At 39.8% G+C, this 72,089-nt stretch overlaps 1 protein-coding gene across 1 annotated transcript; it reads right to left on the reverse strand.

The window, feature by feature from the left end:
• Nucleotides 1-21,313: 21,313 nt before the first annotated feature.
• On the reverse strand, nucleotides 21,314-45,443 carry CNR1 (cannabinoid receptor 1). Its single transcript, XM_030315955.1, has 2 exons — nucleotides 45,315-45,443; nucleotides 21,314-26,834 (listed from the first exon to the last, which is right to left on the reverse strand). The coding sequence occupies exon 2, from the start codon at nucleotides 26,769-26,771 to the stop codon at nucleotides 25,353-25,355; it is 1,419 nt and encodes a 472-aa protein (XP_030171815.1). The 5' UTR covers nucleotides 26,772-26,834; nucleotides 45,315-45,443; the 3' UTR covers nucleotides 21,314-25,352.
• Between the last annotated feature and the right edge of the window lie 26,646 nt (nucleotides 45,444-72,089).

Below are 72,089 nucleotides of genomic sequence, written 5' to 3' on the forward strand. Positions count from 1 at the left end.
ATTATCAATTCCTTATGTTGGTTGCTGACAACTGCTGGATTCCTTGCTCTACAAATACCCTGAGTTGCCTCCCTTCCACATTCAACTTTATGCTATCATTTCTTTGTTCTCATTTTTTTCCCATTAAACAAATAGGCCAAGTCTCCTCATGTTGTCCTTAGACCAAGTTTCAAAGGAGGGCAAATTACTGCCTAAATCCCACAGCTCACATATTACACACACATACATACACACGGGGGAGGGGGGAGAGAGAGAGAGAAAGAGAGAACAACCCTAAATCATAAGGCAAAAAGCCTTTTGATCCCCAGGCCCTTCCCACCTGCCTGCATCTCTTTTCCGTACCCCACTCATCTTGCTCCTCTTGCTGTTTTATATTTGGAGATCTGCTCTTAGAGCCCATTCCAGAAAGACCCAGGGTCTTCTTTCCAAGTGCAGATTCTTTTCAAGGTCTGCCAAAGCCCAGTTTCCAAGAGTCTGTGGGAGTTTCTCTTTCGAGCCTCCCCATGTGACAGCAGCTCAGTGACACGGACAAGATTTCCTGTCCTTGTGGTGCATTTATCAGAATCCCTGTCAGTTTCGTTCAGGTGCTGGGCAAGAGGTAGAAAAACTCCAGTGTGAAAAACAGCTGTAAACGGGTTCTCTCTGACCCTTTCTGGCCCCAACTCACCCCAGAACGCAGTCCGCGCAGGTGCAACATGCAAAGCTGGTATGTGCATCTGTCATTCTCCCGGAGGAGGTTTTCAGACCCTTTGAACCAGAAAACAGTCATCTGTATCAATTTTTTCCTTACATGGTAGCTTTCTCAAACACGTATTCCCATGTAGCGTGTATCCCTCCTTAATTTGTGGTCATTTTACCAGTAATCAAAACTATCATAACACACAATTTTGTAGCACCCTCCACTTGGGAATCGCATTGCACTCTATAAACAGTAGCTAATTGGAGAGGGAGTGCTGTGTATTTATTTAATAATACAGTTGTATCTTCTGTTTTAACAAAATGTTCAGTTCTTTACTGTTTATTGTCAATGTAATTTCCTTCACATAATACAAATTAATGAGGAGAGAAAAAAGCAAGTTTGTTTTTCATTAGTTACTAATTTAAGGATTTCCAAGCTGATTAATCAGAGTTCTTCCAGCCCATCCCCCCGGCTCCCATGCACTCAACTGATCGACCATTTTTCTTCCTAAGAAAATCGTTTGTAGTTCAGTATTTGTTTTGAGTCCTTAACCTATACAATTTCCCATTTGCTTATCCATCCGCATTTTTCACGGTGTCTTTCCCTCCCTCTCCCTCACGGCCCACGTGCACGTGACACAAGCGTGCACACAGCCTTTCTTGCTCATTTCTCTGGCAACTCTCTCTTCTTTATCATCTAGTCTCTCCAAGTTAGGCCTTTCTTTTTCCTCTTTTCCCTTCTTTTTTTTTTTTTTTTTTTTTTTTTTTTACACTACCTTTGAATCTAACGCTGTAGCCTCAAGGGCGATATCTTTCAATTTGGAGTTATCTCCAAATACCCACACAGACAGAGATGATAGCTTTCTGCTGCTGGGGAGATTATTAACTGCTCATACAACTTTATCACAGATTTTTTTGTGTGTCTGACAGTTGCTTATAAAATGTATGTTTTTCCTCAAGTCCTCCAACAGCGTGCCTATCATTGTCATGTGTCTTCTCCTTTATTGGGCCCACAGGCAAAACCCAATTATCAATTGTGAGATAAACGGTTCTCCAGCAGAAGGAGACACTTTCTCCTTTCACTGGGGCTTCCCAGCAAGCTGTCTTCAAGGGCTTGTGACCTGTGGAGTTGTATAGGGTCCCACACTTAGAAGGGCCCTGTGCCTGCTTTAATACTTTGTTGTCATGAGCTTAAAGTTCTTAACATTTTAATGATGGGACCTGCATTTTCATTTTGCTCCGGGCACCACAGTTATGCAGTCAGTCCTATTTCCACAGTAGTATTTGTTTCCTCCTACTATTTACAGGTCCTGGAACACCGATTTAAAGCCAAAGGGGTTGGACTGGTCCTTTGGTGTTTATTGTTACCAAGGAAGAGGACACAACAGGCTTCTCTCACCAGCAAGGCCTTTCCCTCCTCCATTTCACCTCCACGGAGAGAATCTCCTCTGAGTCTCCGAGATCATTTGGTGACTCTTACTCCAACACATTCTTCTCCTCTTAGACCTCAGGTTGTTTTCCTCCTGGGATTCCTCCTCTGAACTTTTCCTCATCCTCTTTCACCCTCCATCATGAGGTGATTCATCCTAATCAGGTGACTGGGGGTGACCCAACTCAGTAATTCAATAGCAGAGGCGCTACACCTGGTATCTAAGAACCTCTGGACCTGCAGTCTGAGCTCAAATATTCAGCACAGCCTGAGAAAGGGTGTCCTGATAGTGAGTGAAATGCTGTCTAGAAAGCAACAACCACCTAGAGGTGGGCTTAGGGGAAAAGAAAGAAATAAGCACTTTCAAAGAAAGGGATTGGAGGATAAGAGAAACAATAAGAATTAAAAAAAAAAAAACTGGTCTAATGAAGAAACATGTGTTCATCACTTATGAAGATATATGCAAACAAGTATGCAAAATGAAGCGAAGGGGGACAGGAAAGGTCTCTCCATGAGTATAAAACTGATTGAAATGTCAACTGTCATCCATACTTAAGGGCCCATTATGAAGGAAAAGCTGAGACTCCACTAGAAAACAAATCTGACAAGAACTAGATCGTGTCCTTCTCTCTTAGACACGCACACTCACATCACCACGACAGTGACAATCATGGTGATATTATTCTATTTTACCTGACTTGTTCCTTTAGACAGCTGCTCTTGAAGATCTGGGCTTTAGCTTTGTTTCTTAGGCACCACTGTTTGTCATAGTATCTAGTACTTGGTGTGTGTTTTCAAAATTTGAGCTCAACCCATGACCCTTCTTTTCAGTACTTATGTGTTTTGCATTGACAATGACATTCAATGCAGATTCAGTAAGATTTGAAGAGTAACAAGCATGGAACACACTGGTTGGGCTCAAATTCCCATTCGGCTGTTGCCAGCTCTGTAGCCTTGGACATAGGGCTAAACTTCTCTGTGCCTCAACTGCTTCATACATAAATAGGCTATTGAGAGGATTAGATGACTTAATATACTTAAAGCACTTAGAATGCCCGGTGGAAAGCACTCAATATAGGTGTCAGCTATTATTATTGTTCTTGACTTTCCTCTCCGTGTGAGAAAACAGAGCTGGGCTGTGCAAAGTGTGTAGTGAGGCCCTGCTTTCTGGAGCTCCAGAGCCACACATCCTGCTCAAGGCAAGGGCTGTAATCCTCCCTGGGATCCATAGCTTTCTCACCTCTTATGGCAGGAGCAAGCCTCTATCTGAAATGTACAGCTCAGGGTCCTCTTCCCTCTCTTTGCCCAAGGCAAAGGTGATATATTCCATGTTTATTTCCTGAACAGATTTGCCAGAAAGAATGTTTCTGACCGTTCGCATCCAGAGCAGACCCCAGAAATATAACTGTGCTGTGTGGATAATGCTATGTCCGGATACCGATAAAGCTCATGCAGTGGGGAAAGAGACAGCTCTATGAGGGTGATATATCCAATGCATAAGTAAGAACAAAACACGTTACGCTGGGGGAAAACGTCTCTGGGAAATCAGTGGGACCAAGTGGTGGAAATACTAGCATAACAGATAGGACTACAGCACGTGAAGAAAGGCAGTCACCTTTTTCTCCACACCTCTGCAGCCCCTGCAAAGCAATAACATCAAACCAATTACACAATAAAATATTTAGAACATATTATCTAGTTTAACCTGCAAACACAGTGATAGACCTTGGCATTTTCCATTGCTTATAGTTTCTTTGTAGACAGAATTCACCCCATTAGGTGACAGATGTCCTTGATACTAAAATAACATTCAATCTTTCTTCTTTTTTTTTTTTTTCCAGATGCAAACCAGGGACATTTGTGATTTGCTTTCATAGTGTCTAAAGCGCTTGGGCTTTTAATTGATTATTTTTTACAACGGCCAAGCTTGCCATTGGAGAATTCTTTGAATTTTCAAACAAAGCCCAATGCCACAGAAACCCTGCAGAGTCCCTGAATAAAGCAATATTATACCCCGAAGAAAACATTTGATTTCAGGAGCAGCCGTGCTAACATTCATCAACAACATCCTTCACTGCCCCCAGTAGATGCACATAAGTGGATTCCTGGTGGACAAGATTGTCATGTTCCACAAACTTCTAGTTCTCTCTTCACAAGTATCAAGTTCTCAGACTGCACTTACTGACCAGAGTCAGAGAGCCCACAAATAAGTCAAATTATCAGAAGGCAGTAGCTCTGTACCGGAACCACAGGAGAAGATAAACAGCCTTTATATGCCAACCTGGTTTCCTTAATACCTTCCATCTAAAGGATCTGTGTGCCCAAATCGGGGAGATTATGATGGCAGGGTAGAATCATCTAAGTCACCTTTGCCCCCTGAACACTGTGCATTGTCTACAGTTGAATTGCCAACCTTTTAATGCAAGCTTTTTGAGTGCTTTTCGTGAACAAAAATAATAATAATGATAATGCGTTAAAAGAATAGCTTCCTATCCTAACACATCTTCAGATCACCGCTGGGTGACCCTTTCATTCTTTTTGGTGCAGCAGCCCATAAACATGAAGGGACAGTAGAGATGTAACATGCTAGAAAAATGTCTTTAATCCAACATGCTGTGACACTAATGGAATACATCTCAGACATGGTAATATTAAACTATTTGCTTTAACTCTTCCCGTTGCTGGCAATCGCACCATGACAAGTGTCATCTTCAACAAGAAGATAACCTTAAACATTCCATTTTGGCATAAATATCTTTTACTAGCAATAAGTAATCCAAGAAAAACAAGTGCTTCTACATAGATTTCCCTTGCATACACTGACCTAAAGTAAGGAGACCACAAAGACTGACTAATTAACAAGATGTTTTGAAGCCAATACTCAGGAGTGCCTACCCTTCTGATTTCCATTTGTAAATATTTTCTTTTTTCTCTGCTTATAATGAAATTTGGAGCTAGTGAGACTTTTGATTGGCTTTCGCAGGGTTTTTGGTGGCAGGGAGGCAGAATTTTCCTCAATCTAGTGTGAGGATCTGACATTTGCTCCTAATTTATGTAGAGTGTGTAATAAAATGTTTGATGTAGGACTTATGTATACATTTGCACTATCTATTCTATCGGTATTTCATTAGTATTCAAAGACTAAAAGGGTTTGATCTCTCTTCCTGTATGGAAGATGGGAATGGGACCCTTTGAAATCCAGCTAACAGAGTGTTTCTTATTGTCACCTGAGATCTGTGACAAAAACATTCCAGAACGTGTTTCCAAAGGGATTGTAGTCAGGCCAAGGAAAACAGTTGGAGGCAACTCGCTAAATTGAGACAAGTCTAAACAAACAAAAAGCTAAGACACAAAGCCAAACATTTCAGGAACCAAGAAGATTCAATGAGAGAAAAGATTTAAAGTAGAAGAAAGTGGGTGACCCAAGTGAGTTCTCTTATTTAGGATTCTGACCCTTACTCTTGCTTTTTTAGGACACCTATGGCTCTTGGGCTGGGTGTGTTTGAAGGGGCCAGTTCCGAGTGTACCATGACTGTCTTCCATATGTAGGCTTTGTTATTTTTACATGGGGACCCAAACATCTCAGAGAACACTGCATTTGGAGATAGTTTTCATCCCATGGAGAGCCTAGAGTATAATAATTTGGATCAAGAAAGACAGATAAGGTACATAATTTTTATTACAGGCATTTAATTCTTAAGTAGATCCACAGGTCTTTAAATCATTCTCTTATGGCTGATATTTGATCTGTCTTTCTAATTTCTTCCATTTGCAGGTGAGAGAATGATGTGTGAGCTAAAAGGATGGAGCTGAAGCAGAAAGATGTAGGGTGGCCATGAACATCTTCACTGTGATTAGGGAAGGGAGAATGAATCCTATGGACAAAAAGTGCTTCGGGTAAATTTATAAAGTTTGGGAGACATCTTAGAAGATTCCTGGTGAGAAAGAATGAGTTTAGTGTATTTGAGAATGGTAGATATCTACCAAAATACTCAGGAGAAAGGATGTAGATGTGAGAGAGAAGAGTGGAGCAAGGTAAGATCCCAGAGAATCAACCTCAGTCCAGAGCCCACAGAAAAGCAAGTTGGTGGTCTTCTTAGGACTACCTGCTAAAAGGCCACCTTTGTCTTTACTAGGCATTGATTAAATCCTTGGACCTTACCATTAGGCTAAAACTAGAAGACCTGAGTTTTTCAAACTGGTGAGGCAACTTAATATCTATGAGCACTTAGTTAAGTCTCTTAGACTGTTTCAATCTACAGAGTTACCTAGTGTAAGAGGGCCTACAACCTCGTTCATCTTTCTTGACAGTTTTTGGGTAGATCATCATGTGATGATGATCTAAAAGCATATGAAAAAATTTGAAAATCTTAAGGGGGACTTTCAACAACATGGAAGACTGAGAAGACAAGGATGCAAATTCAAGTGCTGGAAAAAAGATTTCTCTACCAATTATTTAGTACACAGCTCAAAAAATGAAAAGGAAATCCAAAGTGGCAGAAGTTAAGAAAGAATCCAAAACCAGAACAGTAAGTAGAAGCTGATGCCACTTGCCCAAGGGAGTTGGGCAGATATATACCTAGAGTCCAGAAGTTGGGTACCAGAGACATAGCTTTGGACTTGTGTCAGGTTGGAGGCTGAAAAACAACTCTGTGCACAGAGCTTAAAGTCTTAAAGAGCTGCTCTATTTGTAAAGAGATCTAGAAAAACTTTTCCTACCAGCTCAGAAAAACAGAAATAAAGCTTACTATTTATCCAAGGCCTCAGGGGAAAGGGAAAGAGTTGCTTATGAGAAATTTAAAGCCACATGTGGGTTGTGCCAAATGTAGGTTTAGTCTGAATTTATTCTACTAGGGTGGTACAGAAACTTAAACCATGAAATTAGCATTAGAAGCTGATTTTGGACTATCAAATGACTTGAAATCCCCAGTGAAAACACATCTGAAAGGACTCAAAAGTGTTTTATTTTTTTCTCCCACATTCAGAGCAATCAGGATCTCCAGGGAAAAATAGGCTCTGCAGAAGATGAGTTCACAAATTAAAAAATTACAAACCACACGAGGAAATGAATCACCATGAAGGAGAGTCAAGACATAAAAACAAATGAAAACTAGCTACCCAGGTTTTGAGCATAACACATTTGAGACGACGTAGATTTTTTAAGAATTGAATAGAACTTCTGAAAATGAATATAGAGATTAAAATTTTTTACTGTTAAAAAAGGATAAGTAAGGTATGATGAGAGGTTATGTATAAAAAATAGATGTTTTTATTTCACACATTAATGATAAATATTATGAGAATAGGGGAATTTTATGCAATGTTTATTAATGTCCATTATAAAGAACTATATTAAGTTCTGAAGATACCAAAGCCAGTTTAGTTGCAGTCTCTGACCTTGCAGAGATCACATTCTAGGGCAGACCACAACAATGCAGAAAAAGCAATAAAATGTTGTCGATGAATAGGGTACAAAGAGGGTGTAAAGGAGGCAGTGGTCAAATCTATCTTCTGGGTCTGGGCAGTCAGGAAAAGTTTTGTAGAGCTGGAGATGCCTGAATTGAGTATCAAAAGATGAGTGGGTGTTTTCCAGACCCATAAAGAGGGAGAGGCACTAAAAGTAGAAGGTGCATGATGAAACAACATGGTATGTCTAGGCTACTGGATGTGAAGGTGAAGGAAAGGGTAGAGAGGTGAGTAGGGGCAGATCATAAATAGCTTATGGTGATATTTACAAAGAGGTATGAGGAAAGCACAGTAATAAGTAGTTAGGAACCTGGAGTCAGACCCCCTGGTTTCAGTCTTGGGCATAGAATTTACTAGTAATGTAACCTGTCTCAAATTACTTAATATCTCTATATTTCAGTTTCTTCCATTGTAAAGTAGGGAAGAATAATATAAACTCTTCAGAAGATTGTTGTCATAATTAAGTGAGAGTATATATGTCAACACTTAGCACAGGTTCTAGGCTGTTTTAATGAACATTAGCCTTTGTTAGTATAACTCCCATTCTCATTAAGACAGAGAAGATTTTGAGAAAGATGGAAGCAAAAAATTAAGTAATAAATAAAATGGCATTTATTCAATTAACAAGTACTTGAGATAATGTGGAAGAAACTAAGGTTATTGTAGACTGTTCTTTCCCTCGAGACACTTAAATTCTAAAAAAATTTTTAATGTTTATTTTTGGGAGAGAGAGAGAGCGAGCGAGCGAGAGAGAGAGCATGAGTAGGCAAGGGGCAGGGAGAGAGGGAGACACAGAATCTGAAGCAGGCTCCAGGCTCTGAGCTTGAGGCACAGAGCCTGACATGAGGCTCGAACCTGCTGACCGCGAGATCATGACCTGAGCCGAAGTCGGACGCTCAACCAACGGAGCCACCCAGGCGCCCCAAGACACTTACATTCTAAATGCAAAGACAAATATTGAAAAGAGGCAGAGGAATATTAAAATATTGAAAGGAGGCTGAGAAAATGATGGTCTTACTTAGCATCACCTGGGAGCTTGTTATAATTGCCATTTTTCAGATTCTATTCCATATCTACTGATTGAAAACTCTGCGTAAGTCCCAGAGATCTGTGTTCTAACAAATACTACAGCTGATTCTGATGCAAGCTAAAGTTTGAGAATCCTTGCACTTGGCTTTTATTTCAAGTTTAATGGAGGGAGCTCTTTACTGCAGTTAAAAACACCCTAACAGCACCTGGAATGGAGCCATTGAAAATTACTTGGCTCCAGGTACTCCTATTGTGCCTTCAGCTTTTCATGGGCTTTTCTGAGGACTAATTTAGATTCAAAGGACCTTGTTTTTTAAATTGAATCTTGGTAAAATCTTAAGGAAGAAATCAATAGCTAATTATAGTCTGTTTGATTTCCCCTCTTCACTACCCTCAGGGGGGTAGAACATGGGCCTGTCGCTTCCAGCAGGGGGCTCCATGATCATCCAGAGGGACAAGGAGAGGTTCCTACCCAAAGACCGGGAGTGAGGGCCAGCCGTACACACAGGCTGACTTTGCCAAGAATACATTCTGTGGATCATGCCCACCATCCGGCCACTCACCTGCTACTTAAAGTACTTAAGTGGTTGGTCATAAAATACCTTCTAAGGAAAGAAGATTGAGGTAATTGTGGGGCTTTTAATTTGTGATGGGGCATACAAATGGAAACAAGGCCAATACCGTGGCCTTCTTTTTGTCCATCCTTCTGAGTAATACTCAACTTTTATCTTATGTATATATTGAAGATATATTTAATGAAGACTTCTTAGAAGGGATGACAGATGGTTAGCCTGCCCAGGGCTACCGCAGGTCCAGGTCAGGCCAGATCAAATGGGCAATTCCGTGTCCCGGACCGCTGACAGAGAGACTGGTGGTGTGTTGTTGGTCCATCCCTGGGACTGTCCACCCCAAACGAAAGTCAAACTGCTGGCTTCACTTGAAGTTTAAGCAACCGTTTCAGATAAGCGTAGGGTCTTTGAGGCTGAACCTAGTCTAGACATAATTTTCATCCCTAAAATTGGTTTGTAAGGTATTTGTTTAGCATTTGGAGGAAGTTTTCCTAGAGACATCTTCTTATCTGTGGTCACTAGGTAACCAGGTCAGTCCATGCCGTACCTGCAGAATAGCATTAATAGTGATGCTTTTCACTAGACATAATCACTATCTATAAAGGACAAAGAGGAATGCATGTGGATGCCAAGAATTCATCCCTCTCCCTTAATAATAGGGTCAACTGAAAACAATATTTGGTGACTTAGCATTGAGCTGGGGGAAGGGTGGAGAAGGAGAAAGGAAGATGTATTCCCTCAATAAGAGTATAGTGCTTTTCCACTCTATAATGGAAGAAAATGCTTGATATAAAATATAAGAAGGCCTCTCTTAGTGTTCTACACTGGAGACTGCAAAGCATTTTGATGGGTGGGCGGAGGTGAGAAGTAGATTAAGCTGCAGGTCATTTTAAAACCAAGGGGTAGGGGTGGGGGGTGGGGCTGCCCGTTTGGCAGCATTTGAATGCGATACTAAAGTAAATTCCCAAGTGGAGACACTGACCTTTTCTTTAGATGAAGGACAAAAAAGTGGTTGACAGATGGAATATCTTTTGTGTGGATAGCCAGAATATTGGAAACCAGTAGGAGATCCCTAATATTTTAATGTAAATTTCAGTAGCATGCTTGGAGTTTGTTTTAGAACCAATATGTGATAAAAGTGCTCCTGATGACACTTTGCCATGAGAAGTAGAGGATTTCCTAGGTCAAAGGCCCCCCCTTGGTATTTGACCAAGGTTAGACCATGCTAGGGGCAACAAGGGTAGGGGTTGTTTGCCACAGAGCCAAGAAACACCCCATGACACAGGGACACTTGTTGAGGTAGAAGGCACCTATCTCAACAGATTTTTCGGGATGGGAAACTGGTCATTTGGGGAACAGATGTTGAGAACAATAAGGAAAGATGAGAAAGATTAGTTTCCAAGCTTCAAATGGTTGACTCATTGCCCTTTATGTAGTTTCTTCTGAACACAAATGGGGAAAACTGGAGATGGAGAGAGGTCAAGTGACTTGCCCAAGGTCACAAAGTGGTAGAGCTGGATTGTGAACCCACGCACTCAGATTCCAGAACCTCTACTCTTAATCAGCTAAACTTCTGTAAACTTAACTGCCTCAGAGTCTCTGGATTTATGGACAAGAGGACACCAGCTTTTTGCAGGCAAACCTCCCACAGGTGGAGGATCCTTTGTATTCTAAACTTTTCACTTAACCTCAGTTATTCTGCAAGTTCAGATATGCATGCAGTGAGCTTGAGGGAATTTTCGAAGCATTGGTTTAATTTGGAATAATTCCATTGGACTGTTTGTTTCCTCACTAGTCTCTGCTTACTGTCCCCACCTTACCCTTGCTACATCATTTAAAGAGGGTATTACAGTGGCTAGAACACTTTAATTCCCAAACCTACTATGTATTTGTACATGACCTTAAAGCAAAGGAATTCTCAGGTGATTCTAGAATCTACATTTGTAAATGGCAGTATCTACATCTGCAAATGGCAGGTAATGGCTATTGCCTGATGGGCTTTTAAAAAGCAATTTGTTTGTAAGTGACTTCTGACTTCTTGGGTCAAAGAATTATAGAAATTAAAACAGAAATGAAAGATTCTGCCACACAAGGCCAGTTATTATTGGGAAATAGAAGAATGTGCCTACAATAAGAACCATGAAGATCAAAGGGCAAATGCATTCAATTGAGTGAAACTAATAAATTATTGGAAAACACTTTCCAAGTAGAGGAAAATGCCATATATGTGAGCAACGGCATTATTACTAACTTTAAAAGAATACAGGACTTCTCACATTGCAGCCCATCAAAACCGTCTCTCAACCATTTTTATTCAGAAACAATGACTTACTACAATGTTTATTTAGAAATTGAAATTCTCAGTGCAGACTAAGCACTTATTCCATTGCAGGAACTCTGGAAGCCTAAAAGGCATTAGACTGAGGTGGTGCAAGCAGCCTCCTGGCTTTCTCACATACGAGATCAAGATGCTCCCAGGAGAATTACCAGAAGAGTTGATGTCTGATCTGAAGAGGAAGTTGACAATATATCAGAATGTATACAGTAGACATATATTATTTAAAGCTTAGGCTTTATATAGTGTCATAGGTTATAAGGCTCTCCCCACTAAGCACCAGAACCATATGGCTTTTAAACCTTACTAGTGACATCCTAACAATTGATAAAGAAAACCCCTCTCGTTTCCTATTCAGACAGATTAAAATAATTGAAGACTTCTTGCTACCCTTTGGTTGTTCAAAGCCTTTCAACTCCCTCCAAATATTTCCAGCTCCAAAATTCCCTATCCTAAATCATTACCCAATTAAATTAGCTTCCTTAAGTCAGACATTTACAGCCAATGTGCCAGAAATAGGTTACAGGTACATTGCACAGTCCTTAGGGTGGCTGGGTAGGGTTTCAGGGCAGTGGTTTCTAGCCATGAGCAGCTGCAGCAATCGACTCTCACGTAATTAATACACACTTTCTATGCATGAGGTGACATTTTTTTTAAGTTGGGGAAGAACTGTCCTGAGTATTGCAGAAAGATGCTTTCATTATGAGGTCATCTACTACAGTACACATAGTAAGTGAAGTAAAAATGCTTATTTAAAAATACATATAATCGAAGCTATTATTTAAAACATGTATGTATACTAAGGTATGAATGACTGAGAAGTTCAATATGTCATGAGGACGTTTGCAATCTTGCAATAAAGGATCTTGTTCATCTGAACTCATTTCTAATGGAGAAACCACAGCTTCTCCTCCCCTAGCAACCGCTCATTGCCCGCATCTGTGAGGTTAACATCCTTCACCTTTCCCTGCCTTGCAAACCAGTCCCGTGCAGTGTGAAATGCACAGAATCAATATTGTTTCTTAGCAGGAAGTCTTGTGTCACTTACACTTCTCTATCCTAACACCTAACAGGTGACTTCCTATCTCATGGGGCTTGGTAAAAATAGTCATTTTTGGAGGGAGAAGTGAATGTTGACAAAAATGTAATAGATATTCTAAATCGAGGAATCATAGATCCATGGCTGCAGAGGACTGCATGTATACTATCAATTATCGCAGAACCATAGAACCTCCTAAGGGCTTTTATTTTCCTAGGATAGGGATAGATTGGCACAAGTGTTTGTTGAATGAATAACATATAAATCAACAAATAATCAAATTCTGGTTCATGACAACTATTGATAAGAAATGGAGTAAAAGAATTTGGTCTTTGCGCAGTGCTTTAGCCCAGCTAAACAGTTAAGAACAATGTAGCAAAAAGCAATTGTACCAAAGCATCATAATGTGATATCTGAGAGCTGAGAATCATGGTGCAGTTCTGTTTGGGGAAGTCAAAGGCACAAGTTTTTCAATCTATGTTTCCAAAAGTAGAAGTAAAATTGGTGCTGACATAAACACTAGTATCAGTGACATGGAGAAGTTTCCAGTGTGCCGCTGAATCTCCTGAGAAGCATCTGTTTGTTTGTTTTTTATTTCAATGCCTTCAATTTTTTGCATATATATGAACGCTGGAAAAACAGAACATCTATAGCAAAGAGTTTGACTCCATCTATGAATTCTATGCACGGACTGATTGCTACTGAGTCACCCAGGAGGCTCCAGAGACAGTGAGGTGACACTGAATTTGATCACAGAAGACAGAATCATATTTTAAAAAGAACCGTCCCAGCAGGGCAGCTATGTGGCAGAGGTTTGCCACTTTTCTCCTCAGTGTTGGCTGCACACACGCACTCCCCTTCAGGCTGTCAGCGCCCTTGGAAGTAGCTTGGGGGGGGGGGGTGGAACAGAACAAAAGGATCGGGCCTATCGGACGCTGGTGGAAAGACACAGCGTATCTGACATCACTGGCACTGCTCGCTCATTTTCTAAACCCTCCCCAAGAAAACCTTCCGTCAAGACCGCACTTCGCAGACTTAAGGTAGAGCTAGGGCAGCGATACCACTTCATCGTAGTTTGGGCCAGGTGGCCCCCCAAGCAGCCACGAGGACTGCAGGGGCCTCATCTCCCGGGCAGGGAAGGAGTACAGCCAAGCGCAGAGGCTGCTCTTACGTCAGGCCTTGAGCCCGGGCTTGCACCCTTTCCACCGCGGCACAGCAGCCTCGCCGAGCCCCTGTAGGTGTAAGGAGCCACTGCGGCAGGAGACGGTCAGTGGCCAGGGCCGTCCCCGATAGCCTTAGGAGAGGGTCCGGGCTACCATGCTAGGCCCAAGCGCTTAGTCCAGTGGCCAAGCGCTTAGTCCACTTGGCATCCAGGGGACATGGACAAATTCATTGCTAAATGGAAGCAAAATCCCCTCTGGCTTGCTTCCGCCTTGTTTATGGTCTTTTCCTTGTTATTTAGGAGCTAATTAGGCAGCCTGCCCAGTGTCTCTGCTCCCAGGCCTGGTGCTGCCCGCCCTCTGACCACTTGCCTGCCTGCTATTTTTGTCAGCAGACCGAGGTCAGTGAGAGAGGGCATGAGACTTTAATAGGCCTCCTCTCCCACTTGTCAGCATCAGTGGAACAATCTTTACAGAATGTTTCATATTTGGCTATCGAGGATTTGGACATCTGGGGATTATTTATGGATTTCATTACTCACTCTATTCCACTCACTATTACTGTGAAGAGCTGGGGCTCGCCTATATCCCTAACACAATGTCAAATTTGTGGCGGGGTCCTGTGCCCTGAAGAACCAAATACGTTCAGTTCATCAGCAAACAGTTGTGGGTTAGCGAATACAGAAGGATGCAAGAAACACTTGTGTGGAATTAGAAGGTAGGATGGGCGGAGAAGTGTTAAACTGCAGGAACATCTCACTTTGAACAATAGAGCTGTATCTGAAAAGTTCTTATAAATTGGATTTATAAACATTTAGTTGCATTTTAAATCCACCAGAGGAGTTGACAACTCAAAGCGTACCCTGCTACGAGCTCTTTCGCAGGTGCAAAGTATTTTTGTGAGGAAATAATTCCCTCCCCATTTGTCTTTTTTATGAACTTGAATCTGAATATATCAAGCTGTCTTAAAACACCTGTCTAGCTAAGTCTGCCAAGATGCTTTTCATTGACTACCTGGTAGGCGAACAGACTTATCCTCAAGCCCAGAAATGCTGATTGTAAATTGGACATAGGTTTTTAATCGGCCACACCTGATTAGGTCCCTACATTTCTTGAACACTCATTCTCTGTATATAGGAGAAAAGCAAATAGACCAGTTCATACAGCCAGGTTTAGAAGCTTCTGCTTTATGTAATGTTAAATCTATTGGTTATTGTGTTTTTGTATATTTGGGTGTATTTGTCTTTACTTTAAGTTTCTAGATCCAATATCTTTGCAAACACTTGAATCAGTCGCCTACAGAATTTTTGTTCAGACCCAGCCAGTTGGACTGAGCTCATTTTCATTTGCAAATTTTGTACTGTTTTCTGCGGTTTATACCTCATCCCTGCTCTTCCATCCCTAGACAAAAGCTAGTGTTTCTAGTTCCCATTTTCCAGATGACTGCGCTGTCTCTTTGCTGTCATTTGTGCAGATGGCTTCAGATTTCCAGCACAAATATATAGTGCCATGACAAATAAGCCCCCAAACTTTCAAGTGTTTAGGAAAGCTGATTTTTCCTAAACTTTTAGTTTCTCTTGGCCTACTGCCTGACATCCGTTTGGTTCACTCCAAATATTCTAGCCCTGGACACAAAGGCAAAAACTTTCTTTTTAGACTGACTGTGGTATTTACTGTCAGGGATGATAGCAATAAGAATAATGGCATTGAGCCTCACCAAGGCCCTTGGTTCATGACTATTCCCTCACTTTGGTATTCTTATCCTTTCACCTAAGATGAGAAATAAAATCTTGGTTACCTGCCTAATCTCCTTAGAAGCAGACCTGGCTCTTCATCGTTAAGAAGGATAGCTGTATGCCTCTTAGAAGAGGAGAGCCGTAGAAGCTGATTCCATGGGTGGGCACCGCATTTTAACCATGGCATTATTTGTTTCTAGATTCAAACTACCAGGGGCAGTCTGTTAACATGCTCACCAAGCCTCAAGAATTTTCTGTTCTACTGCAAGCATCTCCTGAGGCCACCTTGTTAAAGAATTTAATTTCATAATCAGTTTCTCAGAATCAATATTTCTTTTCCTATTTCCCTTTGCTTGGACATAATGTGATTAGAACAAAGAGCTCTCATGCTTTGGGACTTATCAGAATTGTTGCTAAAGAAAACACTGTCCAACAGTCCTCCTCCCACGTGTGAATTCTGCTCTTCCTCTTCCACTTGGGCATTGCAATGTCTGTGAGAGCCAGGGACCTCAACCAAGCAGGCTTGTGACTAGGGCTCTCAGGAAGCAAATGTGCCCCCATCTTCTTGAGGTGCCACTGGAAGGTGCAACTTGTACCAAGATCTATGTTAATCCATATCTGCTGTCACAGCCACGTTATCTTGTTGTCTGTCTAGCTCCTCTCTTCCTGGGTCATTCAAAGAGATATTTGGATTGATCTCATTTCAGTGAATAATGCTAAAATTCATAGGGGTTTTCCTTCTGTTAGGAAACTAAGGGCATTCTGTAAGGCTTTTCTCTAATTCCTCAATCAATAGGAAGAGATACTTGAAAATACTTACATTGGATGACCGAGTAAGACAATTTGCTCATAGTCACCCAGGTTAGAAAGATTGAGATTTAACAAGACAAGCAATCAGAGGCTGAATTGAATGGCTAAATGGCCTCCATTCCTATCTAAACTAATCAGAAATCTGAATGAGGCACAAACCAGAAAAATTGTTGTTAGGTTTGTAAATGCAAGTAATAAAATCTATCAAAAGAAAGAAAGAAAGAAAGAAAGAAAGAAAGAAAGAAAGAAAAAAGTATGGCAACCCCCAACCCCACCCCCTTCAAATACACAAGTTTTCTTTGTGTAGATTTTGTGAATATACGTATAGTAAAATCTTTACAAAAACTGTGAAATAGGCAATTAAATTAGGAAAGGATTCATGACAGAATATTTTAAAGCTTTACTCCCCTCTCCATAGTGTAACTTAAAAAATGTTTTTAGCTGTTTCCTTCCCTTAATAACCTCAAATTCTTAATTGAAGAGTAGTCTGTGTTATTCAATATGAATGAAATAATTACACTTGGGTCAGGTGTAGGGTTGGGTTGCTTTGGAAGGTTTTAAAAGATTCTCCCTCTTAGTCCTTATCTATTTGTCCCCTGAAGGATTTCTGTATCTCTTTGGGCAAACCAGGCAGAAGCAGCAGCAATAATCTTATTTACAAAGGGGGCAGGAGGGCAGAGGGTTGGAGGCCTCAAGGGCTGGTGTTCAATACCATCCCTGTCATCCTGAGATCAGAGGGTTTGCCCCCGCCCAGGTGAATAATGACCAGGAACACTTTGTGACTGATGACTGCTCTGTTTCAGGGGCTAATTGATGTCCCTCAGTTCCTAGTGAATAATGCTCTTTCTAGCAGTGACAGTAATGTCATCAGGAAGGAAAATATGTGGCCAGCTAATAGGGAAACAGGATATGGAACCCCCACCCCCACCTCTTGGCACTCTACTGAGCCAAGTGGGAAGAGATACTCTTACATATGTATACAATGCTTTGTAAAAATCTCTTTGAATTAGCAGAACTGGAGAAAAGCCTCCCTAAACTTTGACCTTTTTTGCCTAATATTATAAATCTGCTCAGGCCTCTATAAATCACAGTGGAGTGCATCAAGAAAAATAAATCTCTTTAGTATCTATGGCCCTTGGTGATCTAGCCCCTGGCCCTCGTCCTCATTACTCTCCTATGGGTACCATGCCCCAGCCACATGAGACTATGTTTAATTCTCTGGACATATCATGCTCTGTTCAGTCTCTCACCTGCCTCCCCTCCCCACCATAATTTCTCTCCCTATAATATTCTTTATCTCCATCTCCTCTATAACATTCTTTATCTTCCCTTTCTTCTTTTCCTGAATAAGCTCCTACTTGGTCTTCAATATTCAGCTTTAATAATCAATATTCCTTATTCAGTTACTTGTGCCCTTTCTGGTTTCCGATAACTTCCTCTATTTTAGACAGATTGCATTGCACTGAGATTACCTGTTTAAGTGTTCACCTTCTTTCATTAGATATTAAGTAATTTGATGACTTACTATGGTAGATATTCAATAAATGTTGCTTGAATCGAACAGAATAAATGTACAGCACAGTTTGCTAAATGGTAATGGCTTGTGGCTATCAACTCAGTAATGCAGTAGCTAAGAGCAAATTCAAACTCTACCACTTACTACTTGTGTGACCTTGTGCAGGTTACTATCTGTCAAATGGGAATGATAATACTTCACAGCCTGGTTGAGAGGTTTAAATGAGATGATGCATCTCATAATAAATGAGATAAATGCTGACCATTATTGTTAGTGCCAAGTACAAGGTAGGTTCTCAGTAAATACTTATTAAATTGTATTTTACAATTTTAACATGTCACATTTCATTGACTGCTAGAGAATTATTTCCTAGCTGCCTTATACTATGTACAAGTTAAAAATAAAGCAAGTTTTTTTTTTTTAATTAAAGGAACTAAAGTCAAAACTTTGGTCTAGGAAGTGGCCAAAGAGCTGGAAAAAAATTGCTATTGTAGGTGGGATCATGATTGTATTTGTAGCACCCAGCTCTGAGGATAAAATATCAAACTTCTCCTCAGCCTGTTTCAACTACCCAAAGTGAGGGATGAATCTTCCTAGGCAAGTAATAAAGAATACAAATTTATTTTAACATCCAGAATAGATTTGATCAAGTTCTCTAATTCCTACCATCTGGAGAAGGAAGGAAGGAAAATGCAAGTCCTGGTTAGAGCCACATACCTCCTCACATCCCATGCTCCCTTGCAAAGTGATGAGACAGAAAGATCCAGAGTTTAGAACTAAAGGACCCAGGATTGAGCTCCAGAGATTCAACTTACTACAAACTACTGATATGAACTTGGCAAGATACTTGACTTCCTGGTGCTACATGTGTGAAAATGTACTGCAAAACAATAGAACTTTGGGCGTTATTTTTACTAGGCATCCTGGTAACCAATGGTGACGTTTTTAAAGTTTTCATTTCCTAGAGCATGGCAAGTTTGCAATAAATACTTGTGGACTGCATGGTTTTAAATGAATAATAAATGGATGACTGGAGTCACTGTGATTTAATAAAAAATACTATGGGATTTGGAACTAAGAAGGCTGGCGTTCTGGGGCACCTAGGTGGCTTAGTTGGTTAGGTGTCTGACTCTTGTTTTCAGCTCAGGTCATGATCTCAGAGTTCATGGGATGGAGCCCTACGCTGATAGCACAGATCCTGCTTGGGATTCTCTCCTCCTCTCTCTCTGCCTCTGCACCCCCCTCAAAATAAATAAATAATTTTTTTTTTAAAAAAAGAAGGCGTGGATTCTAAACTTAACTATGTGGTGTTTACCTCATTCAGCTTTTATCTGACCTACAATATAAAGGCTAAGATTATATACCTCATAGAGTTGCTTCAGGATTAAATAAAAAATATATAAAGTGCCAATGTAAAGTGCTGGCACAGTGTAGCTTCTTTATTCCTGATTATTAGTTAAAGGATGGGTGTAGACATTAACTAAGACAAAATGAATTATATGAACATGGACTAATTCGAGTACTTTACATTAGTATAGCCCTCCACAGTTCTCAAGTCTCTTCAGAACATCCGATATCATCTGACACTACTGATATGTTCAGAGCTGGCCACTGATGAGAAAACCAAAGCAGATGTGGTAGCTTGTCCGAGGCCAAACAACTAGACAGTGACTGATCCGGAGCTACATTCTGGGTCTAATAATTTCTTCTCGTCTGTCAGTCAAAGCTGGGTGTCTTAGAGATTTGCCATGATTCTGATATTGGTCAAAAAAGATTGCATACTGGTAAGGAACATTTGAACATTTTTGAAAGGATCAGGCTTACCTAAAGATGTTAGGAATTCTCACATTATTATTATTAAAATAAACTTAAGCGCTGCATTAGCCATCTGTTTCTTAGCACTAAGAAAAAAGTTACTCATTTGCTCTACAAATATTTGAGCACCCATGTTCAAAGCAATGAACAAGCTACTGCAGTTAATACTGGGGAGTCCCAGGGGCACCTGGGTGGCTCAGTCTATTAAGCATCTGACTTCTGCTCAGGTCATGATTTCACGGTTCATGGGTTCAAGCCCCACATTGGACTCTGTGCTGACAGCTCAGAGCCTGGAGCCTGCTTCTGATTCTGTGTCTCCATCTCTCTCTCTCTCTGTTCCTCCCCTGCTTGCTCTCTCTCTCTGTCTCTCTCAAACATAAATAAACATTTTTTTAAAAATACTGGGGAATCCCAGAATCTCATTTTTCTATTAACCCAAGACTATATTTGTATTATTTTAATTAATTCCTCACCCCATTCCATTCCTTCCTATCATTTTTTTTTTCCTTAGGATATGTTACAGGGAACTATGTATCCTATAATCCTATATAGTCGCTCCTTAATATTACCAGAAACTTCTGAAGAACTTAAGACAGTAGCCCAATGACCTGTACTTCTAAATGTTCAGAGACTTACCCATTCTTCACATTTCATCACCTCCTAAACTAATCAGATATGTACACTCCAAATTTCCCTCACCAGCAGTCAGGGACGGGGAGCTGAAGAACAATGATAATGTGTATTGTTCACTCTCTATGTTCCAGTATGGAACCCAAAACTTCACCTGTATCACCTTCAATCCAAAAGAAACTCTTCTAGAATATTTTAGACGTAAGGGTGGAATTTTTCTTTAGAGAACCATCTCTGGGGGACACGGTGGAGCTTCTTACATACCTCAATTGGTTTCCTGTTTCTATATCGTTCTAAATGCATATTTCACTATAGATAGTAACACTAATGATGGGGGATCAGTGTTTAATTTTGCTACATGAAGACACTGAAATAAGTATCTTGTTCCCCTCAAGTACCAATGTAAAATTTAAGAACAAAGAACACATGTCATTTGCTTTCTGTTAGAAGCATTCAGCTTATGCAGTTTACAGTGTTTACTAAAATAGGCAGAATAATAAATTTTTATTTTGTCATCAAAATATAATCTATTTTTAAATATTTGCCAGTTTATCATTTGAATAATACTTTCTTTCAAAATCAATTGGAAACATACTTTTGGATAATAATAATGTAAAAACTTCCTTATAATGCTTTTTTTACTTCATCATAAAATTTTCAAACTAGTTTTTCTTATTGTACAAATAAAATTATGTTTTTATAAGTTATGTTAAAAAGTAATTATCTCTTACACATGGTTCAGACTATGTGTTTATAAATTCTTCAGATTTATATAATTTGCTAAATCTGCTAAGTTCCAATTTCATTTACATATTATGAACAGTACATTTATTTTAATTTACTGCAAAATCACTAAACCCTTTAATGAAATAATGCTTTTAAAAGGTATGGCAGGTTTTGCTCTTTATTATGTAAATGATGGTTTTATGCATGTTTTTCCTATGTTAAAAATGACTACATGAATCCAATCTATCCTCACTTCTCAGATAAGGTCATGAGTGCTTTTTGGGAACAAATCAGTTGTTCAGCAATCTTTTAGAACTTAAGTCCTGAGTGTTTTAATGCTAGACTGTGAAATAAGGCAGAATTCAAAGGCGTTTATGTTCTTCATGATAATCTAGAATTTTTATTTGATTCCAAGTAACTTTGGACAACAGACATGATGGGATGTTTTCTCTTCAAATAAATAACAATTTAATTATATCACTGAAATAAAATATAGTGTGGGCTTAATACACTGTAAATATTACGAAAGTACTACTTTGCTATAGTAATTTAATGACTGAAGCTACATTGAATAACAATCTTACTAGTACTTGTGTACAAAGTATTATACAGATTACTAACGAAGATATTGCCGCAGTTGCAAGGGTGTTACCAGCTCAACAAACATCTAACGATACGATATTCTTCTAAGAGGAAAAGTAATAATGTTAGATTTACAGACAATAAAGAGTTATGTTTCCCAGTTGAAACATTGGAAAGAAGAATCCAGATAGCCTGGTATCTTGGTTCATACTATCACAAGAAAAAGTTTCCTTTCTTGGGGACTCCGATCCCCAGCAAGCTAGTACACTAAGTTTACGTGAAGATAGGTTTTAGGATGCCACAGCAATGTAAAGAAACTCTTCTATCTGAAAATTACTGATTTGTAGGCCACTGCTTAAACATCTGACTTTTTTTAAAACCTATTTACATACATTCAGCCCAAATCAGTAGATAAAATGTTTTGTCTATATTACAATAGGCATTGTTAACATTTCATCAGAAGGCCAATGCAAGACAATTGTTAATAGCCATTGCCCAGCATTTAGGAGATTTTAAAATATCATACAAATATACAGTTAGGTTGTGAGAAATCTAATTCTGCGCATGATGTTGGTGGTCTCTTTTACAGATGTGGAATGGCAAAAATGAATCAACAGGACAGTAATTAGAGTGCTACTCATCCAGGGCCTAATTCTCATCTGCTGGTTGGACCTATTCTCTGCAGTGTGGGTTCAGGCAGCCCAAATTCCTTGACACTTAATGCCAGTTAGACCTGACTCAACATGACGGGAAGGTGTGGGAATCATCTCAAGTGTAGGCATATGTCTGCAGCTTCTCCCAGATCCACGTTTCTTTTATATAAATTTCATAGGTAATGGAAAATTAGAGGTTCTTGGAAACAGCCCTCCTTATCTAAATGAAACTATTGGTCTAGGGCTGAAAGATCCATCATTACTCTGAAGAAATTGAACAGGTTGGGAATTTGGCCCTTTTTAAGACATATGTGATCATGAAATGCGTGGTCAGGACAAGTATGTTATCCTCAGAGGTATGTAGGTAAGTCTGAGGTTGGACCTTATAAAACTTATTGAAATTTAAATTATATTTAAGTTAATGGGCCTAATTAAGGGATAATAATGAATGGTAATTTTAATGAGTATATTCATTAGGGAGGACATTGGAGTCTCTTGGGTTAGGAAATGATATTAAAAGTGTCAAAGTGACTCAAAGTAACTGAAATGTTTTAAAATGAAGGTAGTGTAACACGTATGTGATGATATTTCACAGATATTTCTTAGAATATCAATAAGCACCAAGTTTAGTGCCGTCAGCCCCATTGTCCCTTAATTTATTATATATGATTTATATCTTGAAAGCACAGCACACTATAAAATCTACATTGCGTATACACAAATACAGTTTCGAAAATGAATCCTGGAATTTTTCACAAGTAACAAGAATTTCATCTTCACCAGGTCTTTGTAGCTGTGAGAGGCAAGTTGGTCCTGCCTGGTGAGCTCTGAGACACATGGATTAATATTAAGGATAATGCGGACAAACGAGTAGCGATTCTTCAGTGGAACCAGACCCTGGTGAGTGTTTGTAAATAATCTTTTCTCTTTCTTCTAAAGAGACCTTATTCATCCTCCAGCACCCTGAGCCCTCCTCCGCATATCACAGAGAGGTAAAGTGAAGCAACCAACAGGCACATTTGAGCCGTATAGACAGATGGTTAATGCATCCCAGCTTGGCCCACAGCCCACATTCAGCTGTAGGCCATACACTGCACAAAAGATTGCCCCAGTAGGCTGCTCATCTATCTAGAGAGCTAGAAATCACCCGATGTATGCTACCTCTCCACTTCAATCCATGCTACCCAGGCCTCTGGGTCCTGCAAGGAGCCACGCTTTATCTGTTTAAGGAGGAGACTGCTTATAAGTAATTTGTCAGGGTCAAGTGGCCTCTGAAGCAATATTAATGCTAACTGGGGAAGGGCCTAATCTGAGCACCCATGGCACCATTAAAGAATAAAAAGACAGCAAGCCATGCTCATCTTTATACTCCAGCAGATCTTGCTAACGAGGAGCAGGGGAGAGGTCTATTCCTTAGCCCAAACCTACCCAGTCAAAGCTGGGTCCGGGGTTGTCACCAAAGGCATCTGGATGAAGCATAGAAAGAGTCACATGTCATCCAAGCCTCAGTCACAAGCGTGTCGGCTCCTCACTGTCTTTCTCTGTCTTGCCCACTGTCTGACTGATCTCCTTCGCCACATGGACCAGACCTGGTGTCCTACTTCAGCAAGAGGGGTACAGTGCTAGTTAAACAGGGTCATATCACTACACACTCAACGGAAAAATGTTACCACGGGGGCTTTATTTAGAACCACTTCCCTTCTGATGATCCGTGGACTTGGTCGACATTAGGTGCTCAGAAACCAAGATACTCATTTCCCAACACTGACATGGTAAATACAGACCTTCACTTGCATCTGTCATTGATGATTCCTTGCCAGACACTGGTCTTTTGAAATATCTAAAGGTCAATTTAGTAGCACTTGACCCAATCTCTCAAGGTGGGGGGAAGGGAGGAGAATTTCCTGAACGTTTATGGTGAGTATTTTTATCAACAAGGTTTCTGGAAGAACTCAATTTTAGAAACTGACTTCATGTGCAAGAATGCAGCGAGTGATACGGTTTACACTTGGTCACAGTTTTCTCACTTTACGACATTACTGTAACAGTTACGGGATAGATACACACACACACACACACACATTTATATTCACACTCACACACGGTATAATTTTACTGATCCAGACAATACTTCTTTTCAATTAAGAAAAAATGAAGACTCATTTGGCCACCCAGGCATGAAATCTACTTAAACCTGGAATATAAGAATGCAGTACCCTTCAAGTAAACAGCAATTGCACAGTGATAACAATATACATTAAGATTGACACATGCTGTCTTAAGAGGTCTAGTAATAGCTAAAGACTAAAGAAAGTCAGAGATGTCAGCCAGAAAAGTCAATATGCCTTCTCTCTTCCATTCTGATTGTAATCCATCACCCAACAGAACAGCTATAGTCCAGAAGATAATAAATGTCCACGTATGAAAATGCAGGGCTAACAAATTTTTAAGTGTCAATGAATTCTGCTCAATATTCTGGATAGTCTTCAAATTCTTCCCGTTGCATTAACAAAAAATAAACCTTTATGGTTATTTCAATGTCAAATTTGAATAGATTGGAAAAAAATGTTAAGGTGTCTAAAAGTCACGGGCAATAATTTTTTAAAAAGTGATCTCACTGGCACATATCTGCTGCTTGTGTTCCACTGTTCTCATGAAAGTCTACCTTTCAGTTTTGCTGAACTAGACAAATATAAATAACACACAGTAAACACGGATACACACCTCACATGACACAATACATTTTTACAAAATGGCTCTACTTTAGTACTCTGTAACTTGTAAAAATGGACATCTCTGATACTTATGGACAAATACATTTCACATTATAATGAAAGTTGTGGTTACAAAGGCATTACTCATTTGATGGTGTTTCCCTGTGGTTACTTAGACTTCAAACTGTGTAGCCACAGGTTTCTCTCCCGTTTCACTGAGACTCTGAAGAAGCTTCAGTCACATAAGCAGCAGGCTTTCTTCACTGTAAACTCCTGAAGAACTGAGTTTCAGTATCTATGCTATTGAAATGCTAGAGAACTGATAACTGATCCTGGTGACAATCACCTTTCACTGAGCATGGTAAACTTAAAAAAATATAACCGATGAGACGACAGACTTTTCTAGATTTTAAGCTTTAAAAAAAAATGAACTTCTTTTCCTGGGCTGCCAGGAAGGCGTCAGGCTCACAGAGCCTCGGCAGACGTGTCTGTGGACACAGACATGGTCACCTTGGCGATCTTGACCGTGCTCTTGATGCAGCTCTCCGCGGCCCTGTGAACACTGGCTGTGTTGTTGGCGTGCTTGTGCAGGCAGTCCGAGTCCCCCATGCTGTTATCAAGAGGCTGTGCGGTGCCTTCACACGAGGGGAACATACTCCGGAAAGCATGTCTCAGGTCCTTGCTCCTCAGAGCGTAGATGATGGGGTTCACGGTGGAATTCAACAGGCACAGCATACTGCAGAAGGCAAACACCGTCTTAATGAGCTTGTTCATCTTCCCGAAGACATCATACACCATAATCGCAAGCAGAGGGCCCCAGCAGATGATTAAAACCACAAGGATCAGAACCAGGGTCTTGGCCAGCCTGATGTCCATGCGGGCTTGGTCGGGCCGTGTCACCTGCACCTTGCCGTCCTCTGACGTGTGGATGATGATGCTCTTCTGGGTGCCGCGCTGAATCATGCGGACTGCGTGGCTGTGAGCCTTCCAGAGAATATACATGTATGCGTACACGATAAACAGCAGCAGCACACTGGTGACCCCGATCCAGAACATCAGGTAGGTTTCATCAATGAGCGGGAAAATGTCTGAGCAAACAGACTGCAGCTTCTTGCAGTTCCAGCCCAGGAGAGGCAGCACAGCAATCACAATTGCTATGGTCCACATCAGGCAAAATGCCACCACGGCCTTGGGCCTGGTGACAATCCTCTTATAAGCCAGGGGCCTGTGAATAGATATGTACCTGTCAATGGCCGTGAGGAATAGGCTGCCTACTGAGGCCGTGAAGGAGGCGGTGACCCCACCGAGTTTGAAAAGAAACACATTGGGGCTATCTTTGCGGTGGAACACGTGGAAGTCAACAAAGCTGTAGACAAAAATGACGCTGCCCAGGAGGTCGGCCACTGCCAGGCTGCCGATGAAGTGGTAAGAGGGCCGGCAGCGAAGGCTGCGGGAGTGAAGGATGACACACAGCACCAGCAGGTTCTCCAGAACCGTAAAGGTGCCCAGTGTGAGGGACAAGACGGCGATGGCCAGCTGCTGGCTGGGGTTCAGAATCATGAAGCACTCCATGTCCATGAAGTTCTCCCCACACTGGATGTTCTCCTCATTCTCCTTGTAGGATGAAAGGGACTTGTTGTAAAATTCGGTGATGTTCACCTGGTCTGCCGGGACTAACTGGGAGTTGTCTCCTGCAGTCATCTTTTCTTGGAAGGGACTTCCCCTGAAGGAAGTTAAAGGAAATTTCTGTGGGAAGTACCCTAATTTGGATGCCATGTCACCTTTGATATCTTCGTACTGAATGTCATTGGAGCCCACGTAGAGGAGGTCTGTTGTGATGGTGCGGAAGGTGGTATCGGCAAGGCCATCTAGGATAGACTTCATAACCTCCGTCTTGGATTAGGCCAAACTCAAAATGACTGAGGAGGAGACCCGCAGCAGGGAATCCTAACAGGAGGGAAAACAAATAAGCTGAATGGTGAGAAGACTGGGAGAATAACAATAATTTTTTTAAAACCTACTGTAAATATCCCAAATGTGTACCATCACGTTATTTCATTCCTGTCTCTAAGCCTAAATGAAATTCTTGTCAGACTTAATCAACAAAATGAGTCAGTCAGAGAAAAGCCACCCGAAGTTGGTGATGTTGGTGGCACCCACCAAAAAATATCTCTTTCATTATTTAAGCTGCCTGGATTTAAGTCACTGTGTGATCCTGTACACACTTCCTGATAGTCAAGCTAAAGGAAATGTGCCTTGGGCATGGCATGCACCTCATGGTCGCATTAGGAAGTGTTTACCACCGGGCTTCTACTGTCACATACACACAGTGTCTTAATGCTGGTGGGGATGGGGGAGAGCGACGTGTCACACAACGTCTGCTCTTGAAGACTCTACCATCTTGTCGTACAGGTAAGACTGAACATACAGCACAACCCCAAAGCAAGATGGTGTGGAATCAGGAACTGTGTTGTACGGCCTGTGTGCTGAGTGCAAAGGAGGAGGAAGAGAGGCTTAGAACCAAAGGATCCTTCCATGGGAAAAGATCTGGATTCTGGCCTGTCTCCATTAGGCAAGTTTCCTCTCCCAGAGGAGACATTTGGACCAAGCTATGACTGAGGTGAATTTCAAAAATGTCCACACCAACCAAGACAAATGTCATGAAGGGCAAACTTGCACTGAGGCTCATGGGAAGACCAAGATCTTTAACCCTGGAAAGCGGTGATGATGGGAGAGTGCTTCCTGACAGTGTCCCCCATGAGTGGTGCAGTGACACAAGCATGCTGGGAGACAGGAAACAGGCCTTTATGGAGTCCCAGTCTTTCCAGGTAGATGGCACCAGAAATGAGGACGACTGAGAAAAGGAGGCCAAATTTTAAGGGTTCTTCAATTCTAAGCTAAGCAATTTGGTTTTGTTTCAAAATAAACATCCAGAGAATTGATTTCACTATTTATAAATGTTTATTTAAAACGTGGCTATTAGGCTCTTTTGCTTATAAAGATATTAGAAAGACTGAGTGATACCTATAATAATTTTAAAGTCATCATAAAAACCAGCATTTTACTTCCTAATTGTCTTTTTCTTTTTTAAAAACATATCACACTGTATTGGAGAGGGAGATAGTTACTACCTTGGAACAAATTAAAATGATCTGAGTCCTCCTGCTAAAACACAGAGATCCTACCTATCTAAATTAATGATTCATTTATTCACCCCTTTGACAAATTATGGAGCACCCACTATGTGCCAGGCACTGTGGTAGGTAGGCATAGGGGCTAAGAGTATCGAGAAAGAGTCCCTGTCACATGAAGTATACTGTGTGGCAGAGGACAGACAGCTGACCCCGTAATTATGATGAAGTGTGGTGGCAGCTGTGACTGGTGATATGCAAGATGCTGTGGGAGCAGCCAGTCTAGGGGGTTGAAGGAGGCTTCCCCAAGGAAAGGATGCTTATGCCAAGAGTATGTAGGATTAGTGTGAGTGGAAACAGAATATGGAGGCAAAGAAAATAAAATTTAAATGAATACCTTCAGTATCACGATGTGGGGGGGGGGGTTGTTCCCTTTATACAGTAATTTGAACCAGGGACAGTGGCTAAATGTGGCCCACCTCCCCACATTCTGCCACACCTGAGTCCAGGCTGTCTCCTGAATCAACTCTGCTCTTTGCAAACCTCCCTTTGCTAAACAACTCCATTTACAAATGAAAATTTTCACCCGCAATCTGAGGGATTCAGAAAATGGCCACGATTTGTGAGAGAGCTGTGAATGGTCCTGGCATATCCTCAAATCTGACGTTTGCCTCTCAACTCCCACCCGTACTAAAACACAGTGCTTTCTGGCCCTGGAAGGCATGCTGCTCTTTGGATCACACCTGCACACCTTCCTTCTTTCCTCTTAGCCTCCCTCTGTCCGAAATACCCATTTCCAAGCTCTCCATTACATTAAGTTTCCTCCATTTCTGACATCTCTTTGGCTAGCCCTCCCCACCAGGCAGAACTAGTTCCCCCAGGCTTTCCCTCTATTACAGGCCCCACCATATCACTTAATCATGAGCTTACATATTTATTTCCATAACTAGAAAATGGCTTCCAAGCACAGGAGTGGTGTCTTTTTTTCTTCTGTGTTTCACCAGCCTGATGCACAATAGCAGATGAGAAAGAGAGGGCCGGTCTCCCTTAGAAATGTTCACGTGAACCTAATAGTGGCAGTTGAATTTTATTAACGGGTGCATTAAAGCAGTGATTTAATACTACTTCTTTGTCTTTTCTTAAAATTAGAGGAGAGAAAGGTAATGAATTCAATGGATATTTGGCCTGAAAATCAAAACTTGAGCCCAACATCTCCTCCTGGGAGCCAGTCCAGGAACTCCAACCCCTAAGTCCTCCTATGTCAAGTAACTACTCGTCCTTCACGCTGCCCAATTAAAAACTAATTTATTTGAAATTTTGATCATTATATGTATATATTACATTCATACGATTCCAAATTCAAAAGGCACAGAAGGATATACAGCAAAACCAGGCTCTCTCGTCCCCATGTCCCAGCCACCCAGTTTTCCTCCTCAGTGGCAAGAAGGTCCTTGTTACTCTTTCCAAAGATACTGTGCATGCATATTCAAGCAGATATATAAATTCATTTCCTCTTTGCTTTATTTTTAACAGATACTAAGATGCTATACATACTGTTCCGCTGCTTGCTTTTCCATTTACAAGTATACGTGAAGACAGTTGCACATTGGTCCACGAACCCTCTCTCCATTTAGCAGGTGCCTCACGTATCCACTAAATGAACATGACCAGCCTCCTTCTGATGAAGGTTTAGGTTATCACTTCTTGTTGTTACAGATACTGCTGCAGCAAATGGCCTCCAGTCATGTCTCTTTTCACATTTCTTATGGAATTATGAATAACTGTATTAAGTTGTCCAAGCTCATACCTTGAACTTACCGTGGACTCCTCTTCTTTCTTGGCCTTTATAATAAGAAGACTACTACATCTTGCTGATTTTCCCTTTTTAACCACTTCTGGAGAGCTTATGTGTAGGTGGCATCCTGACCTTCTTATGTGTATCAAATTGCTTATCGTGATCAGGATATCTCCCCTGCCAGGTAAGTATTCAAACTGGTTATCATTCACAATGACCCTATGAGGTGGGTGCCGTTATTATCCCCATTTCACAGATGAAAGGCACAGAGAGGGTAAGTAACTTGCCATTCACACAGCCAGTAGGTGGTAGAGCCAGAATGAACCCAGATGTTCTGGTTCTAGAACAGTGCTGTCTAATAAACATGTAATGTGAGCCACATATACAATATCAAAGTTTCCACTATCTAGGTAAAAAAGGAAATGGTAAAAGGTGAAATTAATTTTAATATCTTATTTAACCCAGTGGATCCAAAATATTATCACTTCAACATGTGGTACCAGCCATGTTTGAAGTTCTTAAGAGCCACATGTGGCTAGTGGTTACCATATTAGACAGTATGTCTAGAGCTGCTTTTAGCCTTGATGAACCATCAACCCTTTAACCGAAGCCAGGGTTACTACTATCTCCCTTCTTTTCCCCACTAATTCCAACCAGTCAAAACACTAGTAATGAAGAAAACATTGAATTAGGAGTTAGAAGACCAAGATTACTGTGAGACTTGTACTTGGGCGAGTAGTTAATCTCTCTAAGCCTCAGCATTTCATCTGCAAAATGGGGATGAGTTTGATGATGATATTGCCTAAATCACAGAATTGTCATAGAAATTAAATTTTATTTTGTTTTATTTTTAATTTTTTTTAACGTTTCTTTATTTTTGAGACAGAGCATGAACGGGGGAGGGGCAGAGAGAGAGGGAGACACAGAAACGGAAGCAGGCTCCAGGCTCCGAGCCATCAGCCAAGAGCCCGACGCAGGGCTCGAACTCACGGACCTCGAGATCGTGACCTGAGCTGAAGTCGGACGCTTAACCGACTGAGCCACCCAGGCGCCCCATAGAAATTAAATTTTAAAAAGGCAGGTAAAGCACTTAACATAGTGCCTGGCACAAAACGTAAATCTTTAATAAATATTAATTATTATCATTACTTAGTACTATGACTCTTACCATAAATTATTATCTCAAGATAACACATTGCTTTGTTAGATCACAGGCTGCTTATTCAGTTTTCATTTTTGTCTCAGCACTTAAAGTATGAAGGAAATAGCAGATGCACACAGGGGTGAGGGAGGAGGAAACTTTATTTGGAACTCTATTATACCCCAGGTATTCCAGAGACTTTATGCATATTCTACCATTAAATTGTCATGACAAGTCTATCAGGTGCTTATTTATAGTCACCATTTCACATAAAGGAATGGAAATCATTAGTTGTTAATGTTAAGCAAATTGTCCGGAAGACGAAGAGTTTGTAGTGGAACCCGTGTCTGTCAGACCCCAGAATTTTTGCTTTTGGACTTTATGCACTGTTTTAAGCACTAACAGTAACCAGAATAAAGCCATTTTGCTTTCTGTATTATATTCAAGCTTCTTACAAACTCAAATTAAGGCATTTTGTCAATAGTAATTAAGACTACCTCCTACTAAATCATTATTTCCTATGCCAGCCCATCTAGGTAAATCTGCCTACTGGCATGACCTCAAGGATTAAAATTTTAGTATCTGGAAGAGCTATAAACCTTCTTCAGTGATGACAAAAGATCACAGATCTTTCTTCAGCAATGCAGAACATGTGTGCCTGTGACTTACTCTGTATTAAGATCACCACATATGTGCTCACATTTTCCACGTTAATGCAACCAAGGACTTTCATTAAAACAAACTAACTTGTTACATTTGAGCCAGAGCATGGTGTGGTTATGAAATATAGAGTAATTTCTGTCCAGTATCAGGCAACCTTAATTAAGGAATACAGTTCTAAAGTATACATGGATTTTCTGCAGTTCAAGGATCTTAGTAATGTCAAAGTACCACTGTGCACAGGCTATTTTAACAGTTAATGGGATCATGATGGGAAAGTGGTCCTCTGCATTTCAGTAATTCTTCCCTTTATTTCTACATTTGGATTATTACAGTAATTTTCACCTGATTATCTTTCGCATTGAGAATTTTCTTTGAGAGTTCACTAGTAATATAGTTTAGGCTTTGGGGGGATGCAGCTGCCATTAATTGTGTTTTTGTGTGCGACTGGGAAAATCATAATTGGAAATTTCTAGCAAGGTGCGTAGATGCACCTATTAAAGAAGCAGTTGGTTTTTATTACTGTTATAGTAAAACAATGATTGAATGACATTTAAGGGGATTTTCCTAGGATTCTGTTTTTAAAAATATAATCAACTTGTTCTAGTAATTTAAGCTATAAATTATGCCTTTATAAAAATGAAAAATATTTTCCTGTGTTGAATCTATTATTTAAAAAAAGAAACAACTCAAGTTTTTAGAATGACATCACCTGTTGTGTTTGTCCATCTCACTACACGCACACTTGTTTCCCATCTACCACCCCCAAACTTCTGCATTAACTGGCAGGCTGTGGTATCATCAAAGAAATTTTCTGGGTACACCGGCAGCATAAAGTTTTCTAAAGTCTACCTAGAGTCACATCTTTGTTTCTATAACCCTTAAGGGTATAAAATATCCGTGTCCTCATTAAGGTGAGCACTGAATAACAAAACAAGACTTCAAATAGAGTCTTTTCTATATCAATATAATTAATAGCAGGCTATTTTAGTCTTCATTGCCCTGCTGAAGACTTTCTTTGTTTTAAAGAGACATTTTAATAATTTAGATATTTATTGCTGTTCTATCTGGAGTCCAAATCTTTGCAGTTCTGGCCTATGTGGCATCTCTGAGGAAACAGGCAGGAGGCAACATTTGCTCCCTGCAGGATGTCATGTCTAGTTGGGCAGAAAACCCTCTAGACACATCAGAAGGACCAGTACTCCTGATATAGACTGTATCAGCAACCCCTCCCCCCCTACCCCGCCAGGCTCCTTCTCTAATATCCTACGTTTATAAATGCTTTAAGGAGACCATGCCAATCTCATAGTTTCTAGGCTGATAAGAGTCCAGAATGTCAAATGCATGAGTCCCAGGCCCTTGCTTAACCCTATCGTTCTCCCTAATTTCTTTGTTGGCTTTGTGTTCTGCTCAGCTAGCCCTGTAAAAGAGCCTTGTGAAGGTTCAAGAGAATGAAGGTGCCAGTGGATGTATTTATTATTCTCCATTCATTTCTAGGAACAAGTCTGGTTTCTACTAATTTGATTAAGAAAAAATTACTTGATAATATATTTCTCTAAAGTTGGTAGGAAAATTTTAGTTGACCCTTATAATTGTATTATGTCTAAGACATGTCCTCAATATACATGGCAAATCTCATGGGCCAACATTGTCACTCTATGAATGATGCTTCTGCAATGGTTGAATGGGCAACTGAGTCTTTTCTAACTCTTACATAACCACCAGAGTTTGGGAATTATTCAAGTAGTTTGGTCACTTTTTGCATTATCTTCTAGCAAAGAGAAATAAAGGATTGACTTAATTATCCTGATAATTCAGGCAAAAATACATAATCCTTCTTCTTTGTATTAATGTCAGCTCCTTTTCCCATATATAAAAGAAAATTCCATTATGTAGGTAATGCTTGGTTGGTTCTCAAAGCTTTAGCTTTTCATATATTTTCTAATGTGGAATAGAAGTTATTAAATGCACCATTTTCTCTGGTCTTTGTTAGTAAAAAGATATATTTCATAAAAATACATCAATTAATATGAACTAAATAGACATTAAGGCATTTATAAGGCTATAAATTATTTAACATTTAAAGGTTTATTATTCAACATTTAAGGTTTATTAAAATTTAAAGAATTTTAGGGCTTAAGAATTAATACCTTTAAACTACATCAGATTAAATATTCACTATGAGGTGATGATTCCATAAGAAAAGCCTATTACAAAAGCAAATTAATGATATAAATGAAATGATTTGTTGGCTTTACAGCCAATTCTATTTATCCATTTGCCATTTAATTTTGTTCTACTATTTTTAAAGTTAGTTTATTTATCTATTTTAGTTTATTTATTTTGAGACAGAGAGAGAGAGAGAGAGAGAGCGTAAGTATGAGTGGGGGAGGGGCAGAGAGAGAGAGGGAGGAGAATCCCAAGTAGGCTTCCTGCTATCAGCACAGAGACAAACATGGGTTCTTGATCTCAAGAGCAATGAGATGATGACCTGAGCCAAAATCAAGAGTTGGTTGCTTAACCAACTGAGCCACCCAGGCACCCCTGTTCTGCTGTTTTGATGTTTCCTCTAAGTGCCTATATCTTTTTTTAGAGAGAGCTACTTTTTCTACATATCTGTAAAGGAAGTGATCAAGCATAATTGATGCAGCTTTCCCTTAAAAGAGAACATGCAAAATTTTCAATTCAATTGAAGCCATGGTCCATATACAAATACTCCTTAAGACTGTCTTTATCTTGCATGTGAAGTTTGGCCATTAAAAGTCAAAAGTGATGTATTATTCCAGCCCATAAAATATGTAGAACCCAGCAGATAGATTATCTGACAGTTCATTACCAAAGACAGAAGTAGTTTAAAGCATGCTACTTTTTGTCCCATGGTGCAGCATACCTTTCAGCTTCTTCCCTCATCTTTCAACAAAAGAATACATTCTCTTTGAATCCATGAGCATACAAATTAAGTCCAATGAAAAATCAAGTCCTGTTTCTCCAGGTTCAGATCTCAGAGTGATTGGGTGATCTGGGTGATTAAATGCACAATAGAGAAAATTCCAATTCCCAAATGTTGTAGTAAGAAAAATTAGAATATTTGTGTGCTATATATATATATATATATATATTTACATGAATTAGGTGCTATTATAATCCCCATTCTACATATGAAAAACCTGAGGCTTAGAGTGGTAAAATGCTTTGCCCAAGGTCTCTACCTAGAGGGCAGAGCTAAACTCAACCCAAGTCTGTGTAACTTCAAGTCCCTGCGCCTAACTTTGAAGTCCAGGGACCATTTAATAAGACACTTTTCTTTGTTTCTACGGAAGGGGGAAGAATTGATTTTGGGAAAAGGAGGTACTAGACAGTATGTGATCACTTTACACAATAAACAACTAAAATCTCAAGGAAGATCTGTTGACAGCAAAAGATTGCCCACAGCACTTGCAAATCATTCTTGCCCTGTGGTCTCCAGGGACAAGTATGATAATTAACTATAAGCAATAAATCCTAACCCTGGATTAGCACCTTATTTTCAGTGACTGTTGGCAAATAATAAATAAAATGTAACTTGTCTTTTCACTATTTTTAAAAAATTAGACAGATTTTTTTCCCCTTCAATTAATTGTAAGGAATGTGGACAATAATGACAGTTTCCACAATACCAGCGAGGAAGAGAGAGGACGATTTCTCTAGGTCTGAATGAGACATGATGGTTGTTAGTGAACAAAAGTTTGAAATATTCATTCCCATATGGAGAAATTCAAACTCCCTGAAATCACTCAATTTCCCACCATGAGCAGAATAGTTTTGGTCGGCTCAGACAGGTGACTCTCTGTGGCCTGTTCCTAGGATGGTGGCTGGAATCAAGGAAAAAGAAATTTTGTAAACCTTAGGCTTCAACAAGGGAGTGCTTGTGACAGATCTCTGGTGCCCAAAGATCATAAAGTGGTGTTACTACAGGAATGTGGCTGATGGATACAAAGTTACAGGCCCTCGCATGCTTCACGTAACACATTTTTATTGGGCACATACTCTGTGCCTAGCAATGTAGACATTAAATACATATCCATGTATTACACCCGTGTAATAGATATGGGTCAAGGAAGCAAGAGGAATGATTTTCCACCCCACTCCACTCCATCAAATAAAAGCCACCCATCTGTCCTTCTCCTCCCACAGAGGACAGAATACAGTAGGATATGAAAACATGTAATAGGCATATGATATTTCATCATCAAACGATATTGGGTTGTGCATCTCAATAATTGGGTTGTGTAATCCCCTTCCTATATTTGCTTTGAGGTTTTCTCCCAGGAGAGAGGCTGGGCACTGCTGAACCCTTCAAATCATGAACGCCTTGAGAATAGGGACCTGTCTTATATGCCTCGCATGTCCTCTGCCTGGCACAGGGCAGGTACTCAATACCTAAATGCTTACTGGTGCTCATCAGCAGCATGGCAGATCTATCTTAGCAGAATGGTGTTTAACTGTGGATAGTTTTCCTTGGCATAAAGTCAGCTGGTTATGTTAGGGAATTAAAACTGAGTTTTGGTCTAATACATGAAAGAGTTACCTGGAAAAAAAAAAAAAAAACAACTCCCCAAATGTAAAGGTTATATAAAAGGCATCAACAATTATCTACCCCAAGATCTTTTATCCCACTATAAACAGAAGTTATGTTGATGGCAAGTGGAAGCTAGAGGCAAAAGAACAGGTATCTACCTTTTATTCTTATCCTTGGTTACCCCGGTGTGTGTTATGAACCTCAATGTTGAGGCACACAGCCATGATATACAGAGAGATTTCTGTGATGTGCACAACCTTGAATGAATCCTACTTACATGCTGTTGATAGACCTTTAAAGACAATGTATGAAATGATGATGATAATGAACTTTTTCCCTATCTCAAATACATGTTATTATGCATTAATCTTTCCCAAATGGGTTTCCCCATGTGCAAGTATGTTTTGAAAACAACTTGTCAAGAGAAGTTTATGTGAAAATTCAACCACTAGATGGAGTGGCTTTTATAAACCCTCAGGAATCAATTTGTTATTCTTTTTTTTTTTTATTTTTAAAAATTTTTTTTTTCAACATTTATTTATTTTTGGGACAGAGAGAGACAGAGCATGAACGGGGGAGGGGCAGAGAGAGAGGGAGGCACAAAATCGGAAACAGGCTCCAGGCTCTGAGCCATCAGCCCGGAGCCTGACGCGGGGCTCGAACTCACGGACCGCGAGATCGTGACCTGGCTGAAGTCAGACGCTTAACCGACTGCGCCACCCAGGCGCCCGTCAATTTGTTATTCTATTCAGTGGACATAGTTCTTGCTTTGGTTGAGCAACTTCTCTTCCTGCTACAACATTTCATGTATCTTACAACTGAATTAATTAAAACATAAATAAGAAAATATGTTATGGAGGATTAAAATGGGTTATTACTACTCCATACAAAAACTAAATTTTTAATTGCTTTTCTGGGGCAAAAGGGCATTGAGAAAATTTAATATATTGATAAAAATTAATTGTGAATATTTGGAATTCTGCCTCAAGAAAGTAATTAAAGATGAGAAAAGGAAAGTAGTTCTACTAAAAACAAATGATATGTTTATGCCAACAGATGCTAAATGTAAGATGGGGATATCTCAGGAGCCCAAAATCAATTCTAATAACAAACCCAACTCATTTCTATTTTACAAAACATTTGGCTCTCCAATTTGCAGATACAAAATCACCAACACAGGCCATAATTATGTGATGAAAAAGAACAGAAAATTATTTATCATTACAGGGGCTAAAATGGAATATTTCACAAGGTAAGTTAATATTTGTTCAAGTACTCATACAAATCAAGATATGGTAACTTTCTAAATAGTTCAATTTCCTTCCTATCATTTTTTTACTGGAATAATTTTAAATAAGTTCTTATTGTATAAAGCCAGGGTTCCCTTCAACCATGATTTTATAAACTAGGTACTTATGTGCCAGTTTCTTTAGCTGAAATGTTAAAAAAAATTAAACGTGTACTAACATGCAAGATACAAACGTGCCTGGGTGGCTCAGTTGGCTAAGCGCCCGACTCTGGTCACAATCTCACGGTTTGTCAGTTCGAGCCGTACATTAGGTTCTGTGCTGACAGCAGGGAGCCTGCTTGGGATTCTCTCTCTCTCTCTCTCTCTCTGCCCCTTCTCTGCGTGCTTTCTCTCTGTCTCTCAAGAAAAAGATACAATAAAAGATGCAAATAATTGTATGCAAACAGAACTGAACTAGGTTTCAGTAAAGATGGAGAATATGCTTTGAAAATGTAGTTCCGATTAAGAAGTAAGTGTGCAAATTGGATGCAAGTACAGGATTTTGATGTCACTGAAACCATAAGGTAATTTTATTGTACTCATTCAAGGTCAAACTCTTCCTGAGATTTGTGTGATGCAATTTTGCGATTATGCACAGAGCTGAGGAACTGCAGGTATTCAGAAAAAGTGACGTGAAGGTAAAGAATTAGGAAGTAAGATAGGTAAGAATGCGCTGGACATCTAGGACGCATCTCTAAGAACAGTGCGAGAAGTCACACAGTGGTCTGTGAGTGCACACAGTTCTTTTACAGGTCGGAGGTTTGTAAGGGGTAGTCTCCCCACCAGCCGTACTTACAAAAACTGCAAATTCTCAGGTTCACTTGAGACCTACCGAGTCAGAAACCTTAGGATTTGGGGCACAAGGCCTCTGGGAGATTCTAACACACTCTAAAGTTTAAAAGCTACTGTTAAAGATTACGCAGGCCCATGAAAAACACTAAATGAGGGGGAGAAATAAAAATTAACCTTTAAGAAGACTTGAGGTTAGACAGGAACAAGGAATATTCTAGGAGTACAGGCTTTTAGATCATTGAAATGGATTGCTAAGGGAGCCCACTCATGACAAAGTAGTCTCTAAAAGATGTTTAAAACCAAGATATTTCTATGTGACTGAAATAGAATAATGTGGTCTCGCCTGAAAATAAACATAATGAGTGGGGAACCTCTCAAGGTTTTTCAGTCTACAATTCTGGGCTTCTCTGCACTTCTTCAGCAAACTTATTGTTATATTTTTGTCCAACAAAGCAATGTGGCTTCAAAATATAATATGTACTTACCCAGCACTGAGGCATAAATTAAGAACTCCACACAATTTTCTCCTAATTCTATTTACAAACTCTATGTGTGCAAAGTTCTCTAGAACTGGTAGCCATTCCTTTCGACACCCCTGGGAAGGATGGCTAAGAATAAAAGAAGGGAAACCAGTAAAAGTAGGTAACATTTCAGCTTATTTTTTTTTAAGCTGGAAATGTTTGTTTCTGTTCTTCTCTTCCCCAAACTGTAAAATAATGTATCGCAGGAGATGAACCCAGAAAACAACAAACTAAAATTGAAATCTTGCAGGAGGTCTAAGTAATGCAGACCGGCTGCAAATTAACTTACAGAATTAGATTATGCAATTCATACTGCTTATAGCTGGCATATATCTTGCAAAAATACCTAAAAGCTATAAATACATGGAAATGTATCCCAAAGTACTTAAATATCTGACTTTGGGCAGACTGTTTCCTCTTTAATTATTTCATCAATAAAAATGGATCATAGATTACTCATCCTTCATTTCCTTAGCTGAGGACTAAAATCATTCAAAGGTTTTCCCTTTTCTGGCTGTTGTTTGTAAGAAGTTTGATATAATTTCCAAAAGTAGTTGTCTATCTTCTGAAGTCAAATCCCCATGTATGCAAAGACACAGGACTCTTGGGACAATCTTTTGCTTACTTTGGTTCTGTATTAAATTCTTCAGCTTTCCTTCTCCACATGCATATCACTTGCTCACCACAACTTGTACAAATGCTAGAGAAAACATTTACAAATTCTGGTAGCAGTGCATCGAAATGAGTTGAAAATCTGGTCCACTGAACAAGCCACACTGGAATTAACCAACATACACAGATCATAGTGGCATTAAATTAAGTCTCTTTTCTAAAGGATAAATCAAGTTGATGATTTTTAAATATAGCTGAGTTAAAAGGAAATGAGTGACAAAGGCACACTACACATGATATCAGTTTACTTGCTATATTACAAACATCTTGTTTAGCCTCTTGACCAACAGAAGTCAGTGCTCTAAAATTTCCTATAGTATGAATGTCCATATGTGCAAGGAGAAATTTGTTTTTTAAAAAGCACACTGGAATTTATCACCAATTTAAATGTAAAGCTCCTTGTAACTTAACTCAATTTATAGAACTCATATTCCAACATTCTTCTCTGAATATATGGTCTAAAAGAACAGATGAAGAAATAATGAGGGAAGGAGGGAACCCTCCCATTTAAACATAAACTTTGAAAAACATTATTTCCTAATTATATTTTATTTTAATTATATTTAAATATACTACTGACATACACAGTTTGTGAAAGCATTTGCCAGTATATTCAACTACCACAACAGATTGCCTGGCACATCTTTGAAAAATGCCTCTGCCTTTCCTTAAAAAGCAATAGCATGGAATTTGCTAGTAGGAATAAAAAAATAGATATTACATTGTCAGATTTAGGAAACTATACCGCACTTTATCTCCTGAAGTCAAAAAACAAATTTTAAATGCTTTTCAGAGTTGATAATGATGGTAAAGAATCAAGCCAAAGATATCAAATTTCTACTCAATGAATCCAAACTCTACGCAATTAAGAATCCAAACTCTAGTGGAAGGATAAGAGTCAGATAATAAAATATTGTGCTTGTAGGGAAAAAGTATTTGCCATCTAGGTTAGGAGAAATGGGAACTTGAATCCCTTGTTGCATTAACAAAATGCAAAATCTACCTTAATAAGCATATTCCAAAATACAGGATATAATGCAACAGCACCATAGGTTAAAAAAAGAGTTGGCTAGGAGACACTGATTCCCACTAACCAGTCTCAACTCATATATTCTAAAACAAAAGAAAAGAAAACAAACAAAGAAAAACTTTGAAAGCTTTCCTCAAGTGCAGGTGTGAAAATTTCTCCAGCGGAGGCTAAAACAGAATTTGTAGTATTCCAGAACGACTGCTATGACTCCGCCAGGCCCATTTGCTCAGGTCTGGCTAGTAAACAACTCTTCCTTCGAAAACCCATCCAAACACAACTATGAACCTCATGCTCACTAAATTATGACATTAACCTGGCCAAATGAAACTTTAAATTAAAGGATATGCTGAAGTGATTCGTCAGTATGCCATATGGAAAAATGCCTCAAATATATGGAAAATATCAATGAAAACTAGCTCAAGAATGTATTTGCAATGGCAAGTGTACTAGAAAAACTATTACAATGAAATGTGCTTTATTTTCCACGAGGCACCCTGTTCAGTGAAGGTATATGACCCAGGAAACCTTTTACTCAATATTTTCTGTTAAGAACTAGAGGTAATCGCACTGATTACTTTATGTAATGGCTGTGATCTATTATCACTGATAGGTCATAAACATACCTATTATCCGTTCAGGCCTGTTTAAGATAGAAGTTCTTCTAACATCAAACTCTTTGAGTAGAACCAAGAGAGGCCCTGGAAAACCACAAAAAACAACCTTCCCTTCCCCGCCCCCTCTAATATTTCCTATAGTTTTAACGTTTTTGTGATAGCACAATGTGCTGTATGTTACAAATATAACGATATTGATGTGCATTTTGTGACAGAGTAATAACCTTGTACCTTTTCTCCCAACTTCATTTTCTAAAAATAATAAACAACTAGCAAGACTGGTGAAAACTGTATTAAACACATCAGTCAGTGTTGATGAGAAAACCATAATCAAAGGTAGTTATGCCCATCCTGGCATCTTTACAAGATTCTTAGATCACGTGAGATTGGAGCAGATTTCCACTATCCTGGAAAATCAGAACGGCCTTCCTTGTTTGGATTCAAGGTGGATACTCCTTTTGCCTGAGTCTTCTGTGTCCATCTGCACAGCTGCCTTAATTTTGGACATTTCACCCAAATTTGTGGTATTTATTTAAAATCTGAATTATATATCCAAATATATAAAGGCAATGGGTCTAAACTTTTGTGTTGGTCATGATACACATCTATGAAAAAGTTTGTTCACATATATGTATACAAGTGTAACTATACATCCCAATCATATAAAATTATGCAGTACAGGGGTGCTTGGGTGGCTCAGTAAGTTAAGCATCTGATTTCAGCTCAGGTCATGATCTCCTGGGTGCATGAGTTCCAGCCCTGCGTCAGGCTCTGTGCTGATAGCTCGGAGCCTGGAGCCTGCATCAGATTCTGTGTCTCCCTCTCTCTCTCTGCCCCTCCCCCACTCAAACTTTGTCTCTCTCTCTCTCTCTCAAAAATAAATAAACATTAAAAAAAATTTTTTAATTATGTAGTATATAATTTCATGTTATATATATTCTGGATGACATTTATTGCTTCTTTTAGTCCAGAAAATATCTGGAAGAAATTGGAGTTGATCTATGTTCTACAGTTAACCCAATGTAATCTAAGAAGATACAGATTAGTGAATTAAATGATTATCAGAACACTAGACAACAATTCAGTGGCAAAGTGTCCTATCCCCCAACCCCTCAGAAACAGCATTTATGCAGATGTAACAGAAAGTTAACATTGTTATGAGGACAGGATTGAGAAAGAGCCAAAGCTGGGGGAGGGGGATGAAGTTAAAATTTTGCCAATATGAAGTACATCAATTGGTTTTGATTTCCTCTTATTCTTTAACTTCTCTATCACTCTTCGGTCAAGAAAAGAAAAACGAGCAGACCTTGCAGTCCCTCAAAATAAAGACGTGCAATATATAAACTCAGCCCCAGCAGTTTTTCAAACAATGTTGGGACCAGGTCTTTTCAGAGGCAAAAGCAGAATTATAAATAATTTAAACCCAAAGGCTGGATTCCCTCTAACTAATTTGTCAGTTCAATTAGAAAATGATGAATACAAAAACAGAAGAGACAGATCACACTGGTGAAGACACGGCATCCTTTTCTTTCTTTTTCTTTCTTTCTCTTTCTTTCTTTCTTTGCAGGAAAGAAAGCTCTACTCTGTGTCCTTTAGGCAACTGAGCTAACGTAATTACCCCAAGAAGAACAGGCAGCTACCTCAAGGACAGGCTCCATCTTCCTAACCAAATTCAAGATGCTCTAACCAAATCTCATTTTACTCATCATGTGTTGTTAGGTATCTCCAAATTCAATGTATTACTCTCTCTCTCTCTTTTTTTTTTTTTTTTTTTTTTTGCAGCATTCCTGGAGAGCTAATTATGGGAAATAATCCCTTTTCTTATTAGGCCAACTGTTTTCTGGGAAGAAACATTTGGTAAGCGTGGTGAACTATAAACTGCTATTATAAGTTCCATTTCATAATAGTTTTAGTCTTAAACAGCCAAGTATTCCAGTTCTAATTCCAAACACTAATATGCAAGGCAACCCAGGAGCCTGTCTAAATTTCCTGGTGGTTCATGTTAATTCTCAGTCAAAGCAAAGAAGAATGTCACAAGATTGTTTTGAAAGAGTTTTTCAGGCTTTGCCTTAGTAATTAATAAGCTGACACTGCATACTAAACACTTATCAACACAATCAATGGGGCTGCTTCTTTCTTGAAAAAATAGGTAAACCAATGCGAGGAGTTTTCTTTTGGAATAGACTATAATATGCCACAGATAGAGTGGTTCTCCCAGAGAATTTCATTCCCAGCAGTTTCATCTTGGTAACATTTAACAATTTCACTATTTTAACATTTTGAAATGCCAAAAAGAACACACTGATCCTGCAGCTAGGCTTATTAGAGAAGAACGATCTCACAGGCGACAGGGAAGCACACAGTCCACTGGGAAAAGGGTAACAGAAAAAGACAGAAAACAGTGGATAACAAACAAAGCCCAGCACTACTCCAACGTAAAATCGGATTTTCACCAAAATGTAAAACTTTACACACCAAATTAAATAATATCACCTATGGTTTATTGAAGGGACTAGCCACAACATTCTTTTTGTATGCATATATGTGGAGGCTACCTATTAAATTGGGGGGGGGCGTGAATATCTAATCTGCCTTCCTGACAAGGAGTATGCAAGCATAGTAATTTTATTTTAGAAAGGTCAGTGCTGAGCATTTCCGCCCTGTGGTATCACTTTACCCCCACAGAGACTTAGGAACACAATGAGACCTCTCCCCATCAGACACTTGATACTTACCTCAGCCAGGATTGCTCCTTGCCTGGAGTGGGAGACATCTTTGGAACAAAAAGAGTCTGTTTACAGTAAGTTCTCTTGATAACCTCATATGGATTAGTTTTTTGAAAACCATGTCCATCCTCTTGCATCTTGCCCAACTACAGCCACTGCTATTGTGCCCATAAGTAACCGCTTGCAGCAGGCAACATTTAAAATTCTGGAGGTGCGTGGATTCTGTTCATGTACGGATATAATCAGAAAATTATTGGTCTCACTTAAGAAACTATGCATGGCCTTTTATTTTGATAAAATTGCTTGTAACTGGGTTAGAGATGGGGGGAGCTAGAAGGACTACCAAGGGGAAAAAAAGGGACAGAGAAAAATCAATCAGTGTATCTTCCCTTGCAAACTGTCAGTAGGGTGGGATTAGAAAAGCAACACTTTAAATCAGATAAAGTCCTATGGGAACCTTAAAGGTTAGTTGCTCTGAGCTTCTCAATATTCTGCAAAATAGATTGATGGCAGTGGTCACCCCACTGATACTCAATGTCCACTGAGTTTCTGCTAAGAAATTGCATTTCCCCCTTTGTTGAAAAGATATTAACTTGGTAATAAAAAATGAGGAGAAGTTATGGGACCCATAGAGATCTTTCAACACCTTTAAAAACAGTAAATCTGTTCTAATCTCTTATTACATGCCCAAGGATGCTTAATATATCATGAAAGCAACAACAAAGACAAGAATCGCATTTAATTTAAAGGGAAATAAAAAAGATGGGAGGCAAAATGATTAATAGATTACTAATTTTTTTCTCATTTGCTTAATTTAAAACTAAAATTAGAAACATGCATGTTGCTTTCAAACTTTCAAATGACCAAATGACGGCTTCTGGTGTTTATCACTGCAAACGTTTGCATTGGAGAGGTGAGCCGTTTATGACTGTGAGCCTCACCAAGAAATGTCTTCAAAAAACACAGCAACTTTTTTCATCTAATGGCTAGTTCGGAGTTAAATGGTTCCATCAACATTCAAATCTAGATATTAAATGTACATTTAGTTTTCCTCAAAGCAGAGTGGCTCCTGCAGCTATATTTTCTATACCAAAAGTTTATTATTTGACATACATTTCTTCATATGGCATTTAATATTTTAGACAGTTTCTAGGTTTGGAGATCGATGGATTTCTCTGGGAGGACTTAGTTGCTGGTATGGTTTACAGACATTCAGCACCAACTCAAGCGCCTATTTCTCAAACATGCACAATTACACGTTTTCTACAAACACGTTAGTGCACACACATTCAATAACTAGTAAATGGAAGAAACCTCCAGAAGTAGCACAGACCACAGTTTGCAAGCTGGGGCTACACAGCTAAGTAAACATCGACGCACGATTCGCTCACACGGAATGAGAACTCCACGAAGGACACTTGGGGACCACACCGGTCAGTACCCGAAGGGGCGGGAGGCGGAAAAAAAGTATTTCCAAACGCAACCCTGCCAGGTCTTACCCTTCGCATCCCCCGGTCCTCGGGGAGAAGCTCCCTCGGCACCTCTCGCCCAGAGCTGGGGCTGCTTCTCTGCTAGAACGGAACGTTCCGCCCGACTCCACGGAGCTCTGCCGGGAGCCGAGGCGCCCCGCCCGGGCCAGGGGAAGGCACTGGCGCCGCGGGAGCCAAGAAGAGGCGGAGGCGGAAAAGAAGTGCAGAAGGAAGGGGTGGCCGAGGGAGGCGGCGCCGGCGCGGGGATGCGGGCGAGGCTGGGTGGGGTGGGGTGGAGCGGGGTGTGCCTCCGTCGGTCGGTCAGTAAGTCAGTCGGTCCACACTGCCCGCGCGCCGGCGTCCCCTGCCTCCAGCCCGCCCGCAACAACGACCGGGACTGGCGACCCCTCCGCTCCCGCCGCCCGCTAGCCTCGCCCCTTCCTCGGGCTCTTCAATGGGTCCTCCCGCTCGCCCCGCCTGGCTCGGCGTGGGGCCGCAGGTCTCCGCCAGCCCGGGCGCCCGTCGCCTCGCCACACTCGTGCGGTCCCTGCCTCTGCCTCCGCTGGCGCTCTGGCTCTGGCTCCCTCTCGCTCCAGTCCCATTTATGAAGCGCGGTCCCATCACGTGTTAATGAGCCTTTGTCCTGCCCTGGCAGCGGCGGCGGCACAGACCCCACCGAGGGAACTGCGCGGGGAGGGACCCGCGCGCCGCGCAGCGCGGCGCCCGTGGCTCCAAACTTTCCTGGCGCGGGGGACCTGCGGTGGCGCCGGCCCCGGGGCCAGAGGGGACAAGCCTCTCCAGCCCGCGTCACCTACTTCTCCTCCTCCTCCTTCTACTGCGCCGCCGCCGCCGCCGCGGTCCCGGGGGCTCCCACGGCCAGGACCTGGCTCTCCTCCCAGATACCCTCACACTCCGGCCGAGCCAAGAAGGGGCTCGTGCCTGCGCCGCCCCCGACCTCGGGGCCATTAATCACGCGCGCCCCGATTGCGCGCAGCGCCAACACCTTGCTCGGGGGTCACGTCTGGGGCAGCGGGCCGAGCCAGAAGGGAGAGGGGGGCAGGAGGGGAGAGGCCGAGGCGCGCCCGGCCGGGGGTGCGGCCACCCGCCCGTTCTGCCTTCCCCAGGTCGCCCCTGCGGCGGGCAACTGAGAGCCAGGCCCGGGGGCGAACGAAGCCTTGGGACCGCGCCGCGCAGCCCCGGAGCAGTTTGCTACCTGGCGGCGGCTGCGCGGCCACCTGTCCTCCGCCCTCGGGGCACCGGCTGGCTTCGCGCTAGTCGCCTTGTCCAGCCCCCGCCGCCCCCGCCCCGCGAGGACCACTCCGGCGCGCCCCACCCGCACGCCCCGGCTACAAACAGTTGGGCTCCGTAGGCGGCTGGCTCTCCGCATCCCCGCCCGGCGCGCCCCCTCCCCAGCCCCCTGGGGACCCCGCTCCTCGCACCTTCCCGCACGAGGAGGACGCCCCCCTCCAGGGCCGGGCGGGGGGCGCGCGGGGTTCGGGGGCAGCCGCCGCAGGCGCCTGGGGATCCGCGGTGCGCCCGGTGGCCGCGACAGGAATTAGGGTACATGCTCGTTAATTGGTTCCACTATCAGCCGCCGTCTGCCTCCCGTGTGCACGGATCAAACCTTAATTGGTCTTTACATTTATCATGGTGAATTGCGAACCTACAAACAAGCCCTAGTCGCTGCTTCAGCAGAAAAGGCGCTCCTCCTCCCTCCGGGGCCCAGGCAGAGTTGTGGCGGCGGCGCTGGTGGTTGTTTAGACATCTTTATCTCTCGTGAGTTGGGTCGAGGGAGAACTGCACGGTTTCCACCTGATGGAGGGAGCCACGTCACTCTGCTTCCCAAGAGCCCCGCCGAAGGCACTTGGTTCGATTCCCAGCCCTTCTCTCGGTGGCTGCCTCAGCGTTCATTTTGTGACACTCGCCAGAGATCCAGCAAATTCTGCCCCAGTCCTCATCCCGCAAGCCCTCTGGTGGCAACTTCCACTTTCCTCTAGCCCCAGGCCAGAGCCCAATAGCAGTCGTAACATCTGGGCCCCATAATTGGACTATGTGGCAAGGAAGAAGGGAAATTGGTGGGGAGGAAGCCCAAGGTTGGTGGCTCAGAACCCTGGAGGCAAGTAAGTGCCTTTTGGAGACATCAGGCCAATCTTAGGTTTCCTGCAGAGTGCTAGTTCAGTCTTTGAAAATTCCCCCAGATTGCTTTAGGTTAGAAAGAGTATGTCCCATTTCTCCATCAGGGAAATGGCCATTTAAAAGTCCACAGCTGAAACTATCGATTTCTACTAGGTAGGTAGATGGAATAGGTTATCAACAACGATCAACAGATGTAGGAATAACTGATATGTGGGTAGATGTGAGATGATATGTGGGCATCAACCTTGATGCCTGGTGAGGCCTTACCCACAGCAGAGGAAATGTCTTCAGCCTACCTCCACTGGGGAGACAGCTGTAAGAGGCAAGGAAGGAGGCTTCAGCATCTGTTGCTTTTTCTTTTTCTTTTAGGGGTCACGGTTGTTTTTTATATTCACCTACACCCTTGGCAGGAGGAAATATTCACAGTTTTCCCCATTTTGTGACTCCCAGCCTCTAATTTCCCAAGTGAGTTGGTGACTTGACTCCAGCTTCAAAGTGTTGCCACTTCCAGGCCGCCCGCGTTCAAATGATTGCCAGCCCTTAAAAGAAAGGATCTAGGTAGATCTTCTTGCTGTGATGAGCACATCTTTCAGGCTACAGGAGAACTGGAGAACTCATGGAAGGCTTGCACAGGGTGCTGCCACTCAGCCCTGCAGACTGGTGACTTGTGCTCTTGGGGCAGCCCAGATTTTACCATCCATCACACACACAATTGCGACACATCCCCGGGAGTACCTCTTATGGGATATTCTCCTGCTCATCAACCTACCCCTTGGTGTTCAACATCACATCTGCAGCTGGAAACCATTTACAACCTATGAAAGGTACTCCCTGGAAATGTCTCAATTCATTCACACAGAACTTTGCTTTTTCATAAAGAGGAACAATCTAATTACCTTAAGGGTCTCTGAGTCATCCTGAATCTCTTTTGATTGAGGGTGGATTTTTTTTTTTCACTGAATTCTATGAAATTCCAAGCAGAATCCTGGGATCCAAATAGCTTGAAGTCTATTTGTTGAGTGGCTGGCTGAAGTGACCTGTGGACAGAGCCAGTCATTAAGAATCTAATCAAGTAGTGATTCCAACAGCTATGACTATTTTGCCTGTTATTCTGTTGTTGTTCAGGGTGAGGGGGAAGGCTAGAGCCTGACAGCTGGTGAATTGTACTGACTTTCTGTTTAGAGCTCAAGGATAATGCTCAGTAATGGAGTCAAAATTTGACTCGTGACCTGGCGTTTTATCACTACAACTGAATGCTTTGTGGAAACTGAGAGTTATTTTGTTGCTTGAAAAATGCAGTGTTTGTGGGCATGCCTGTATGCCTTTCAAATTTACAATCTGTCCTGAGCCCATCAGGATGTTAGACACCCTCCCCACCCCCCACACCCCCGCCAGTCAAAGAGCAGCTATCTTTTTCCCTCAGAGCTAGAAGAGGAGCAGACAGGAAACAGCATGAAAGCATGAAAGGAAGATGGTTTTTCATGCCTCAAAGTTCACCTTTTGCAAGGATCACCTTTAAATGGGAGGAAATGACTCAGTTTCCACATGTGGTTGGCCAGCCACTATACTCCTGAGAAAGTCAGCAAGAGTGGCAAAGGCAAACTGTCAGCACCCCTATTAGGAATATTATGTTGAGGACACGCATACATTCAACGCAAGACATTGAATGCTTCTGGTCACCACAAACCCAGGTTGAATTTGAACCCATGACCTCCTGGGGAAAGACTCTGGCAGCCCTTTAACAGAGTTCACCGGTCCCTGCACTGCTACATGTGAGCCTGTCTCATTTTTTTAGTTCTTTATCCTTTTAAAATTAGAACAGGGCTATGATGAGCCAATTTACTGCCGTTCTGTGTAATTTAGGTTATTCACTCAGTGAAATGTAGAGGATGAGAACACAGTTAAGACTGCATATTTCAACTTCAAAGAAAGCTCTCAATTTATTTCTGCCAAAATGTTAATAGTTTCACTGGACGTAGAACAGTAGAGAAGCATGTCCTGCCTCCCTGAGATAGCTGTTGATCCTAAAGAAGCCATACTTTGAGGTTTCTTTTTTTAACTTCCGGTTGGTCGTGCCTCTCTCCCACTCCCCACAGAGTGGTCTGTTGGGACTGATGAGTAATGATTTCCTGGTTTGGGAACTGGCAAAGCAAAAACATCACTCTCTCTTAGAGTTTTGAGAGTTCTGTCCAAGTTTGACCCTCATGTTTTCTTTGGTATTTTCAGTGTGACGCTCACACCACAGGGCTGGAACGCTCACTGATTAAAGACATTTTTGGAATGATATTATGACTGCACGATTTCATTCTAATTCAGAGCATTGCTTTAGAGTTTCGACAGCTATTATTGGCTGTCCTTTGAAGCATTAAAGCATTTTGTTTTTCTGTGGCTCCGCATTGCTAGATGGGAACTTAGCTTCCCCCTGCCCGCTCTAAAGGGTAAGTGTCAGCAAGTCCGCAGACCGGGCTGGGGCTCTGTCATCCCACGCTTGAGATCTGAAGTGCTTGCTCACGAGATGCTCTAGCAGTGATGCAAGGAGCCTAAAGAACCTCCTGCACCACTTGTGCATGTTTCTCAAGAGCTACAAGCTGGAGAAGAAAAATAACGTTCTTTTTTACTCTACCATCAAAAATGAAATCTGGTCTAGGTGGAGAAGCTGGTTGCCAGGGTAGGGAATGAATGGATGGGGAAGGAAGGATGATGGGCTTCCTTGACCTTGGGGGCCACTGCCTTATGTCGGGCACAAAGAAAATCACTGCCGCTTCTCAGTGATCTTCCCATGTAACTAAACACATGCTCATTAGGGCGTTTTTTTTCACCTTCTCACCTTCTTTCATTAAACCCCACTCTTTAACATCCCAGCTGAGCAGCAGCCAAGGAGGCTGAGAAATGACAGGAAGGCGTTTTTCCTTTGTTCATATGTTTTGTTTTGTTTTTCATCACCAAGCAGAGGATCAGTAATGAGGAGATGGATCATCCTTTCATTTCCAACAATGTGAGGAGTATATCCTAACAGACAATAAACAAGCACGTAGTGCAAATAAGGGGAGTGAGGAAACAGGTTAATTCAGCTTTTGTCCCCCTTGATTTAACTCTTGCAAAATAGTCATCAAAACTCTGCAATTAAAAAGGCTACCAACATTCTATGTCTAAATGTTTCATTTAAAAAAAAAATAGGGCAAGCAGCAGTGTTATAATATCAAAATATGGCGAATAATGAAAAAAATGTTGCTAAAAAGAGAGGTACTTCTTAAATGGTCACTGGGCCTGCCTTCTGAGCAAACTCTCTTCCTGGTGTTCTTCATGGTTTTCGCAAATTCGGGTAGGAACTTAACAAGGGAAATGTCTACCTGTCTTGGGTTATAAAGATTAAGTGAAATAATAAACACAAAACTCCCAGCTTGGTGCCTGGAATTTAGGCTTTCAATAATTGAGAGTTGTTTTTATTTCTCCTACTGCTACACTGTAGCTACATCTGTATCAAATATCTAGACAGGACCACAGTATGGCTACAGGATCTTTCATTCTTAAACCAGTGGGTGGGCCGCTGATTTGTAAACAGAGCGCTCACATTCTGAGGGTTTCTTGGGGCTCAGCTGTGACTTCTTTGCTGTGGCTCCCATTCTAAACAGATGCTGCCGATTATCTGCTTTACACAGTGGCCTGGATGTACTGATACCTTGAGACAGCCCCATTATCTACTCCCTGCAGTTCACTAGCTTTCCCTTGAAATGCAGCTGCCAGTAAAAATGAGAATTGGCAAAAGCCAATGGGGTATATGATTAGTCTGTGGCTTCCTTGCCTTGTCTGCTGTATCCAAAACATGTTAGGGAAACAGGTAGAGCTCAGACTTTATGGTTTCAACAGCACTGAAGAGTTGAAAGTATCATATTGTTTTCGAATTCCTGTTTAAAGAACTATCGATTTACACAGAATATAGGTGAGACTTGGAAGCAGAACATCTGGGGATATTGATTGTAACTGCAACTCTGGCACTGATGACCCAGGACGTAACTTACCATTTCTAGACCTTACTTTTCTGTTTTGTGATATGGGAAAAACACCAATTTGCCTAACGTTTTTTGTTGTTGTGTTGTTGTTGTTGTTGTTAATGTTTATTTGTTTTTGAGAAAAAGAGATAGTAGGAGCAGGGGAGGGGCAGAGAGAGACAGAGACACAGAATCTGAAGCAGGGTCCAGGCTCCAAGGTGTCAGCACAGAACTCGTTGGGGGGGGGGGGGGTGTGGAGGCAAACTCACAAACTGTGAGATCATGACCTGAGCCTAAAGTTGGATGCTTTACCGACTGAGCCACCCAGGCGCCCCTAACTGTTTTTTATACAGTCTTTGAGAATGTCTAATAAGATAGTAAAAGTAGAAACACTTTGGAAAAAACTTTAAGAAAAATTCAATGAAGGATTTATTACCATTAATAATTTATCCAGTGTAATGGTCCACTGATTTCTCAGTTGTATCAAATTACATAGAATATTTTAATTATTCTGCTCATTTCCAGAGAGAAAATAAAATAAAAAATAAAAAATAAAATAAATTATGAATCTTCGAGCTTCGAAAACGTTGACTTTGTATCCAAGGCCCAGGAAAGAGCATGTAGTATGCTAATCACCAAGCTGAAAGCTCCCAAGCAAGAATACTGGATGTATGTAATAGATGACTATGTAGATAAAGGAATTTCAGTCTGTGACCTGATGGTACGTCTCCCTGAGATGGTAGATTGGCTGATCCACCTGTGGTTCTTGCTACTGCATGCTACAAATTCTTGCCCACTGGGGGTTACTTTTGCAACTCAAGAAGACCGTTTCCCTATACATAAAAATCTGGAAAACGTGCTATTTATTTTTTCTTTAAAAATATCATTTGTCTCGGGCACCTGGGTGGCTCAGTCGGTTGAGCGTCCGACTTCGGCTCAGGTCATGATCTCACGGCTAAGAAGTTTGAGCCCCGCGTCAGGCTCTGTGCTGACATCTCAGAGCCTGGACCCTGCTTGGGATTCTGTGTCTCTCTCTCCCTCTGCCTCTTCTCCACTCACACTCTGTCTCTCTCTGTCTCTCAAAAATAAATAAATGCTAAAAAACAACAACAACAACAAAAAAACCACTAAACCCGTGTCGGTGGCTATGTTGGTTAAGCATCTGACGTCGGCTCAGGTCACGATCTCGTAGTTCCTGGGTTCAAGCCCCGTGTCAGGCTCTGTGCTGACAGCTCGGAGCCTGGAGCCTGCTTTGGATTCTGTGTCTCCCTCTCTCTCTGCCCCTCCCCCACTTGCACTCTGTCTCTCTCTCTCTGTCTCTCATAAATAAACATTAAAAAAAATTTTTTTTAAACTAAAAAAATATATCATTTCCCTCAAAATGTTGCTGAGTGTTAAGACTGAACAACTCCTATTTTCCGTACAGTAGGTATTACATAAAATAAGGGGGACTTCATCTCTGTCATGTATGGTTCTCAAGTGTCAGAGGAACAACTGTAAGGGTAGAAATATCATTCTAGAAGCTCATTGCGGAGCTGTTATTTGTCACATGTGATCTCGTGTGTCAACTCAGCACAATAGTCTAGAAAAAGAAATCATGTGACAATTTTGCAGTGTCAAAATTATTAAAGAATATATAGGGAGGAAATGAATCATCAGTAAATGTCATTTTAAAACAACTTCAGTTCTGGGGCACCTGGATGGTTCAGTCAGTTGAGCATCCGACTCTTGATTTTGGCTCAGGTCATGATCCCAGGGTTGTGGGATTGATCCCCATGTCAGGCTCTGAGTTGAGCATGGAGCCTGGGATTCTCTCTCTCTCTCTCTCTCTCTCTCTCTCTCTCTCTCTCTTCCCCCTCCTCCCCCCCGCACAGCTCCTCTCCCCCACTCACTCACACACTCTCTTTCTAAAATAAAAAAAAAAATGTTTAATAACTTCAGTTCTCAAATTTTCTGTCATAATCTGTTACGAGGAGAATCCTAATGTCAAGACCATGCCTCCAGTGGTCTGAAATATTCTCTCCTGTCACCTTTTTGAGGAAGGCTTTCTTTTTCCTTTCTGTAGTTCTTTCTCCATTTAACAGATGTTTTTGTTAATAAGGAACCCATTGGATGGGTGGGATAGGAGATATGGAAAAGGAAAAAGAAGCAGAAGGAAAAAAGAAACAGGAGGAAAGTAGAAAATAAGAAAAGATTTCTCCAGAATATCTGTACCTTTTAGAGTCCCTTAAATACTAAACATGAGAAGCTGGAAATGATATGTGACATTTGTGATCTGACACTTTGCCTAACATACAAAGCTCAGCTTTCAGACGCAGCCCCTGGGGTCTGACTTTGGAGAATTGCTGGCATATTCAGAGAGGGTAGCTCCCTACTAATTCATTTCTCCTCTAAAAAACCTCCCAGAAATGAACTGGTCTAAGAATTACCCTGAAAGAGCACCTTGAGACAAAGTGCGGATATTTAATTTTATTTAAAAATGATTCAAAGATAATATAATGTCAAGATGACAATTTTTAGTGACATCACAATAATACATTGGGGCTAATGTGTTCTTTTGATTGAGTCACTGAAGCAAACCATGAGTTCAACACTCAAGTTGATCATTTTATTTTCAGGCTTTATTATTTTTGAGTAAAAAAAAGCACTTAAAAACTACTGTTTTAATAAAACTAAAACATGCCCATCATAATGAAAAACTGTGTGGTTGAAAAAAAAGTAAAAAGTCAAAGGCTCCTCCTCTTACCCCCATCTCTCAACCCTTTTCCCAGAGGGATTTGCTGTTACGTGTGATGTATACTTTTGTATACATTGTTGGTGTATATAATTGGTTGAAAGAATTAAAGGACAAAGTCCCAGAAATGGAATTTTGGACTGTAAGTTTTGTGTGTTTCGAACATTGACAGAAAATGCCAGGTGCATATTGAGCCCTTTAAATGGACATGATCAATCTATATAAACACATGGCTAGAGTGAAGTGAAAACACAGTCTGGTCCCATCTCTAAGACGGCACTGGGCTAGCTCAAAGATGATAGACCAGTACTGCCCTCCCAGGGGCGTTAGAAAGTCATAGGAGAAGGGGTACTCTGTTGTCACCATGGTTGGGAGGATGGACTAAGGGACTGGGAGGCTAGACATGCTGCATTTCATAGGGCAGTCTCACACAATTAAAAATTGTCCCGAGTCTTCTACAATTTACAAATGTTTAGTGGGCGTTCGTGTTAGTGAAGAATCTTTATTATTCTGGGCCCGGAGCCTAACTACATTTTATGTGTAAATCCACCCAAAGTTCTTTGTTGTATTTTTCATTGTCATGTTTTTAATACACATTGAATTTTCCAGGAATACAACCACCATGTGAAAGGAGAGTTAAACATTTTGAAAAATTGTATCACTGTGGCATTTAAGTCCTAGATCAACATATCTTTATTGCTCTCTATGTATAACGAGTGCATTCACGGTGATTCTGTGTATAATCTGACTATGCCACCACTATGCCCAAGCTTAGACAGAATGATAAGTATGTATATTACATAAATTGCTTTCCTTTTGGTTTCTTTTGTATTTTATTTAGGGTGTTATGTTAGGTTTTTTTTTTTTTTTCAAAAAGCATGTGTGTAGAAAATTACATTATTTATGAATTTTATTTCACTGTAGTGAAGGTTATAGTACAAAACATTTGTTCTTTTAAAAAGGCATTTGTGTTTGATAAGAGTGAAGCCCACTGTTCTAGGGAACGTTCATATTCCCTGATTGAAAGGGGTCATGGGGCGCCTGGGTGGCGCAGTCGGTTAAGCGTCCGACTTCAGCCAGGTCACGATCTCGCGGTCCGGGAGTTCGAGCCCCGCGTCGGGCTCTGGGCTGATGGCTCGGAGCCTGGAGCCTGTTTCCGATTCTGTGTCTCCCTCTCTCTCTGCCCCTCCCCCGTTCATGCTCTGTCTCTCTCTGTCCCAAAAATAAATAAACGTTGAAAAAAAAAAAAAAAAAAAGAAAGGGGTCATGCTGGCTTTTGTGGCTTCCAGTTCTCAGACTTCTCTCGGGTTGCTCAGGCTCTGGGATCCTTTCTTCACCCCCCAGGTCCCAGAACCTACAGATAGAGTGTTACTCCAATCTTACACAGCAGTTCCAGAGAACCAGTCCTGTCAGGGCAATTTTGTCCTGTGTTCACCAAAGGGACAGACAATTTGTGGATGAAAGTGCTTCTTTCTATTCCAAGGAGAAAACAGATTGGTTAACCTAGTGACTGAAGCACACTGATGAAAAATAAAAACTTGAAGAGGTGCCTGGGTGCCTCAGTGGGTAAGCATCGGACTCTTGACTTCAGCTCATGGTCATGATCTCATGACCATGGTCATGATCTCATGGTTGGTGAGAGGGAATCCTGTGTCAGGCTCCCCATGGACAGTACAGAGCCTGCTTGGGATTCTCTCTCTTCCTCTCTGTCTCTGCTCCTCCCCTGCACATGCTCTCTCTCTCTCAAAATAAATAAGTAAAGATTAAAAAAAAAAAAAGAATGAAAGGAAAACACAAAGATACTCACTTCCCTGAGGCCTACCAAGTATCTAGAAAATGTGTATCACTGGTCACCCAGGGGACAAGAAGCTACATGGTTTGGTAAAAATTCTCCCCACTACTATAAGTAGGTCGGGGGTAAGATCTTCCCATATAAGCAGAGAACATTGTTGCTACAGTTACTATTTTCAATTGGAAATACTGCCATAGATTTTTTTCTTATTATAAAAGTAACAAGTGCCTATTGTAAAAATTTAGAATGTAGAGAAGAATGAATAATAAAATGAAAAGTACTTATAATCATGTTACCCAGAAAAGAGTATTAATATTCTGTGTGTATTTGTCTAAACTGGTTACTCTACCCATATACATAATTATGCATGTATATTTTACAATTATGCATATATGTGTGTGTGTGTGTGTGTATATATATATATATATATATATATACACACACAATGTGATTTCACTTTAAAGGGAATGCATCACCTAAAAGTACATCCTGGATATTTATATTATTATATGTGTCAGTGCTACTAGTCTACTATGCTACTGTTAGTTTTTTCCTTTATAATTGCTTAAAGTCCAGCTCATGCTCATCATAATTCTAAAAACATTTAACCATAATTTTCTTCTAATTTCTCTAATAGCACATTTGTAGTGCAGAAAAAACTCTTTTTTATTTGTTATACTCCACTAGAACATAAGCTTTCATTTGATGGTAGGAATCCTGTAACCTCAGAGTCTAGAATAGAGCTTGCTAGATAGATGCTCAATAAAAGTAAATGGATTAAAATATGTATTCATCTATACTTCCAAATATAAGATATTACATGGATTATATAGGAACACAAAGAAATATTTTTTCTTTTATATCAAACAAGAAACAAGCTTTTTTTGGGGGGGGGGGTGGGACTGAGAAAATTCACATTGTATGGCACTGTCAGGATTCCATCAGAGAAAGATTTAAAAAACAACAACAACAACAACAACAACATGATGTGGAAGGAGACTGGATATTCAGGGTAGCAGCACCTTGATGGAGATCTCATGGGCTATAATCTGACCCTTAGCTCTGCATGAAAGGAAACACCATCTTGTCAATGGGTCGTTAATTGATCTAGATCTTCTAAGAGATGCTGTCTTATAATAACCAAACTCACAAGAGACTGATGTACATAAGCTGAAAGGCTGATGAAGGGTAAGTGCTGATTCTTCTCATCAGCACAATCTCCCTCAGTGGTTAGGAAGTTAAATTACTATAAAAGGTAGTTGGTAGGCATGAGAATGAGAAGGAAGGCTAATGACCCTGCCAGTAGCTGTCGTGAAGCTAAGGGAGACTAACACACCCATCTCCAGTACAAGAACCTACTGATGGGGTGGAACAGTGCTGTCAGCTGCTCAAAGGCACCTCTCTCCTGAACCACAGTGACAGAATCAGTTCTTGTTCAGGCTTCATGCAGTCACCCCACTTCCTGGTAACAGAAAAAGAATATATATGAGTAAATTATTAAACATTAATAAAATAAATACTCATGAACATAATTACCTAACTTAAGAGTCAGTAAATTTTCAGTACTTTGAAAAATGTATATTCATACTGTTCTCTTGTCCCATACACCATCTCTCCCATCAGAGTAACTGACCTCCTGAGACTCGTATTATCGTGCTTTGCTTGTTTATTTTTAAATAAATGTTATCAAATATTTATCACCAAAGGATTGTTTCCAGTTTTTATAAAAATGATATCATACTGTAGATTGCTTATTTCACTTAGCATTTGGTAGACAAGATTCATTCAGGATTTTTTTTTATTAGCTGTATTTATTTTCATTTCTAAATGGTCTTTGTGTGAATATATGCAGGATGTTTGTTGCAATAAACATTCTTGTGCATGTCTCTAGATAGGAGATACGAGTTTCTCATGGGTAAATATTTCTAAGAACGGAAATGCTAGGTCATAATGTACAGGCACCTTTGACTCAGGTTGCCGTTACTTCCGAAAACGCCTCTATGCTTTACTCTCCTATCTTCAGTGTTGCATACTTCTGCTTGCTTCACATCGCCATCAAACCTCGGTGCTGTTTACCAATTTGACAATAAATTTCACATTAAAAAAAAAGAATCTGAAACAAAAAGAAAACTTTGGTGCTGTCAGACTTTCTATTTTTTTCTAACTTACTAGGTACAAAGTTGCACCTCATTTTGAGGCCAAACTGTCTGGGCTTGGTGTTTCCTAGGGAGGAAGATTTTAAACTACTGATTCGATTTCTTTAATGGTTACAGACATTTCTGGCTTTGTATTCCATCTCCATTTGGGCTGGCTAAGTTGTATTCTTGTAAGAATTGTCACTATCAAACCGATTACCAAATATATTGGCATAAGCTTTCCATATACTCTTTATCTTTTAAATTTCTACTACATTTGTACTAAGTCTGCCTGCTATCTTCTAACATTATTTACATGTGCCCTCTTTTTTCCTTGATCATTCCTGCAAGAGGTTCATTTGAGAGATAGTCAGAGGCCAGAAATTTTTAGAAATTCCACAGAGCATCAATGTGCTGAATCATTGACATTTGCTTTGATGCAGTTATTTTTATCCAAGAATTTTCAACTGGTCAACCAAATTATTATTATGCAATATGCTTATGCTATGAACACAAAATCTGTTATATTTTTGTTTGCTCTTTCTCTTATTTTTCTTTCTTCTTTCTCTTCGTTTTTCTTGTTCACTTTTTGATGTAAAAGGAATCTTTATTATTGAGTAAAATCATTTTTGCATTTTTTTAATTGGGAAGGAAATATTGAACATAGAAAAAATTCTGGAGTATAAAGTGAAAAATTAAAATCTTCCTCCTTGTCCCATACTCACTGTATCTAGAAACAATTATCATTTGTTGTCTCTTGTTTATTTTTAAAGACATACATAGATTTATAATCTTACTCCTTACACAATCTTGATCAAATTATTAATGTGATTCTTTACCATGTTTTTTATTTAATAACAGATCTTAAATATTTTTCCTTATCAGCAATTTTAACTCCATTTTTATGTCTATCTGAGTAATTTCATTAATGTCTGCTCTTATCTGTATTATCTCTTCCTATTTGACTTTGTTTTTCACCTTCTTTAAAGTGAATGCTTAGCTTCTTAATTTTCAGTCTTTTATTTTTAAAATGAACCTTTATTTTATTATTATTTTTTGTTTCTAATATAAGCTTTTAAAGCTATACACGTCTTTTGAAATACATGTTCAGTAGTCCCATAGGTATGGATATATTGTGTTTTCATTTTTTATTGTTTCCATGTGCTTTAAAATAAATTTACATTTTTATTTTCTTTTTGTACTGTGAGGTTTTAGAACATTGTTTCCTTACCAAATATATGTATGAGGACTTTTTAAAGTTGATCTTTCTGTTATAGATGTCTAACTTAATTGTGTTGTGGTCAGAGAATGTGATTATGTGATGCAAATTCTTTGAAATTTGCTAAAACTTGTCCTGTGGCTGAGAACATACTCAACATTTGTAAATGTAGTAAATGATGGATGCATTGTATTATATAACTCCAAGAGACCAAGCTTGTTAAATTTGTTGTCCAAATTTTCCATAGCTTTACCAATTTTTTGTCAGCTTGCCTTGTTAATAATTGAGGGGGATGTATTGAAATTTTCACCACGACGATAGATTTATCAATTTTTCCTCCAAGTTGTCTCACTTTCAAAAAAAATTTTATTTTATTGTGTTCAGAACACTTAATATTAAATCTAGCCTCCTAATAGATTTTTCAGTGCACAATACAGTATTAATTGTTAACTACAGGCACAGTGTTAACACAGCAGATCGCTAGGACATATTTATCTTACATAACTGAAAGCTTATTCCTTTTGGTTAGCAACTTCCTATTTCTTTTTCCTCCCAGGCTCCTGGCAACCATCTTTCCACTCTCTGCTTCTATTAGTTTGACTATTTAAGATACCTCATATAAGTGGAATCATGAAGTATTTGTCCTTCTGTGACTAGCTTTTTTCACTCATGTAGTTTTCTCCCTGTTCATTCATGTTGTCACATATGGCAGGATTTCCTTCCTTTTTAAGGGTGACTAATATTAATACTGTATATACAACATACTATATATATTATATATTATATATATTGCTTCAGTGATGCTACAATGAACATCAGAGTCCTACTAACTCTTTGAGATCCTAATTTCAATTATTTTGGATAAATATCCAGAAGTGGGTTGCTGGATCATATGACAGTTCTATTTTTAATTTTTTGAGGACCTCTCTCATACAATTTTCCATGTAGCTACACCATTTTTCATTTCCACCAACAGTGTATAAGGATTCCAATTTTTCACACTCTTGCCAACACTTGCTGTCTTTTTTTTTCTTTAATGATAGCTACCAACAGGTGTGAAGCAATATCTCATTGTGGTTTCAGCTTGCATTTCCCTAATGATTAGTGACATGGAGTGTCTTTTCATATAACTGATGGCCATTTGTATGTCTTCTTTTAAGAAATGTCTATTCCGGTCCTTAGCTCTTTTTAAAATGCTTTTCTTGTCACTGTTGAATTGTAGGAGTTCCTTACATATTTTGCAATTTAACCCGTTATTAGATATATGGCTTGCAAATATTTTCTCCCATTCTATAAGTTGCCTTTTTACTCTGTCAATTGTTTCCTTTGCTGTGCAGAAGCTTTTCAATTTGGTGTGGTCTCACTTGTCTAGTTTTGCTTTTGTTGCATGTGTTTTCACTGTCATATCCATGAAACCATTGCCAAGCCCAATGTCATGAAGCTTTTCCCTACATTTTCTTAGGAGTTTTACAGTTTCAGGTTTTACATTTAAGCTTATAATCCATTTTGAGTTGACTTTTGTGTATAGTGTAGGGTAAGGGTCCAATTTCATTCTTTTGCATTTGAATATCCAGTTCCGATACCATTTGTTGAAGAGATGTCATTTCTCCATTGTGTATTCTTCACATTATTGTTGAAATTAGTTGACTGTATATGTGTGGATTTATTTCTGGGCTCTCCATTCTGTTCCCATTGGTCTTTTTATGTCTGTCTTTATGCCAATACATACTATTTTAATTAACTGTAGCTTTGTGATCAGGAAGTGTGTTGCCTTCAGCTTTGTTCATTTTATAATTGTTTTGGTTATTTGGGGTCCTTTGTGGTTCCATGTGAGTTTTAGAATTGGAATACCATTGGAATTTTGATAGGGATTACACTGAATCTATAGATCATTTGGGGTAGTATGGACATCTTAACAATACTGTCTTCCAATCAGTGTACATGAGACTTCTTTCCATTTGTGTGTCTTCTTTAATTCCTTTTATCATGTTTTGTAGTTTTCACTGAAGTTTAGTTAAATAAAAAATAAACTTGGTTTATTTAACTAGTTAAAGTTTATTCTTAAGTTATTAAGAATAACACAGTTATTAAATTATTCTTAGTTAAGTTTATTCCCAAGCATTTTATTCTTTTTGATGCTATTGTAAATGAGATTTTTTCCCTAATTTCCTTTTTCAGATCATTCATTATTAATATATAGAAATGCACCTGACTTTTTGTGTGTTGACTTTGAATCCTGCAATTTTACTGAATTCATTTATTACTTCTAACAGTTTTTGTGTGTGTGCATGGAGTCTTTAGTGTACTTATATATAAATCCATGTCATCTCCAAACAGGGGCAATTTTACTTCTTTCTTTCTAATTTGGATGCATTTTTTTTTCCTGCCTAATTGCCATGGGTAGGACTTCCAGTACTATGTTGAACAGAAGTGATGAGACTGGGAAACCTTGCCTTGTTCCTGATAGTGGAAGAAAAGTTTTCAGTTTTTCACCATTTAGTATGATGTTAGCTGTGGGCTTTCATATATGGACTTTACTATGCTGAGACAATTTCCTTTTATCCCTAGTTTTTTGAAAATTTGTATCATGAATAAACAGTGTCGAATTTTATTAAACACTTTTTCTAAGATGATTATGTGATTTTCCCCCCTTCATCTCTTCGTGTGGTTTATCACATTAATTGTTTTTTGTATGATGAAACAGGCTTGTGTTCTGGGGATAAATCCTGCTTGGTCATGGTGAGTTATCCTTTCACTGTGTTGTTGAATTTAGTTTGCTAATATTTATTCATCAGGGACATTGGCCTGTAGTTTTCTTTTCCTGTAGTATTTTTATCTGGCTTTGGTATTAGAGTAATTCTGGTCTTATAAAATAATTTTCGAAGTATTCCTTCCTCTTCAATTTTTGGAAGAGTTTGAAAAGGATAGGTGCTAATCTTTAAGTGTTTGGTAGAATTCACCAGTAAGGCATCTAGTTTGAGGCTTGTGTTTGTTAGGAGATTTGTGTTTACTTATTCAATTTCCTTGTTATTGGTCTGTTCTGGCTTCTGGATTCTTCATTCAGCTTTGGCAGGCTATATGTTTTTAGAAATTCATCCATTTCTTCTATGTTATTCAGTTAGCATATAATTGTTTATTGTAGTTTCTTATGATCCTTTTGGTTTCTGTGGCATCTGTTGTAATGTCTCCTTTTTCATTTCTGATTATATCTGTTTGAGTCTTATTTTTTCTTAGTCTAAAGGTTTATTGATTTTATCTTTTCAAAAAAACAACTCCTAGTTTTGTTGATTTAAACAAATATATTTTGTTCTCTATTTATTTCTACTCTAATCTTCATTATTTCCTTCCTTCTGCTCACTTTAGGCTTATTCTTTTTTATCTAGTTCCTTGAGGTGTAAAGTTTCATTATTTATTTTAGATTTTTCTTTTTTTTAATGTAGGAATTTATTGCTATAAACTTCCTTTATGACTGTTTATGGTGCATCTCAACAGTTTTTAAATGTTGTGTTTTTATTTTTATTTGTCTCAAGATATTTTCTCATTTCTCTTCTGATTTCTTCTTTGACCATTGGCTGTTCAAAAGTGTATTGTTTAATTTCCACACATGTCACATTTGTCACTTTCCAGCTTTCTTTCTACTATGGATTTCTAGTTTCATTTCATTATGGTTAGAAAAGATACTTTGTATGATTTCAGTCTTCTTAAATTTGTTAATACTTGTTTTGTGACCTAACATGTATCTAACCTGGAGAATGTCCCATATGCACCTGGGAAGAATGTATATTCTGCTACTATTGGGTAGAATATTCTGCATTTGTCTGTTAGGTCCATTTGGGATATATTGTTGATCAAATTCACTGTTTATTTGTTAGTTTTCTGTCTGGTTGTTTTCCCCATTATCAAAAGTGAGGTATTGAAGTCTCCTACTTCATTATTATATTGCTGTCTATTTATCCCTTCAGAGCTGTCAATGTTTGCTTTATATGCTAAGTGTTTGATGTTTGGTACAAATATATTCATAATTGTTATATTCTCCTGGTGAATTGACCCTTTAATCATTATATTATGCCCTTCTTTATCTCTTGTGACAATTTTTGACATAAAGTTTATTTTGTCTGATATAAGTATAGCCACCCTGGCTCTCTTTTGGCTACCATTTACATAGAATATTTTTTCCATCTCTCCACTTGCAGCCTATTTGTGTCCTTGTTTCTAAAGTGAGTCTCTTTTAAATAGCATATAGTTGGATCTTGTTTTTCTAAATCCACTCAGCCATTATACGTCTTTAGTCATAAGCAGCAGCCTTTTTCAGAAATCACGCAAACCACTCTAACATCTATTCTTAAATTAACATTAACAAAGTCTAAAGTTAATTCATTTCTTACTATCATCTTGACAAATACGTAGATGTTAGAACAATTTATACTTAGACTTAGAGCATAGACTTAGAACACTACTCCCTTTGAATTTATATGCAGTTTTTATCAATTTTATATGATTTTTAACTCTACTGATTAAAGAGCACAATTATTAGTATTATCATTTTATATAGAGGGCATTAATTTATACATACCAATATATTTATGGATTTCTTTGTCCATTACTTATTATTGAATCTCAGACCTTTCTGGCAATATTTTCTTTTGAACTGAAATGCACGTTCATTTAGACTTTTACTTAGAGTGAGTTCAAACCCTGGAGTTGTTGTTTACTAGCTCTGTGACCTTGGACCTTAATCTTTATGTAAAATGTGGATAATGTAGTGCCTACCACATAGGATTATTTTGAGGATCAATTAGCTAATAAGTATAAGGAACCTGACATATAGTGAATGCTATTTAAGTGTTAAGCATATTTTTGAAGTTTAAAAGTTCCTTTCTGAAAGTCTGCTAGTTTTTTTTTTTTTTGTCTGGAAATATATTTTTTGCCCATTCATTTTTGAAAGACAGTTTTCTTGAGAGATATTTTAGTTGAGTCCACACTTCACCTTAAAGGTAAATTACACTATCACTGGCTTCCATTATTACTGTTAAGAAAAGGGCTATGTCTAATTACCGTTTTCTTTTAAATGGTTTTTCTTATTTATCTCCTCTGAGGTTACTTTTAAGACTATTTTTCCTTTGATATTTGTGTTAGAGTTTTCCAGAGAATGCAGAACCATATAGATACAAAATAGGAATTGGCTCACATGATTATGGAGGCTGAGAAGTCCCACAGTCTGCCATCTGCAAGCTGGAGAACCAGGAAATCTAGTGGTGTAATTCAGTCTGAGTCCAAAAGCCTGAGAACCAGGAGGTGGAGAGTGGTGATGGTGTAAGTCCTGGTCCAAATTTGAAGGCTTAACAACCAGCAGCACAAATGTCTGAGGACAGAAGAAAATAGATGTCCCAGTTCAGATAGAGAGAGTGATTAGCCCTTCCTCCACCTTTTTGATATATTCACGTCTTCAATGGATTGGATGATGTCCAGCCACGCTGAGGAGGGCCATCTGCTTTACGCAGTTCATGAATTCAAATGGTAATTTCTTCAGGAAACATCCTCACAGATATACTCAAAAAATAATGTTTTTCCAGTTATACTTTAACCATACTTTAACCCAGTTACGTTGACACATAAAATTAATCATCACAATATGCTATACTTTTATTACAGTGCTTCTAGGTATAGATTTACTTATCGATCAATCCATCCATCATGCCTTCTCTTTTTGTGGATTCGTGTCTTTCATCAAATCTGGAAGTTTCTCCAACATTGCCACTTCAAATATTGCCTGTCTTCTATGAACTCTGTTCTCTCTCTGTGTGTGAGAGTCTACATAAAAGCAGGTTAAGCATTCCTATTCTATCCTCCAAATCTCCCTACTTCCCTTCTGTATTTTCCAGCTCCTTGCTTCTCTGTACTGCATTCTGGGTCATCTCCACAGATCTATTCTGTGTCCACTCATGGTCTCTTTGGCTGTGTTTAATTGAATGTTTTGCTCATTCAAATTTGTTTTTTTAATTATAATTTCCATTTCTTTTTTTTTTTGACGTTTATTTATTTTTGAGAGACAGAAAGAGACAGAGTGTGAGCAGGAGAGAGGTGGAGAGAGAGAGGGAGACACAGAATCTGAAGCAGGCTCTAGGCTCCAAATTGTCAGCACAGAGCCCAATGCTGGGCTCGCACCCACAAACCACAAAACCATGACCTGAGCTGAAGTCGGCACTTAACTGACTGAGCTACCCAGGTGCCCCTGTAATTTTCATTTCTACACGTTGTATTTAGTTCTTTAAGTGTACCTGGATTTTGGGACAGTCTCTTGATCTTTGCTCATTTTTTATTCCATTTCCATACTTAAACAAATTAATTGTAATTATTTTACATCTATTACCTAATAATTCTAATATATTAGTTTTTGATGGTTGATCATCTTTTGTGTATTGTTTTTGCTCACTTTTACTCATTGTACTTTGTTTCTTATGGTTTGGTGATTTTTAATGAGGAACTTATATTTGGTAGAACTTAATCTGAGGAAATCCTCAGAATGTAAATTAAAGATGGTTTCTTTCAGAGAGGATTTGCTTTTGCTGGAAACCAGGGAAGCTACTGATCTATATCTACTTAATCCTCTTCTAAGGTCCTTGCTTCATATGAAAATCTTGGGTGCTGCCTTCTCACCTAACAGGATGTCTCAGGCTCAGTCTTCAGATATAAATGTATAATCTCAGGTATGTGTATGTCATATATGTGTATATGTGTATGTGTGTGTTTTCTTTCAACCTATACTATGTAACTGGTGCTTTTTGTAGTTTTAGGTATGGAAGGAGAGTGCAAGTGCAAGGTATAACTGAGCTATACAATGTGCTAACCATACCTCAGACTTGCATAATTTCAGAATAAATTTGACTCTTGTGTTAAATTACATAATGAAAATTTTCTTCAGTTGCACTCTATTTTTTTAACTTTATTTATTTAGTTTGAGAGAGAGAGAGAGAGAGAGAGAACATAAGCGGTGTGGCATAGACAGAGAGGGAGAGAGAGAGAGAGAGAGAGAGAGAGAGAATCTCAAGCAGGCTCTGCACTGCCAGAGCAGAGCCCCAAGCAGGGCTCAATCTCATGAACCATGTGATCATGATCTGAACTGAAATCAAGAATTGGATGCTTAACTGACTGAGCCACCCATGTGCCCCTCAGTTACTTAAATAGTTTTCAGTCTTTTATTGTCTAAAATGATTTATTACTGTGTACTGACTTTCATTTTGCACAATCCTTTCTCCAAAATATTGACAATCTATAGTATTTCCAGAAGACCTTGAAATTTAAAAAAAGAATTAAGAAATCTGCCATCATCACTAAAATGTCAGCTCCATCCACCATAAATTCGAGTTCTATGAGTGCAGGGTTCTATACCTCTTGTTCATTTTTTAAATCCTAGCACCTAGAAAAATACCTAATAAATTCTCAACAGCACTTATTGAATTAACAAGTTAATACTTTCTATAAAAAGTTAATTCCTTATTTTGAGATTATAGACAGATATGACAGATGTTACTTTTATTTTACCATACAACTACACAGAAGTTTCAAAGGTCAGAAACATTTTTTTTTTCTAACGTTTATTTATTTTTGAGACAGAGAGAGACAGAGCATGAACAGGGGAGGGTCAGAGAGAGAGGGAGACACAGAATCTGAAGCAGGCTCCAGGCTCTGAGCTGTCAGCACCGAGCCTGACACGGGGCTTGAACTCACAGACTGTGAGATCATGACCTGAGCCGAAGTCAGATGCTTAACCGACTGAGCCACCCAGGCGCCCCGGTCAGAAACATTTTTGTACAACTCTTCTTGTTTAACCCTAATCTACTAATCTACTCTACTGGTCATGAAGAATAGTATTCTGCTGGATCACTATTACATAAGAATATTTCAGAGTTATTCATGTTTTTCTAAATGGGTATAATCTAGGAATCATGAAATCCCTTTTACAACATTTCATTCTTATACTGAGTTTTATCTATCTCTTTGTTTTTCATCTTTACGTTGCACATCACATCTATTGCTCTTGTTTCTCTGCTAAAGCAATGTGAAAAATGGAGTGTTGCTTCTGCTTGTTGACACTGATAATATTGCAATATGGATAAAATTAGTCCATCAGCTTTGCCACCTGCATTCAAGACTCCTGTGCCCTAGAGTGTGTGAGGCAAGTTTTCTTCAGCCTATGTCATAACTTGTACTTTTTACAGTTTATGTATGCAAGGAGATGGCAAGCAGCAGTAGAATGATAGCTTGACAATGTTCCAGGTTGCTCTGCTTTGTCAAAGATACATGTTTGAAAGACTGGTTCTTCATCCCTATGATAGGTAAATACCCCACAGAATATCGCTTACCCAATCAAAAAGGTCCACATAGCAGTATTTATTGTTTCTAGAAGAAATGGAAAATGAAAGGCACTCTTTCTGCATTACTTTATTTATTTAACCACTTTTTAGGGGATGTCCATTGATGGGGTGCCTGACTGGCTCAGTGGGATAAGTATACGGCTCCTGATTTTCGCTCAGGTCATGTTCTCATTGTTCCTGCAATTGAGCCCTGCCTTGGGCTCTATGCTAACAGTGTGGAGCCTGCTTGGGATTCTCTCCCTCTCTCTGGCCCTCCCCAGCTTGTGCTCTCTCTCTCAAGTAAATAAAATAAAACTTAAAAAAAGTACACGTAACAGTATTTATTGTTTCTAGAAGAAACGAAAAATAAAGGGCACTCCTCCAGTGTTATTTTATTTACTTAACCACTCTTTAGGGGAGGTCCATTGAAAATTATGTGTTTTCCAAATCTTTTACTCATTTACAACTTGAAATAATCATCATTTTAGGAACTGAAGTAGATCCAAAAATTAATTAGAGAGAGCCCCTGGCCTTGACAATCTTACAGAGGAAAATAGACATGGATACATAAACTTACGTGCAATAGAAGTCCCAGAATTGGGTATAGAGTGCTGTGGAAACACAGAAGAAAGGATAACTAACTCTTCCTGGAATGAGGTTTGGAGTAATGGGAGAATATTAGGAAAGCCCACATAGGAATGAGACTTGACTTTGGCCCTGAGGAATAAAAGGCAATTCAACAGACATTCTAGTCATGGAAAACACCATCTATGAGACTCAGAAATATACATAAGGATGACATATCTACCAAATGGAAGGTTTAGAGTATCTAAATTTTTTTTCTTCAACGTTTATTTATTTTTGGGACAGAGAGAGACAGAGCATGAACGGGGGAGGGGCAGAGAGAGAGAGAGACACAGAATTGGAAACAGGCTCCAGGCTCTGAGCCATCAGCCCAGAGCCCGACGCGGGGCTCGAACTCACGGACCGCGAGATCCTGACCTGGCTGAAGTCGGACGCTTAACCGACTGCGCCACCCAGGCGCCCCTTTTTTTTTTTTTTTAATTTTTTTTTTCCAACGTTTATTTATTTTTGGGACAGAGAGAGACAGAGCATGAACGGGGGAGGGGCAGAGAGAGAGGGAGACACAGAATCGGAAACAGGCTCCAGGCTCTGAGCCATCAGCCCAGAGCCCGTAGAGTATCTAAAGAGAGGAGCATGGAAGCAAGGCGGGAGATGAGGCTAAAAAGGGAAGTTTGGGAATTTTTCTTTAAAAGGTATTTATGTTGGGCTTAAGAAGTTTGGACTTAAGGATTTATCAGGTCCATCATATGGAAGAGGGAGTGAGAGCAGATAGGCTGAAGACACAGAGACCTGTCAGAATGCTTTGGGGAAAGCAATAGAAGGAGCAAGGGTATCAGCTAGGACCTTTGCCTTCAGCAGAGGTCAAAATCTCAAAAGCCTCAAGGGCTCTGCAGTAGCTTGAATGAGTAAGGATTTGGGTAGGAGACAACGGAAAGTTTAGGGAGAGGACAATGACAGACTGTTCCCAAAGACACTCAAATTCAATGTAAAAAGGAACAACAATAACAACATCTTTGTTAGTCAACTAAAGTTCATCCACAGGGCAGATTTGGCCTGCGGGTAACCCTTTGGTCAACACAGAATGGCCTCTTTATTCTCTTTCTGATGTTTTTGTGGAAGAGACAGCTACTCTGATCTCAGGTAGATTATGATGGTATTCAGTCATTCTGAAAGGCAAGGACTTTATTACTTTCTCAATTTGTTTCTTATGGAAACTCACTTCCTTTTGTTCCACTTTCTTGGCAGGCAGGGATCATTTGGGTTTTTCTCTCCCACTCTTGAAGTTTTTCATATTCTTTACTCAGAATATTTCTTTACAATCAATACAGTACAGGAAATTATAATAACCACAACTAAGATTTGCTTAGCACTTCACAGTTAAAATACACTTTTGTCCCCTTCTTCTGAGATAAATAAGGCAGATTTTCAGACAAAAAAAAATCCAATACTTTGCTTAAATTACACATCTAAGTTATATGGCTGGAATATGGAAATGGAACTTTGGTCTACTCTCACAAATGGGTTTGCTCTTCTCCTGACACCATGGCATCTTGTATGGCCTATTTGTAAGTCAGATGATTCATCTGCATGTTTGTTCTCTGTAAGTACAGAGAGAAAGACTATTGATTCAGGGTTTAGAAAACAAAGGTATTTAAATAAAAGTGGCACTTTGGGACTTAAAAATACTACAGTAATTTCTTCTTTAAACCCACAATTTATTGAGTTGACAGTGTGTTAAAATAATAAATATTTAAAAGTTTGATTAGTTTTTTAATATGGAAATTTCTTTCAGTGACTACTTTAAAACCTCGTGAACTTTGAACTTATTCATTCGTTCATCCATCTATCAAACCACTTTTTTTTTTTTTTTTTTTTTTTTTTTTTTTTACCAGATATTGTGTTAGGAATACAAAGAAGAATAAACCGTGGTTTCTGGCAGCAACTCAGGCTCCAGGTCATTTCTGACTCACTCCCTGCAGAATTCTGCTGGTATCTTCTGAAGCCTTTTTCCCTTTATTTCTTTAACCCTGACCTGGATGCCCCTCTGAATTAAGGGTTTGGACAGAAACTCAGCCCAATCTCTGATAGAACCTAACTCAAGTTTTACTTAAGTGTAAGCAAAACTTCGGAAGCATATAGCACCCTCTGAATGATGGGTAAATAGAAAAATATTATGTTGCCTGCAAATGTACTTTTAAACCAAAGAAAAGTGGGGGGATAAGCCAACTCAGAGAACTGCAATTTTCAATAAACTGCTCTGAAAAATATCTGATTTTTCTTCTCATTAAGATTCAAGAGAGAATTGCATTTATATAACTTGAATAAACAATTATGAAAATCTGAAATAATGAAGGATTGCTTGAATTTGAAAAACACAACTGCCAAGTTTAAAAGAGATGGAAACAGCCAATAGAAGGAGAATATTGTAAAAAATCAATTAGTGAATAGAATGAATTTGCAAAGCTCTCTCATAACACAGAAGAAATGGATAAAAGATTAAAGTGATAAAGGAGACAATTAAAAAATGGGGAAAAGATCACTGAGATCCAACTAAGGAATATAGAATTCTCAAAGCAAAAAATGGACTACATGGACCAGAAACAAAGATCAAAGAGTTAGTGGAAGAATAATTGGCTGATCCAAAGAAACTCAATCTAAAAATCTAAGCAGCAAAGCATGAATAATACTCCCAGGCAAATGTCATAACTAAACATCAATACTCAGTAATATTGGCCATTTTCAGTTATTAAGGGTGGGTAAAAATCTTAGGGATTTTTAGCACTCCCACTCTCATCTCCACTTCCCCCGGCCCCATACACACACACACACACACACACACACACACACTAAAACCAACAAACAACCCATCAAATTATTTACTGTGTCGTTATTATCCCTGCAGGAAACAGGAACCACTTCTGATGGTTCAGTAAAGAGCCTTTAATAAAGGCATCACTTACAGAGAGGGTTTAAGGTGCAAAAAAGGAAGGTTAGGCATCACTTACAGAGAGGGTTTAAGGTGCAAAAAAGGAAGGTTAGGCATCACTTACAGAGAGGGTTTAAGGTGCAAAAAAGGAAGGTTGGACACCCAGAGATTAGCAGCAATGGGAAATTGTTGATATCCCTTGGGCTGAAGGCACAAGGGAAGAGGGTGAGTTAGAACCCAATAAGCTGGAACCTTGAAGGAGGGGCCATGTGTGGGTTCCAAAATTGCAAACAGGCACACGACTACCAGATAAGCTGCCCTGAGCAGGGGGAATGCAGAAAATGTAACTTTGACCTCTCTCTCCCCTCCTATCCTTTGTTGATCTCTTGCTGGTACCTCCCTTGGCCAAACTCAACCAAGAGCCAGCCAATCAGAGTGCTAACATAGGTGGAAAAGAACTGTCAGTATCCTAGTGGTTATTGCAGGGTGGAAAACATGGCATGGATCCAGAGGGTAGGACACGGATGTGGGTAAGAAGAATAATTGGTATATCCAGCAAGGATCAAGTAACTAGTTCAATTAAGAAATATCCAGGTAGCTCGGGGGGGGGGGGGGGGGGGGGGGGAGACTGTTGTACATGAATTCTAGTTCCAGTAACTTTGTTGTCCAGGTGTGAATGAATTGAAAAAAATAGTCGAGGATAAGTAAGCAACGGCTTAGAGAACTTTCTGGGGGATTCAGTGACTACAGGACAGACTCAATCTCTGCTTTCAGGGAGTTCATAGTCATGTTAACATCAATTTGTAATAAACTGTGTCATGTACTGGGAGGAAAAACTTCTCTACCGACTTAGTTTAGACTGGGCAAGGGCCTGCAAATTAACTGAAATAGAAAGATTAACAGGGAAAAAAATTACACACGCAGGAATTCCAGCC

This window comes from Lynx canadensis, chromosome B2, assembly GCF_007474595.2.
Source record: "Lynx canadensis isolate LIC74 chromosome B2, mLynCan4.pri.v2, whole genome shotgun sequence".
Taxonomy (NCBI): Eukaryota; Metazoa; Chordata; class Mammalia; order Carnivora; family Felidae; genus Lynx; species Lynx canadensis.

Excerpts from the sequence above, each read along its gene's own strand:
- CNR1 (XM_030315955.1), bottom strand. The coding sequence starts at position 26,771 with ATGAAGTCTATCCTAGATGGCCTTGCCGATACCACCTTCCGCACCATC.